We start from the raw sequence: 72089 nt of genomic DNA, 5'->3' as shown, positions 1-72089 counted from the left end.
TTTTAGCAGGTTGTGTCCCCGCTGACTTCGAGGAGGTCTGTGCGTCCTGGATTGGACAGCCGCTTCCTCCGGGTTGGACCGTCGAGTGGGCCCCGTCTTCCCCGTGAAGTTTGTTCAGGTTGGCATCACATCGGTGGGCAGGATGTGGAGCTCACCTTGTATCGTCGTCGTGGCTATCGTATTGTATTTCAAACTCAGTTTTAAACTTCCGCTGTGCTTTTGAACTCTGTTGTTTGTATTTAAACCTTTTATGTAAAACCGGTGTTGTAAATTATTTTGAAGACTTCTGTGTGCTGGTATCACCTGTGCTCGTCTTCGTACGGGTCTAAGTGCAATTGTGATCCTGGAGTACAGTAGTTTAATCAGGATTTTACCCGACAGCCTGTCAGGTTACAGCGTTTTAAGTGCACAGTAACTTGATTAAGTATTAAGATGATGGTTAGTGCATTTAAGCCGGTTTAATTTGGACGGTGCTGTTACAGTCGGCCTAAGCCATCTCCTAGACAACTTCGAAGACTTACGGCGGCTGTCGTCTCCCTCCGGTCTTGGCCCTAGGTTTTCGTCGAGTTCTGGGTGGATGGATGCTCCGAGTTGAATAAGGTGCGAGCTATTTATAAGCCGAGGAAGCCACTGGTTGAAGGGGAGGCCGAACCGCCTCAGAAACGGGCTAGGCCGGCCGGCCCCATGGGCCTAGGCCGGCCGGCCTACCCCCTTTCGGGCACGCCTCAGTCTCATTTTTCGCGTGCAGACTCCTCGCATCTTCTAGAGTTTATGTCCTTCACGATTGCACCCCTTTTGACGTCGTTATCTTGGAGATATCTTCGAGGAAAGGATAGGATAGGGAATCCTTCCTTAAATCTTCATTTGCTTTGCTTAATCCCGAAGTATCTTGATCTCATCTTCGTGGGCTTGGTCCTTTGGGCTCTCTTGGAACAAGATCTACCATGTTCAGCTCTGGTCCACAATGTTGCACAACAAAATCGGCTACGGCTTGACCCTTAACTGGTTTCAGCATCTAGCAACCTTCTACTCACAAAATAAATAGCTCTTTCTTTTCCTTCAAATTCTTGAATAAGGGCCGATCCGATAGCACGCTCATCAGCAGAGAAATACAATTTAAACGGCTCGTGCTTTTGGGGAGGAACCAATACCGGAGGCTTTACTAGATAATGTTTGATTTCATCCAATGCCTTCTGATGTTCCTCTTTCCATACAAATTCCTGATCGGCCTTCAACTTCAGTAAAGAACTAAACGGCTGAATTTTTCCCGACAGATTAGATATAAATCTTCGAATAAAATTAATCTTGCCGATCAATGACTTAAGTTCAACTTTCGTCGTAGGGGCTTCAACTTTGTCGATGGCTGATATAGTCTTCTGACTAATTTCAATTCCTCGCTCATGTACCATAAAACCCAAGAATTGGCTAGCTGATACACCAAAAGCACACTTATTTGGATTCGTCTTTAAACCATGCCTTCTGGTGCATTACAAAGCTCTACGCAGATCGGCCAAATGTTCTTGGTGCCCCATTGACTTCACAACCACGTCATCAATGTATATCTCCATAATTTTGCCGATGAGTTCATGAAAGATATAATTCATGGCTCTCTGGTACGTAGGACCAACATTTTTTAATCCGAAAGTCATGACTACCCACTCGAATAAACCGAGATGTCCTGGACATCTGAACGCAGTCTTGTGGATGTCTTCCTCTGCCATAAAGATCTGATTGTATCCAGCATTGCCATCCATAAAACTGATCACTTTGTGCCCAGCAGCAGTATCTACCAACATATCAGCTATTGGCATAGGGTAACCATCCATCGGCGTAGCTTTGTTGATATCCCTGAAATCAATGTACACTCGTAGTTTGCCATTCTTCTTGTAAACATGAACCATATTAGAAATCCATTCGGCATAACGACACTGTCGAATAAAATTAGCTTCAATTAACCGTGTAATCTCGGCCTTTATATCTGGCAAAATCTTAGGATTACATCGCCTCGCTCCTTGTTGATATGGCCGATATCCCAGTTTTATAGGCAAACGATGTTCCACAATAGATCTATCCAAGCCAGGCATCTCATAGTATTCCCAAGCAAAGCAATCTTTGTATTCTTTTAATAAACTCTTCAATTCTTGTTTGTATTTGGGATCCAAATTGGCACTAATAAATGTTGGTCTTGGTCTATCACCATCTCCAATATCAATTTCCTCTAGTAAATCGGCCGACGTAAACCCATGCCCCAACTTCCCTTCTTCCTCTAGGAACTCATCCATCAGGAACTTTCTGAAGAACTGACTGCTTGGATCGGTGTGGAACTGTTACCGGCCGATTCACCATAGGCTGCCTTGACACGCCAGACTTGCGATCTGATCTCTTTCTTGAGCATAATCTGTTCTTGCTCTTCCTCAATGATCTCTAGCTGGCGTAACCTCTGAACATGTCGTTTCTGAGACCTGGTCAAACCCCCTGGGCACCATTGAGATTGATCTGTGCGATCGGGCTCACGTTCTGGATCTCTCCGCATCGGCTGATCATCTTGTACTCTGTCATCGGCCACTTGTTCTAGCCGATCGTGTACAGGAACTTTTCTCCCAGCAGGATCACGTAGCATTGTCCTGCCCCCCAGTCGATCATGCACCAATACCCTTTTTCCTAGCCGATCATGCACAGGAGTACGCTCACGCCGATAGGGCTCTGTTGACGCTCCTTAGCGCCCTGATTTGTATACCACAAGCGCACGGTTCGTGTAGCTTTTCCCTTAGAGTATTCCCCCCAAGGTTTATCAATCCGTGGATCGACAAAGAACTACCTAAGGTTTTCCATCTAATCTAATGGATCTATCCTAACATGAAGCATTGATTGCATAAAAAGGGTAAACCTTTAATAGATATGAGTGATATGTAAAGGTTGATCTCATCCATGAACATAGGCTTAATCATAGCAAAACCAAAGATATGACTAGGCCTATCGTCATTTAGTTGTAGTTCAAGCTAACGAGCGAATAAATCATGCATCTCAATCAAAAGCATCTTTAAACCCAAAATCTCGAATCCAATCTCTCGATACTCCACCTACTTAGTGGCAACGGCCTGTCACGACGCCAACCCTTTCAACAAGATACCCTGAAGCAAGTCGAACCCCCTTTGGTAGTTCCGCCATGAACCTCTAGCCACCATGACTACAAGATCATGCTAAGCGATCTATCTCGATAATAGATCTAAGATGAAGCAAACCCAAAGAGAAGAACGAAATCAAAAGAGAGAACATGATCGCTAATAGATTTGGAAGACATGATTATCATTACTCACATAATAGATTCGTTTGGATCATCACCGCCATGTGCACACCATCGATGAATCCAACTAGCTCTTGAACTCCGCCATGGAACAACCACGCAGGGAGGCCACGGTGGCTAGGGTCGGCCTAAGCCATATCCTAGACAACTTCGAAGACTTGCGGCGGCCGTCGTCTCCCTCCGGTCTTGACCCTAGGTTTTCGTCGAGTTCTGGGTGGATGGATGCTTCAAGTTGAATAAGGTGCAAGCTATTTATAAGCCGAGGAAGCCACCGGTCGAAGGAGAGGTCGAACCGACCTAAAAAAGGGCTGGGCCGGCCGGCCTAATGGGCCTAGGCCGGCCGGGCTGGCTCATTTCTTCGCCGTCTCGTGTCCACCTTTCGCGTGTAGACTCCTCGCATCTTCTAGAGTTTATGTCCTTCACGATTGCACCCCTTTTGACGTCGTTATCTTGGAGATATTTTCGAGGAAAGGATAGGATAGGGAATCCTTCCTTAAATCTTCATTTGCTTTGCTTAATCCCGAAGTATCTTAATCTCATCTTCGTGGACTTGGTCCTTAGGGCTCTCTTGGAGGATGGATGTGCATGAATGGGCTTCGAATCAACATGGGCTTTGGTCCTCCTTTTGGGCTTTGGCCTTCGTCTTTCTTCGTGTTAGTGCTCGATCATGGGCCTCGTCATTTCATGCTTCAAAATAGGCCAAAAACCTGCAAAAACGAAGTTCCTCCAAAATATATGTGCAAGTGTGAAAATGACCAATAATTAGGCCGGGGTTAGGACGGTTAGTGATTTTGATATTAAATTCATGCCATTATCAAGGATAAACAAGGGATAAAGTGGGTACTTAAGGAGCGCCAACATTCCCCCCATGCTTAAACCTTGCTCGTCCTCGAGTAAGTCCAGGAGCTTTGCTTATAAAGAAATCAGCGTTGCCCCTCAATGTCCTCTCTGCACTTAGTCATACATAACAAGACATATTGCTCTCTCAAGTATTTAGCATTTAAGTTCATGTTGTGACCGGCTACTTTTTCATTATGGAAGATAGACTAGCAATTAAAGAACAAGCCACAATAATAAATAAATGCAATGCTCTCAAACTTAAGCGAACTTCAAACCTTTACCTTGTTTCATCGTGAAGAGTTTTCAAAAGAATGCATATCAAACATAAGTGAGGTTCTCTTGCAAAAGATCATGGAAATGCTCATCTCATCAAATCGCTCAAGCCTACGTTAGATTGTCTTAAACCTATTCTACTCATATATAAAAGTGGAAGGCTTATGTGGAGCTTGGTAGGTAAAAACAATCTTAGCAAAACATTATATCTGAAATATTGTCAAACTAAGAGAGGATCTATTGGATTTACTGAGACTAGTCAAAAAGGCCATTGGAAAATAATGTTGGAGAGGGAGGAAGATGAAACACACACATTTAGATAGGTGGACATGTGCAAGTGGCAAATGGATGATCCCGAGACACAACATGGTTGGAAAATTTGAGTATGGAATAATTCTTCAAAGTAACTTCGAAAATTAATGAAGCCGAAAAGAGCTAAGGAACATTTTATTCTTCTCTTTTTTTCTTTCATTTTTCTTTTCTTTTCTCCCTTTTTTCATTTTTCTATTTTTCTCTTTTTTTTCTTTCTTTTTGCTCCTTAGAACTTTTGATAGTATAGAATGCTTACCCAGCCATCCCCCCATGTTTGAACGAATGCTCGTCCTTGAGTATGAATAGTGGGAGAACCAACTAGCTAGGGAAAGTATCTCAAATTCACCTTCTTCTTCGTAGAACCTCTTGAATCTCCGGTGAGCTTTGTCTCCCAAAACTTTTCTTTATATGGCGCCCTTGATTCTTTTGATTCCATCGAAATGATAATCCATACTCAAATTGGGTTGAGGTCAAGGAGGTAATCACAAAAAGATATTTTTGGTTTAGGGTGGATATCCAGCAAGGTTTGCAAAATTCCCGAAGTAGAAACTCACAATGCATGGATAAATAGGCTAGCAAAAAGAAGGTTACAAAAAAAAAACGGAATGACCAGCTTCTTAGTCTCATACCAAAGAAATCAATCTTAATCCAACTCATCAAAATATAAGTTTGCAATCTAAAGGTTTCATCATGAAAGAATATGTATGTATAGGCTTTGGTAGGTAGAACTTTGCAAGAGATTCACAAATGTAGATAGCATAGGAATTAAGTTTTCAAATTAAACAATCACAAGGTGTAAGGTCATCGGTAGACTTAAATCAAAGAGCAACATAGAATATGTGGGTTTAGAATTTAGTCATTTAACTTCCACAAATAAAAGAGCCGGTATTTTATCATTTTAATTCCATTTAATTGAGAGCAAATGGTCAAGTCATATACAACATAGCGTAGGTAAAACAAAGCAGCAACTTTCATCATTTTTCCATAAGCATAAGGCATTGCCAAAATGTATCAATGTGGTGAGCGCAAAGTGATGGTGATCCTACACTTATTGAAAACAAAAACAAAACTAGGTTGTCCTCCTAGAAGCCATGTGATAGGTTGAGAGGTATATACAAAGGTTGCATCTATGGTTGAAGGCATATATGTACAAGCATTTAGAAAAAGAGAGAGTTGAGGAAGAATTACCGTCCTTCTCGATACTCGTAATGAAGTGTAGCGCAGCCTCCCCCATACTTAAGCATTGTGCTAAGCATGGAAGAAGAATCATGAGAATCTTGTGGCAACTGTGATTATCTTACTTCATGATATCTTTCTTCCTTGTCCACGAAATCCTCCCCCATGCTTAGCATGATGCTAGGCGTGGAAGGAGAAGATGGACCATCTTGAAATTCTTGAAGTCCTTCCCTCATGTGTATGAATATCATCTTCAATGTGACTTCAACTTTGTTGCCTCAATTTCCTTCAACTTCTTCTTGTACTAAGTCATGGTCCCAATCCTTGCTTCTCATCGTCGTCGCCTCCTTCAATTCCTCATTGTCCCATTGCTGCCTCATCTTCACGAATTTTTCCTTCAATTTCCAGAACATAACATATACTGAAACATTGCTCCATTGCGAAGTGCATGAATTTTTCTTTCCAACGAGTCCTTATTCACCCAAAATTGATTCCGAACAAGAGAGTTATGTCCATTTTATCCCAGCGCTGCAATCTGTTCCGAATTTCAGAACGCGCAGCGTCCAAAGTTTTTGCCATATCTCCTTGTACGGGTCTTTAAATTCATTGATCTTGGATGCATTGGAACGGAAATTTCATGGAGCTTCTGAATATAAACTTTTTATTCCTTGTACAGCTTTGTCCATGTGCAAAATTTGATGAAAACAGCGGGGCTTGCTTTCGAACTTTGGAGATGTTGACGAATTTTATTTCTTCTTTGATCACGAATTCATGGGAACACTTTGTCATGCCTGCAAAACAATTCAAGTGCACAATCTACCCCCAAGGTGACAGTCGGGAGTAGAGACAATTGCCAACAAACCTACCATTCCTAAGATCTCAATTTGTAGCATAGCTAGCTTAGCGAAAAAAATAAAAACCTAGTGAGTGTACGTGTGTGCTAGTGTAAATGCAAATGAGAGGAAGGTATATAAACAAAGACAATGTTTACACCTAGTTCTAAACACCATGTTTACAACTAGGTTGCCGAACTTCTCCATAGCCACAAAGACTTATTTAACCAAGGTCAAAACACCATGTCTATCCCAAGATCAATAGGCCTTCATAGCACAAAAAAAATAAAGCGCATTGCAAAGCTTATAAACCAACCAAATGCAACCTCATAGCTTGGTTTATAAAACTGAATGATGATGGTCTAAACACCATGTTTACACAAGATTGCAAAAAGGAAAATGCTCACGTCAAGCATTAGCATGGATATGAAAGCTTTCATCAATAAAGTTCTTCCGAAGGATCAAGCTAACAAAATGAAAGTGAGGACAATGAGGTGGATGCAAAATGTAAATGCAAAGTTAGCAAAAACAAGTGTTAGCAAGGTTGAAAGGACTTTTCGATGTTGTTCCGCAACTAGCTTATTCAAAAACAATTGCTAAGAGTGACAAAAAGCCTTCGCGACACTTCATAAGAAGTGAGGCTTTTGTCAATGAAAAGGTTATTTATCGAAAAGGACCAAGCAACTGAGCTAACAAGGTTTTAGAAGTAGGTTTATGGGTTTCCTATATTTTTTTTGACTTAAAACAAAAATTTTGAAGAGAGAGTGTTGGGTATAGAAATTCTATCTAAGGTGGTTTTTTTAAAAAAAAACTAGAGAGAAACAAAAAGTTATATTTTTTTGAATGAAAAATATAACCTATGGTTTTAGGATTGCTCTATGAGTGGTTTTCCTAAAGGTTTTAGGATCTCAAAAGCGAGACTAGTCAATGTTTTTAGAAAAGGTTTTTTTTAAATACAACATGCAATGCAATGCAAGGGTGAGACGAACAACATGGTATGCAATGCAACACGGGGTGGGTGAACAAAATGATATGACATGATGAGGTGGTCTAAAACAAAACAAAAAGTTAGCCTAAGTTAACTAGACACAAGTTTAGAATCAAAGGGTGGTACAATGCTTCATAAATCTCTCTAAAAGGGACACAAAGAAAAAGACTCTAAACACCAATAGGCACACAAAAAGGTCTACAAGTTTCCCAAGATCATATAACAAAGTGCTCCCTCAATAACATTTAGAATGAACAACATGAAGTTGTGGTTTTTATTAGAGCAATGGTACAATGTTACTTGATATTCCGATTAAAGAGTGCAATGTAGACGGTCATATTAATATATATAAAATAAAAGATCGGGTTGCCTCCCGCAAAGCGCTTCATTTAGAGTCATAGAGCTCGACTTTCTTACATACCTTCTCATTGATGCGAAGCCATGGTCCTTCATGCAAGAGGTGAAGGTGTTCCATGCAGCTCTTATTCCACTTCCCATGTTGGACATGATCAATCACGTTTAATGGAAATCTTGCCCAATCGTCTCTCACATCATGGTCACCTCCTTCTTTGTTGTCCTTCGTCGCTACCTTTCTTTTCACGGATTTTCCTCTCTGTCTAGATTGGGAATTGCGCCAAACAATTGATCCAATGCAAGGTGCACGAAATCTTCTTTCCAACAAGTCTTCATTTGCCCAAAACACATTCCAATTAAGGGAGTTATGCCCCTTTTTCCCCGTCACTGCAATCTGCCCCATGCTGATTTCACGTGCATCTCTGATGTTTGAGACATAGCTCCTCCCGTGGGTCTTTAATTGTATCGATTATGGATGCGTTGAACCGAGGACTTGATGGAGATCCTGAATATTCAACTTTCTTGCATTGTAAATCTCTGGACTTGTGCACAAAATTGATGAGGCTTAGCGACGTCCGTTCTTGAAACTTGAAGATGTTGATGATGGTGTTCAAAATTTTGGGCACAGTTTCCCTCCTCATCATTTGGGTTTCATGTCCTGCATGGTTAGTGAAATTCGGGGCTTCTCCCGACATGTGCTCTTTTAGGGTCATGAGCTTGACCAAGAGCAAAGCAAGATCGAGATTTGCAATTATTTGTAAACACATGCTACATAATCACATCCTCAATTAAATTTCATCAACAAGGCATGGTGTAATTAAATGCAGCATGTGTTTCTTGCATAGCGCGGAGCTCATTATTAGGCAGTGGTTCTTTAAGCATGAAATCAACCTTCTCAAGAAACTCTAGCCTATCATCATGAAAAGAACAAGGCATGTAATTTAAACTTTCATTCCGACTATTGGTTCGAGCATGACATTTTTAACGATTATCAACAAAACCAATAGAAGCTTGAGAATTCACTGTATACCTTAGCCTCGGAGCTTTTTCATACTCATTGGAGTCGTGGTGCTTTGTGCAAGATGTCATCTTGATGCACTCCTCGTGGTCCGTTATGATTTGCTTCTCACGTCTCCATATGTTGAATGTTGCGCTCTTGTAATCCGTCGTGGTTTGTTTGCAACATCCTCGTTTGTCGAAGGTCGACCGCTTGTGCCTTAATTTGCCAATGTCATTGGGATTCTTCCTCTGCTCCAAGCTTCTGAATTTTATCATGTACGCTTGATGAAAACATCGCCCAAGCTCCCCTTCATTGTTGTCATCGTCATCTTTTCTATCTTGTTCTCATCGCGTTGCTCCTGCCTTTTCTTCATGGAATCTCTCCTGTATACTCTACAGAACATATACCAAAATATAGCTCTATTGAAAATTTTATGAAATTACCTTTCCAACGAGTGGTCATTCGCTTTAAACGGAGTCCAAACGAGGGAGTTATGCCTGTTTCACTTTTGGCACTGTGTGCTGTCCAGAAATTTTCAGAGTTCACAACCTTCAATGTTTTGGCCATACCCTCTTGTAGGAATCTCCGATTGACTTGGTTCTTGATTCGTTGGGACGGGAACTGCGTGGAGGAATCGATCCGAAGATGTCGATGATCTTGATCTTGTGGACTTCGGAGCATCTTGTTGTGCATCCTTGGCTTCAAGGTCATCACCATTGATTCACCAGCGAGTAGCATGGCTCCAATGGTCTCTCTCCATGGTTCTTGCTTTGCCTAAGGTGTCGGGATCGAAGGAGGCTCCCTTGCTTTGTGTCGATGATCAGAGCGGTCTCTTTCTTTGATTGCACTCGACTAGAAGCTTCTTGAGCATCCCATGGAGAATATGGGTGGCATCATGGTTCCTCTAATCTTGTTGCCTCTAGCGTTGGTCAACTTCAAATCATCAACTTTTGTGCACAAGGTTCTCCAAACATCTTGCGACATCGTCATCACTTTCACCATTGTTTGTTGCTGCCTCTTCTTCGTTGAATTCCTTGATCATCCTGCACAGAACATGTACCAAAATTCTACTCCATGGAAAGCCTTATGAAATTAGCTTTTCAACGAGTGGTCATTGATCCCAAACGGACTCCGGATGAAGAAGTTATGGTCGTTTTACTCCGGCACTACGCTCTGTCCCGAGACATTTCAGAACGCGCAGTGTTGAAAGATTTTACCATAACTTTTCACACCGATCTCCAAAATTCATGATTCTTGATGCGTTGGAAAGTAGACATGATGGAGCTTTAAAATAATCTATTATTTGCTCATGGTACTTCTCTGATCTTGGATGAAAAACTCATTACAACAGCAACACTTTGGAGATGATGATGATCCGATCGCATGATTTTCTTCGCGGGCATGCTTCATACCTATTGCTTGAACAAACAATTTTTCCCAAAAACATTAGTCTTTAAAATCAATTGAGACAATGGCGTACCTTATTTATCATCTTTTGCTTTGGGAGTGGGGACTCGATAGCGGATGCTGGGCCACTAACAAAAGTTAGCACCTACCACTAAAGAGCGGGTCCTCACGTAGCCATCAACTTGCTTGAGTGAGATTGGACTTGTCAAAGTACGGACGTTGAGAACTTCTCAATCTCTTTGTGTCTAGGGTTTCACCTGCATTCATGGACACAAACAAGAAACACAGGATATATGCAACAATAAAATTAGGGTTTGTCCAAAAACTAGATAGATCGCCCTAGGGTTCGAGTTGCCGATCCCCGGCAACGGCGCCAGAAAAGCTTGTTGACGCTCCTTAGCGCCCCGATTTGTATACCGCAAGCGCACGGTTCGTGTAGCTTTTCCCTTAGAGTATTCCCCCAAGGTTTATCAATCCGTGGATCGACAAAGAACTACCTAAGGTTTTCCATCTAATCTAATGGATCTATCCTAATATGAAGCATTGATTGCATATAAAGGGTAAACCTTTAATAGATATGAGTGATATGTAAAGGTTGATCTCATCCATGAACATAGGCTTAATCATAGCAAAACCAAAGATATGACTAGGCCTATCGTCAACTAGTTGTAGTTCAAGCTAACGAGCGAATAAATCATGCATCTCAATCAAAAGCATCTTTAAACCCAAAATCTCCAATCCGATCCCTCGATACTCCACCTACTTAGTGGCAACGGCCTGTCACGACGCCACCCCTTTCGACAAAAGTACCCTGAAGCAAGTCGAACCCCCTTTGGTAGTTCCGCCATGAACCTCTAGCCACCATGACTACAAGATCATGCTAAGCGATCTATCTCGATAATAGATCTAGGATGAAGCAAACCCAAAGAGAAGAACAAAATCAAAAGAGAGAACATGGTCGCTAATAGATTCGGAAGACATGATTATCATTACTCACATAATAGATTTGTTTGGATCATCACCGCCATGTGCACACCATCGATGAATTCAACTAGCTCATGAACTCCGCCATGGCTCAACCACGCAGGGAGAACACAGTGGCTAGGGTCGGCCTAAGCCATCTCCTAGACAACTTCGAAGACTTGCGGCGGCCGTCGTCTCCCTCCGGTCTTGGCCCTATGTTTTCGTCGAGTTCTGGGTGGATGGATGCTCCGAGTTGAATAAGGTGCGAGCTATTTATAAGCCGAGGAAGCCACCGGTCGAAGGGGAGGCTGAACCGCCTCAGAAACGGGCTAGGCCGGCCGGCCCCATGGGCCTAGGCCGGCCGGCCTACCCCCTTTCGGGCTCGCCTCGGTCTCATTTTTCGCGTGCAGACTCCTCGCATCTTCTAGAGTTTATGTCCTTCACGATTGCACCCCTTTTGACGTCGTTATCTTGGAGATATCTTCGAGGAAAGGATAGGATAGGGAATCCTTCCTTAAATCTTCATTTGCTTTGCTTAATCCCGAAGTATCTTAATCTCATCTTCGTGGACTTGGTCCTTAGGGCTCTCTTGGAGGATGGATGTGCATGAATGGGCTTCGAATCAACATGGGCTTTGGTCCTCCTTTTGGGCTTTGGCCTTCGTCTTTCTTCGTGTTAGTGCTCGATCATGGGCCTCGTCATTTCATGCTTCAAAATAGGCCAAAAACCTGCAAAAACGAAGTTCCTCCAAAATATATGTGCAAGTGTGAAAATGACCAATAATTAGGCCGGGGTTAGGATGGTTAGTGATTTTGATATTAAATTCATGCCATTATCAAGGATAAACAAGGGATAAAGTGGGTACTTAAGGAGCGCCAACAGGGTGTTTGATTGACTTGAGATAAGTCAGGTATTTTCCGAGGGTTCCGGAAAAGTGAGGATTTTTGGGATCAGAGTTTGTGTCGGACTCGGCTAACTCGCGAATTCAAGTTGGAGTCGACACATTCCCAGGAATAACCGAACCGAGCTCGAGTGGAGCTCGCTTTTCATCGAGTTCTGCGGTTTCGCAGATTTCGGCGGGTTGGTTCGTAGTTTACGGTTTAGGTGAGTTGGGCGTGACAAGGTGGCTAGAGAAGCCACCCGATCCATCAGCCGTGCTAGCCCAGGAACCGAAAACTAGGGTTGTGCACTCAGGCACGTTGTTAACATCGCCTGATCCGGCCATCGAATTCGCCGATGAACTCGCCAAATCCCCTACCTGGCGCGCCAGCTGTTGGTGTTTACCGCCAAGCCTGCTCAGGGATACCCTTAGCAGTAATGTTTGTAGGTAGGGATCTACTGCTCTGGAACTCGATGGCACAAGGAACACAAAGATTTAGACAGGTTCGGGCCACGAGTTGCGTAATACCCTACGTCTTGTGTGGTTGTTTGTATTGCCTTAGGTGTTGATGATGTTTTGAGGGGGTCCCTGCCTGCCCTTATATATCCGAGGGGATAGGGTTACATGCAAAGTCCTAGCTGAGTACAGTTGGAGTCCTACTAAAAACAATCGGGTAGTTTCCTATGTACTGCAGCTAGTCCTACGCCTATTCGGGTAGTTACAAGAGAGGTAAGGTACATCCATGAGCTATCCCTTACTCTAGAACATTCTATGCCTATAAGCAGTCCCGCTGCCCCGGGTCTGACAGGGTCTCGCCTTCGGGTCAAGGTCTAAGGAGTGCTCAGCCTCCTCCCTTGGAACTCCTGGTATGTCAGATGGCTTCCATGCGAAGATGTCCTAGTTGTCCTGGAGGAAGGAGGTGATCGCGCCTTCCTATGCCGGTTCTTGTGTGGCTGGCCCTGATCACAGCGGTCTTGTGTGGTTCATCGTCACAGAGGACGATGGTCTTGGTCGCCACAGCTGGCGCGAGTTGCGACTCGGAAGTCGACTCCTTTGCGGGGATCTGCTGCTGGCCCGCCGGGAGGTTCTTTGCTGCCTAGGCAACAAGAACCGAGTTCCTAGATCATTCCAGGGTGTCAGAGAGCTTGATGTTCTCGGCCTCGCACGCGTAGGAGGTATGCAGATCTCCGTAGACCGAGAGGACCCCTTTTGGAGCTGGCATCTTCAAAAGAAGATACGTGTGGTTGGGGATTGCCATGAACTTGGCAAGGGAGGGTCTTCCCAAGATCGGATGGCAACTTGAATTCGCGAGCTCATGGCTCATGTCGTAGCCCATGCTCTCCAACGTGCTGGCAAAGATGATGTCGAGGGCGCTGCCACTGTCGACGAGTACTTTGGCCAGGCGGACCTGGCTGACCACCGGGCTGACCACGAGGGGGTAAGCACCCGGCCTGGATAGGTGAACCCAGTGGTCGCGGCGGTCGAAGGTGATCAGTGTCTCTGACCACCGCAGGGGTTCAACCGGGTGCTTGAACATCAGGTTGACTTCACGATCGTCCAGCTTGACCTTGCGCCGGCATGATGGCTTGCTGGGGCCGCCAAATATGAAGTTGACAACTCTATCTTCTTCCTAGAAGTTCCCTGGGGAATCCTCCCTCTGCTTGTCGTCGTCTCGCCTGGGCGAGTTGTGCCTCCGTTGGCGTGCCCGGGTGGTTCTGGAACCACTCGGCCTATCGCGGTCGTCACGGCGGGGTCATTTGGAGTCATCGCCCTTGAAGACGTCGTTGGAGAGTGCTTAGCACTCCTAGGTGGTGTGGTTCGCTTCCTTGTGCCAAGGACACTTGCCATCCAGGAGCCGATCCAGGTCAGCTTGGTTGAGGGTGGAGCGGAACTGGGACCTCTCGACGACGGCGACAGTGTTCTCGGGGCCACGCTTGCGGTCCTAGTTCTTGGACGACTCGGCGCAGTCGTGTTTCTTCCCATGACGAGGTGGACGGTCATCGCGTCAGCGTTCTGGACGGTTGTCCCACATAGAGGGACGCTCGAAGGAGTCGTTCTTGGTCTTGTGCCGGCGATGGGCTCGCTCGGTGTCTTCCATGTCGGCGTGCTTGTTGACGACCACCAATGGTTTTGGGGTTGCTCTCGAACATCTTCCTCCATAGTTCGATGCTATGGAGGCCTTGGTGGAAGTGGTGGATAACATCCCTATCATCAACCTTCGTAATAGTATTATGGTTAGTGAAGTACCTCATGATGTAGTCGCGGAGGGACTTGTCGGGTTGCTGGATGACACTGGCCAGATCCCATCTGGTTTTGGAACTCGGACAGGATGCCCTGGTAGTACTGGACAAAGGCGATGTAGAGGTCTTGCCAGCTGTTGATGGAGCCGGCAGGTAGCGCCTTGAGCCAGTTGAGGGCGTGACGACCCATCATGACCGGGAAGTAGGCGGCCATGATGTCGTTGTCGCCGCTTGCTACTCGGACGGCGATGGAGTAGGTGCGCAGCCACGTCTTGGGGTCTGACTCGCCGTCGTACTTCTCGATCCCGGTTGGCTTGAAGGTGGCGGGCCACTGGATGGCCCGAAGCCAGTTGGAGAAGGCGGCGAAGCTGTCGAGGTCATTGTCGGGTTCATAGTCGCGATGTGGTCGCTACGGAGGGTTGTTGCCCCGGCGGTCGCGGTTCTGGTTGTCGGCGTTGGGGATGCCGTGTTCCTCGTCGTACCGGCGATATTGCTCGTGTTTGGTGGCTTTGCGTTCGCGATGATGGTTGTTGATGCGCGGGCGCAGAACTTATTAGTTGAGCTCGAGGCAGAGGTCGTTCTGGTTGACCTCCTCTTCGTCGTCGCGGGGTCGCGTCGAGTGATGACTCGACTGGGCGCAGTAGGCCAAGTTGTCCTTGCGCATCTGCTGGGCTTGCGTGGCGGCCACATGCAGATGAGCATGAGCCTTGATGATCTCGGGGGTCTCCTGGAGGCCCTCGAGCACCTGGAACACCGCGGCAAGATTGGCCGACGGTGTGGCGAAGACGTCTTGGCCGTTGTAGTCGAGGACGAAGTCGGCGTCAAGGTTTCACGGTCGGATCGGCGAGCACCGGTTCCTGGGGTTGCGGCGGTCGGCGTCCTGCATCTCATGCTCAGACTGGCGAATCGCCGCCTCATGTCGGTGCGTACCTCATTGCGGTGGAGTCGGTTCGCCCTCTCTTCATCGTCCTCATTGGGCCGAGTGTTGGAGTCGGCAGAGACGACGAAGATCCGGCGATGCTCCGTCGCCGATGAGCGGTTGGGTGGAAGGGTGAACGAAGTGTCTTGGAAGCCGAGCTCCACTCCCGAAGCCGAGTCAGATCGGATCTGACCCAGGGCGGCCAAGTCAGAGAGTCGCACTCGAATCTGATCCGAGTATGTTGTGGCAGCGTCGCGGTGTCGGAGCGCGTACTCGCCGAGTTGGATGCACTCGGTGATGGATCTTGGGGTGGCCAGATCGAATCTGGTCCTGGTGGAGGCGCTGCCGAGTCCGCGGAGGACTCGGTCGGGATCATCTCGGTGGTGAAGCGCGAGTTCGCTGAGTTGGATGTACTCGGCGATAGATCTGCCAACGCGATCTATCTGGAGGAGTAGATTGTCAGCAGATTCGGCAGGGCGATGGGTCACCCTGGCAGGCATGGCTGTCATGTTGAGGTTCTCGGATTCCTAAATCCGAGAGGTGATGGAAGCATGGGGGGTCAGATCGGATCTAACCCCGGCGAAGACGTTGCCCCCTATGGTCGAGGGGGTGGAAGTGGGGTTCCAGGGAACCGTGGCCTCCGGAAAGCTTCCGAAGGTGAAGGAGAAGCTGACTGTCACCTCCATCTGGGCGGTGATGCTGGCGGAGAAGACGATGCTGGTGTTGGCTGCCATTGAACTGGACATATGAACCCTGAGTCCCCTACCTGGCGCACCAACTGTTGGATTGCTATTCCGGCCAGTCCACCAGTGGTGTGCTTGGTGGTAGAGATTCAGGATGGGGATCTCAGGACCAAGAGCTCGATGGTAACACGAAGACGCGGGGACTTAGACAGGTTCGGGCCGCAATGTGCATAATACTCTATGTCCTGTGTTCGGGGTTGTATTAGGGTTTGTGGAATGCTGCAAAGAATAAGTCTCTCTATGGGTCTTCCTACGCCTCCTTTATATAGACTAGGAGTCATAGGGGTACAAGGAAGGTATGCTCGGGTCGTTTTACAAGGAAGGAGGTCGGTTAAGATTCCAAAATATCCGGGCTTCTAGCTGGAGCCTCTCATCCTGATCTACTGAAGATCCTTTCCGCGCACAGCCGAGTCCCTACACACCGAGTAATCGTAGCCGAGTCACTGAGCATGGTAGTCACCCGGGTTCGGGGACCCCTCTCGGCAGGGAGGTACATAGATCAACCTCCATTAGTTACAGTTTTGCATAACTCTAGAAAGTTATGGAGATGGGCGTTGGCGTCCTCATTTGGCTTGCCATAGAATGGGCTAACCCACCATGTTTATGAGGCTAGACTTCAGCTCAAAGTTCATGCCCCCAACATCAACATTAGGACCAGTTGCCACGTTGGCAGCTGAGGGGACGAAGAAGTCGCGGAGAGTCATCTCAGTCATGAGTTCGGTTGTTGTCGTTGGTGCTTGAAGAGCTGGTTCGCTTGTCGACAGCGAGAGCGGAGGAGGGACGACGTGAGGTCGGACCCTTCTCACGAGCTTCTCGGGATTTTTGACGAAGTTTGTCGGCAAGGAGAAACCAGACATACACTACCCTGTTTTCATCCAATCAGGAGAAAACAAAAAAGGTACACATTAGCCTGTATAAGCAGAAGCTACCTCTTATTCATATTGCTAGGTTTATGTGCTTAGTAAAATCTTTACACCTAGTTCCATCCCTGGCAACAGCGCAAGAAATGATTGTTGGCATTTCTTAATGTCGCTACTAGGAGGGGTTAATTCCTAGCAACACTGCCAAGGAATGTCGGGTTGGTCGTTCCACAGCCCCGTCGCCATGAATGGGTTAGGTCCATAGCAATGATGCCATGGAATGACGTGCAGTTTGTCTTAACGATTACAGAAGGATCCGCAAGCGCACGGATATACTGTTGTAGCATTTCACCAGGAAGTATTCAGGTTATAGTTATTTATATTTTCCCAAGGGATGGCGAGGTTGTGTAAAGATGTTTACTAGTTACATAACCATGGCATTATGAGATAAGGTGTAAACTGCTGATGATATAGGGGTAAGTGATAAATAAAGGATAAGCAGAGGTAATATGACACACACAGAACAGCCAACTCTCATGAATAAAGAATAAACAAATACACCTAAGGTTAGTGGGAGCATAGGCAACAGATCCTAGTATATTATTCATGTTAGCAGATAAGTTATGTTAGCCACATACTTAGAACTACAGGTGCCGGGAAATTAGGGACATCGAGGAGACTGACCCATAGTGGAGAACATCCAGTCCCATTTCATCTTTGCATGAACTCCTACACGATACCCGAACGTCGGGGAGTACGCTAACCGAGAAACAGCTTCCCGGTGCACCGACAGAGCTGTCACCACCTGCGGTCTACTCCAGTCAAACCGTGGAGCACCGTCATATCCGAGGCATCCCGCATACCCGGGCACCATGCCCGTATATGAGGTCACTACCTTAGCACCCCCGGGTCCCCCACCCTTCGGATGAACAGGTAAGATGCTAAGGGAAGCCCGAAAGCACAACGAACCGATATCCTTACCCAGATCATCTGGTCTAAGCAAGCAACTACTATAACTTGATAAAGCACCGATCAAGGCTAAGCAAGCTAAGAACATAGCAAGATAACCCAGAACGAACTCTGTATGAATAGCATAACGATAGTCGGAATACAAAGCCATACCAAAGGCCGAGGATTGCTCGCTGACCCCGAGGACGACTGGATTCGCTAAGGGAAATGAAGAACTAGCCTAGCTCCACTACCCTAAGGAGTACAGGTCACAATCAAAGTGAGAGAGAGGCTTCTCCAATTGGTGTGTGTGGTGTGAGTGGTGGGAGGCCCCTTTTACAGCCCTTGAGGTGGGTTCCCACCAGAGTTATACATGGAAACACTTGTAACCGCCTTTAGGAGGATCAGAACAAGCTTCCCGCCAAAATGCACCTGGACGGGAAGTGGGCCAGGTTCGGCCGACCCATGGGGTCGGCCGGCCCCACTTCGCTGCCTCTGGCCACCGACCTTCTCTGGTACACAACCTGGTGGGCCCTGATGTTGGTACGTCGGTGCCGGGGTTTGGTTAGTCGGTTTGCTCTCACGTGTGGGCCTCTTTTGGATATGTTACGCAAGATGCGATCTTCTGTGGTTTCATCTGTGTATTCTTCGTGTTTTCTTCTTATTCCGAACTTATGCTCCTGAAATCATAAATCTTCGATAACAACTATGGAGCTAGGTTAGTGATACAAATATGCGAGTAAGAGATATAGTTTTCCTTCTTTAGTGAGAATAGTTGACGGTCATATTTTGAACTTAACGATCGTCAACAGTCCGATAAGAAGGACCTTTCTCCATACCTGATTAGGTTGAGGTTGAGTCATCCGTACCTGGATAAGTAGATTTGGACGATGACATCTTCTTCTTATGCCACACCTTCTTGGTTTTTTTGGTGTTGTAGGTGGTGCGGGTGATGGATCCTCGGGCATTAGGTTGTGTATTTCCCAATCATCCCATGCTGGTTTCTTTGGGGGCTCATGAATTTCCCAATCTTCCCAGCCAGGTTCAGCATATAGCCCTTCTTCTTCGTTATCCTCATGAGTCAAGAATAGTTCCTTCTTGTTTTGGAACCTGAATTTCATGTTCTTTTCCCATGATGAGGATGCTGATCTTCCCAGTTCTTACATCTATTCTGGCCTTGGCATCTCTCAAGAATGGTCACCCAAGAATGAGAGATATCCCTAGATTGCCTTCCATGTCGAGGACCACAAAATCCTCAAATATGAAGGTATCCTTAACTCGTATCGATAGATTTTTCAACGATTCCCTTGGGATATCATATGGTAGAGTCGGCCAGCTACACACACATCATGGTAGGGAAAAGAGCAGGATAACTTAATTTCTCAAATGTTACCTTGGGCATAATGTTGACACTTTCTCCAAGGTCGCACAGAGCCTGCTCGAAATGACAGTCGAAGATCGAGCAACTTATCATTGAGGTACTAGGATCTTCTTCGAGTGATGGTGCTAGTTCACCCCATGATCCTCTTCTTGGTCATGTAACCTTTTCTATATAACTTGAGTAGGGTGATTTCCTTGATGGCCTCCCCATCTCGTGGTAACTGCATTGACACTTTCTAGGGTAGATTCGGGTTGCCCTAGGATCATCCCTGTACCAACAGCGGGAGTACCAGCAGCCAGCTAAGCTAATTGAGTTTCGAACATTTTGTTGAAGCTCCGCTGATTCTTGATGACAGTGGGTAATCCATCCAGCTTGGCATGAATGGTCTCCCGGGAGTTGTCATTAGCGGCTAGCATATTCTGTATTGTTTTGTTGACCTTTACTTGGCCGTAGACAAAATTCCTCAAGGTAGGTTGGTTAGGATGAAATGAATTTGAATTTCCATTGCCTCCTTGGTAGAATGGGCATGGTTGATTCCACCACTGACCTCCTTGTGGATGAAACCAATTATTGTTGTTCAGAAACATCGCTTCCTCCTGGGTCCTAGGCAATCATTGCCTGAGTGTCCAGTATTCCCAGAGACCTTGCACATCATGTGAGCATCCAAGACTTGAAGTGTTTGTGTTTGAGCCTTACCTTGGGAATAGCCCACAAATTTCTTGAGGAGGAGATCAACCTTTGCAGCGAGGATGTCAGTTTCCTTGGCTATATGCATGGCCTGCTGGTGTGATTGGAGTCGTTCATTGCTCCAACCTTGATTGGACACCATCTTCTCAATTAAAGATGTAGCTCTTTCACTGGTCAGTGAGAAGAAAGCTCCACCACTAGCAGCATCTACATGATCACGGGCTGTCTGAGTCAGCCCGTTGTAGAAACTTTGAAGTATGAGCCAATTGTCTATCTCGTGGTGCGGACATGCTAGGATGTACTCCTGAAGTCACTCCCAAGCTTCAGGAATGGTATCATTGGATACTTGCTGAAAGCTCGAAATCCTTCCACGAAGAGCATTTGTTTTGCCCGTCGGGAAGAAATTCGTGAGGAATGTCTTGGTGCAATTATCCCAAGTATTTACTGCACTCTTGTTAGTATAGAACCACAGCTTTGCTCTCGCCAGAAGAGAGAACGGAAATAGACCGAGCCGAATCGCGTCTTGCGACACTCCCTTGATCACAAAAGTACTGCAAAGCTACATGAATTGCTTGAGGTGAGCGCCAGCATCCTCATTGGCCTTACCATAGAAAGGGATGGCTTGCACCATCATAATTAAACGCGTCTTGATCTCGAAATTCTCCACTCCAGTGCTGACTTCTGGCCCGATAGGGACATTGGCAGCAAAAGGAGTAGAGTATTCACAGAGAGTCTTCTAGGCCATGGAGTTGGAAGTGGGTGGCACAATAATGACTGGTTCAGTTGCCGAGAGTGTACGTTGGGGAGGTACGACAAGAGATCAAACTCTTCTCAAAAGTGATTGGATTTTGCGTGAAATTTTGCGGCAAATAAAAACTGGTCATACACTACCCTGTTTTCATCACAAAAAAGGAGAAAACAAGCCAAGTTAGCTTGTTGATTTCGTTCATTACCTTGCCAACTTATTTAACTTATGCATTCCCTGGCAGCGGCGCCAAAAAATGCTTATTGATATTTTGTAACGTCATCTCTAGATTCAAGGTTATTAAGCCTGTCCCCAGCTATGGCGTCGAAAATGCCTGTTGACATTTTTTGGCGCAATCACAAGGAACAGAATTATTCATGAACCATGGATCACTCCGCTAGAGCACGGAATACCGTTGTAGCATTTTACCCGGGAGTATTTTGGGGTGTCAGTTATATCTCCGCAGGGAAGGCGGCAGCTAAATTGTGTAGGTAGGTTAGTGAACTAATTTCAACGGAATATTCAATTGTATAAATAAGGGTAAGATAAATAATGGATAGAGGTTGTGTAACACACAAGTTCATCCTCAGCTCAAATAAAAGATAAAAGGTAGGGAGATAGGAAGAAGTTAGTAGCTCAAGTTCTAATGTACTTAAGTTAATCATACAGATTACTGAGCACTTTACACTTTACTTATGATTATCCTTAATTTGGTCAACCTAGTACTACAGGGAGACCCCTCATGACTGGCAGATAAATCTGACCGAGCCATCATGGTACTAATCCAGGGACTTTCTACCCCCCCCTAACCGAATATGGAGGATTACGATGGCACAAAACAGGGGTGTCACCACCTGCAGGCAACCTCTACAAACCGTGGGAATGTGCGACATCCAGCAACATTTAACTAACCAAGACATCATGTCTACATTAGTAAGCAATACTCTAGTGTCCCGCGCGGAGCCCCCACCCTTCGGATGGTCAAACATCATACTAGAACAAACTTTCGAATACTGGAATGGGTACCAGTGTACTAAAGCTAATTGTCTAAACATGCAAAGCATATAGCAACAAAGAAAACTAATCATGAAATCTATGTCTGACACCGTAGGAGATATATAGAACATGCAAATATAAATAAGGGAAAATTAGATCCGTAGCATCAAAAGAATCAAAGTATAGAAAAATACCATCGAAAGACTGAGGTTGAGAAAATTACCATCGAAAGCTTCCTCCGTTGTTGCTTTCTACCACTCCCTTTAACTGGACATCAAAAAAAAAAGAAACGAGCCGAGCGCGGTCCACGGCCGCCGCCTGCCAGATATCTTCTCGCCGTTGTGCCCATCTCCACCATTGCCGCCACCCTAGCAGAGCTTCAGCTTGCTACGCCAACCCACCTCCGGTCCTTCTCCCCACCGCTCGGCCCCAAAAATCGATTAACAGTGAGATCCTCGTACTCGTCCTCCTCTTCCCCGCCTAAAGCATCACCGGAGTTGCTGAAACATGGGCGCGCCGCCGCCGCATGCTGCTGGCCACCGTCCGACCATTGTTCCCTCGCCAAGCCACCTCGCTGTGTGTGCCTCAGAGCCATGATGCTCGAGGGCCTGACCCTCGTTGTCCTGACTTGACACCGGGTTTGGATTTGAGAATTTGGAGGAGCCGCTGCTTCTGTGGAGGCGCGTCACTGGCCGAGCGTGTTCGTGATTTCTTCGGCCAGCTTGCGTGCGCAAGCGTTTGAGCCAGGGGATGGGTCGTCGAAGGCGGAGAAGGCGGCGGCGAAGGTGAGCGTGCGGGTGAGCACGGCGACGCCGAGGCCGAGCAGCGTGACGGCGCCGAGCAGCAGCGGCTGGGTCATGATGCCGACGATGATGGAGAGGAAGATGGCGAGGAGCTGCATACCACGCGTTGAGGGGCACGCTGGAGGGGCCGGGATGAACCAGATGAGGACGCCCGTTGCGATGGTGACGAGGAGCGGTGGGATGGCGACGCCCTTCAGCGTGGGCTTCCGCTATGGGGCGGGGGAGGCGTTGGCGGCGGTTGGGGTGCGGTGAAGACGGACTTGGAGGGGAGGGTGTGGGAGAGGGAGATGGGCTTGGATGCGCTCGGGGAGCGCAGTGGAGGGAGAAGGAGAGGGAAGGGAGGTGGGAGCGGGCGCCGAGGTGGTGGCAGGTGAGCGGCGAGCCGGCGAGGCCGCGGTGGAGGACACCATGGGGTGGCGGCGGGTGAAGTGGTGGTGGGGCATTTTTTTGTTGCTGATTAACGCTCAGTTAACGGGAGTGGTAGAAAGCAACAACGGATGAAGGTTTCGATGGTAATTTTCTCAACCTCAGTCTTTCGATGGTATTTTTCTAAACTTTGATTCTTTCGATGCTATGGATCTAATTTTCCTATAAATGACTATAACATAAGTCTATTACAAAAGATCGAGTATTGCAAAGGAGAACTAGAGGATGAACTCATACCTATACTCCGAAGCAATCTCGGGGACCTGATGACTACTACTTTCAGCCTAAACTCCACTAGCCTAAGAGCTAAACAAGAGGGGAATGATGAGCTTGAGCCCTTGTGGTGTGTCCTTATTCTCACCCCCACTTGTATTTATAGAGGGAGCAAGAGGGACTTCTCGGCCGAATTGAAGTAGGGGAATCACCTATAACCAATATAAGGAAGTCACCAGGAAGCTTCATGCCCAAGTGGTAATAAGTCGGTGGCGCCTTGGGCTGTTCGGCCGACCACCAGGTCGGTTGACTTATGGTGGGCCCCAACCACCCCCAACTTTGACTAGGCGGCTGCCCTGTGGGCCCTAAGGCCCAATATAGGTGATTGGCATTCCATCTTGGTCGTTTTCTGCTGCATGTGGGGCCTTTTGTCCTTTGAATGACATGTGTCATGTTCTGATTGGTCGAACAATTTCCCATTGGATCATAGGGTACTTGCAAGCTGCCTTCTAGCTTATATTCCAACATTGTATATTTCCTATGGGCATAGTGGGTTTTAGCACTATTTTAGATAAATATGAATGAAAGAAATGCAAAGTCTCAAGATTTTCTAGATCAATTTGACGCTTGAAAATGGTCTCCAGCAAGCGTCAACAACTATGAAGGGTAGCGTGGCAAAACTCCTTACTACTATCGGTGCTACACAAAGGGCCACAAGATGGACGATTGCACAGTGGAGTTGTATTGTGAAATTTGTGACTGCACTAAGCACACCTTGATACGGTGTCCCATGTACCGTTCGGTGCAGTCTGACACAAGTAAAGCTACTGCCTTTGCTATGCCATGTGGCTATGCTGTCGAAGGTCTTGGCTTCTATTACATCAACCCACCTAAAAATTTCAAGAACATGGTAGAGTCCAAGACGGCAGTGACCAAAGTCACTGAAGGCCCAATCAAATCAGCCAATGTGACTTCTTAGATGGAGAGGTTGTTCCTAGGAGATTGGCGCTAGGATGCGGAGGAGACCAGCACAAAGACTTTTAGAACTGTGTTTCCATCCAGGGCGGAGCTACAGCTCATGGTGGAGTGGGGCGTGTTACACACAAAATTCCCAGGTACAACATTGAGATTTGAATAAAGCAGGGGTGGTGATGAGATCAAGTATGCGATGGCCAAGGTGTGGGTGCAATTCACATGGCTGCCAAAGGAGCTATGTGAGTTTGTGATGATCTGGGTGGTCAGCTCAATCCTTGGTGTGTCAAATGTAGTAGATATGAAATTCACCAAAGAGTATGATATATGTCGCCTCCAAGTGTTTGTTCTGGACCCCAACATCATACCCCAGTTCGTCGATGTGGTGATTGGGGATTATTTCTATGGACTCCAATTCAGTGTTGAGGAGAACATAGATGAAAATAATCCTGTACCAATAGAAATGGACTTTGGGTTCAATGACAATGGGTGGAGTATGATGCAGGTGATCAGAATAAAAAGGACAATGCACTGACTGATGGTGACAAGGGCAAGGATGTGAAGAAGGACAATGCGAAACAGAGAAACACCAAACGAACTGCACCGAAACTTAAATGGTTGCAGCTGTTGGGTCGTGACCCGTGATGGCGGGCAGCGTGACACCTGGGCTGACCTCGATGCTGAAGCTGGACTTGCACATGAAGGAAATTTTGGCAGGCAGGAAGGGTGCGGCCCTTGCAAGCCCGGTGGAGTTGGCGGCCATCCCAAAAGTGTCGGCCTCTGAGCTTCGTCGCAGCAAGTGATTGGCGGACACCAGTGACGAGGTGGTGCTGCACCAGGCCTCAAAGTTGAAGTCTGGTAAGGAAACTGAGATCCAGTCTACTAAAGGTGACAGTTGCAATTCCTCTTCGTTTTGACCTTTTCTGGAGGAGTATATGTCGATGTTTAGCCACCAACCCTACTCAGGGATATCCTTAGCAGTAGGATTGTAGGCAAGGGATCGACTAGCTCTGGAACTCGATGGTACAAGGAACACAAGGATTTAGACAAGTTCGGGCCCCGAGGTGCATAATACCATGTGTCCTATGTGGTTGCTTGTATTGCCTTAGAGGTTGACGTCATGTTCCCTCTTTTGAGGGGGTCCCTACCCACCCTTATATACTCTGGGGGGACAGGGTTATATGAAAAGTTCTAGCTGAGTACTGTTGGAGTCCTACTCCGATAGGATCGGGTAGTTTCCTTGTACTAAACTAGTTCTATGCCTATTCAGGTATTCCTTATTCTAGAACATTATGCGCCTGTATGCAGTCCCGTTGCCCCCGGTCTGATAAATCAACAGGAGCTAGAGATGTCGGGTAGGCAATGCACAAGGGCTAGAGATGAGAAGCTGGACATAATTTTAATGGCAACGGAGTGGGAAGAACAATTTCCACTCTCAAATGTCAGTGCACTCACGCATATCTCGGATACAAGCATATCTTCGAATTCTAGCAAATGTCAGTTCAAGTTTAAAATGTCAGTGCACTCACGCATATCTCGGACCACACACTTTGGGAGAGTGTGGATCTTGGTTCCACTCCGATGGAAAGATGGCAAGCTAAGATTAGGTGACTTCGCCAACACTTACGGGGATGGGCCAAGAATACAAGTGGTGCACTAAAAAAGGAAAAGAAAAATATTCTATACAAACTGGACAGTTTGGATAAAAAATTGGAAACCTCAATTTTATCCCCACAAGAGGTTGATCTTAAATAGTACCTGAAGAACATACTAGCAGAAATGCTTAGAGAGGAAGATATTATGTGGTACTAGTAGGAAAAGGTTGAGTTACTAGAGGTAGAGGTGACTCAAACACCAAGTACTTCCAGCTGATTACTAATGGAAAACATAGAAAAATGAGGAATTATAAGTTACAAGATGGGGACCATATAATAAGGGGTGATGAGAAACTAAAGAAATAGTCCACCAGATAATAATAATTTTAACCTAGATGCGACTCATATAGATGATATTCTCCAAGTATCAGATAATGAAAATGGGATCCTAACTCCGGAGTTCACAGAAGCAGAGGTGAGAGAGGCTATTTTTCAAATGGAACATAATAAAGCCCCAGGACCTAATGGTATTAAGGGTGACCTAATGGCATTGTTCTCTGAGTTCCATAAAGGAGAATTACCTCTCTACAGCCTCAACTTTGGAACAATTATCTTACTTCCAAAGTGTAAAAAAGCTATCAAAATTCAGCAATACAAACCCATCTGTTTGCTTAATGTTGACTTTAAAATCTTTATAAAAGTGGCTCAATGGTGGCACAGAAGGTTATTAGTCCTACACATACTGATTTTCTTCCTAGTAGGAATATTATGGAGGGGGTTATTGTTTTACATGAAACCATCCATGAACTACACAGGAAAAAAACAAAGTGGAGTCATTTTTAAAATTGATTTTGAAAAAGCATATGACAAAGTAAAATGGAGTTTTGTCCAACAAACACCGAGAATGAAAGGTATCTCACAAAAATTGTGTGAATGGATCGAAGCTTCATCCAAGGGGGGTCATGTGGGTATCAAAATCAATGATTAGATAGGACAAAACATTCAAACTTTGAAAGGCCTGAGATAAGGTGATCCGCTGTCACCCATTTTGTTTAATATAGTTGTCGACTTGTTAGCTATCCTAATAAATAGAGCTAAGGATGAGGGTCATGTTACGGGGATTGTTCCTCATCTTGTAGATGGCGTCTTGTCTATCTTACAATATGTTGACGACACCATCCTTTTCATGGACCACGATATTGAGAAAGCAACTAACATGAAGATGTTATTATGTGTTTTTGAGCAATTATTAGGTCTTAAAAATAACTTCGACAAGAGTGAAATATTTTGTTTTGGACAAGCTAAAGAGTTGGAACAACAATACTCATAATTATTTGGTTGTTAATCTGGGAAGTATCCTTTAAGATATCTTGGCCTTCCAATGCATTTTAGAAAGCTTAGCAATGCAGACTGGAGGATAGCGTTGGAGAAGATATCATCAATATAGAGCAACAAGATGATAAAATCATCACCTGAGAACCTATGGAAATATACGCAATGGTCCGAGCTACTCCTCTTGTAGCCTCGCTCCCTCATAGCTGAGTCAAATTTCAAATACCATTGTATTGGTGCTTGTTTTAGGCCATAGAGACTCTTTTTCAGTTTGCACACATAGTCTTCTTTGCCTTTCACAAGAAAATCCTCAGGCTACTGCATGTAAATCTCTTCCTCCAGATCACCATGAAGGAAAGCTGTCTTCACATCCATTTGCTCAACCTCCAAGTTGAGCCTAGCTACCAAGCCGAGGATCACTCTAATTGATGTCATTTTCACCATAGGAGAAAAGATATCATCAAAATCAACACCTTTCTTTTGGCTAAATCCTTTCGCAACAAGCCTGGCCTTGTACCTTGGATGTGGCGTGTGCTCTTCTTGCTTGATTATGTAGACCCACTTGTTTTTCAAAGCTTTCTTGCCCTTGGGCAACTTCACCAACTCATATGTATGATTCTTATGCAAGGAATCCATTTCTTCTTGCATAGCTTTCATTCACTCCTTTCTATGCTTATCTTCCATTGCATCTGCAAAACACTCAAGTTCTGAACCATCAGATAGTAACACCACATACTAATCTGAGGGATACCTATTGGAAGGAACTCGATCTCTGCTAGATCTTCTGAGTGGAATTGCTGATGGATCTTCTGGTACTGATGGCTACTGATCCGGATCATCAATTTCAGCATCAAACTCATGCTACTGGGGAGCATTTTCATCACTTGTACCATGCAGATCATCTAGTGCATCATCTGCAGCATCACCTTCAGCTTGTTGTGGAGCTGGAGCCATAGGAATTGGGTCTAAATCAACCAATGGATCTTGCTGAGGAACTTGCACCTTTGTCTTCACAATATCCTCAATTGTTTGATCTGCAACAAACACAACATTACGGCTTCTCATAACCTTCTTTGCAATTGAATCAAATAGTTTGTATCCAAACTCATCCAATCCATAGACAAGGAAGATACACTGTCGTGTCTTGGCATCAAGTTTCAACCGTTCATCTTGAGGAATATGAACAAAGGCCTTGCACCCGAACACTTTCAAGTGATCATAAGAGACATCGTTGTTATACCAAACCCTATTAGGAACATCTCCCTGCAAAGGATAGGATGGTGAGAGATTAATAAGATAAACTGCAGTCATCAAAGCCTCACCCCAATAGCTCTTAGGTAGCTTTGCATGTGACAGCATACACCTCACTCTCTCCACAAATAGTCATGCTCATCCTCTCAGCAATACCATTTAACTGTGGTGTCTTTGGGTGAATTGGTGCCTAATCCATTGCTCTTTGCAATATGCATCAAATAGCCCAATATACTCTCCTCCATTATTAGTGCGAATGCACTTAATCTTCTTCTCAGTTTCTCTCTCAACTGAGGCTTGGAATTGCTTGAACACACCTAGCACTTGATCTTTGGACTTCAAGGGAAAAGCCCAAACTTTCTTGTAGAAATTAAATCATCAATAAATTGACAAAGTATTTAGTACCACCAATTGATCTTACTGACATTTTGCATACATCTGAATGCACCAAATCTAGTAACAGTGGCCTCTTGTGAGGAGGTAGACTCTTGAAAGCAACCCTGTGCTGCTTCCCAACTATACAATCTGCATATTTGTTCAAATGTACACCTTTCATCCCTTTCAATAGATTTTTCTTCGCTAGCACAGTTACCCCCTTCTCACTCAGATGCCCAAGTCTCTTGTACCATAAAACACAAGGGTCTTCTTTCTCTAATGCATTGACAGAAACACTAGAGAGCTTAGTAGAAACATGGTACAAAAGTGAAATTCTATTACCTTTTGTGACTACCATGCTGCCCTTGGTGAGCTTATACTGTCCATCCCCAAATCTGCTAGAATACCCATCAGCATCGAGCAATCCAACTGAAAATATATTGAGTCGAAGTGTCTCAACATGCCTCACAGACTTGAGGACCAATTTGGTGCCATTATAGTCTCTAAATGCACATCTCTCTTTCTAATGATGGCTGCTCTATCATTGTTGCCCATCTTCACAACACCAAAATCACCTGCTGTGTAGTTTGTGAAGTACTCTCTATGAGATATAGCATGTATGGTAGCACCGCTGTCCGGTATCCAAATCATCTCATCACCATTCACATGGTTGATGGTTGCATCATCAGAAGATACAGTGATCTTCTACTGAGCAGTGGAACAAAAACAACCCTCATTACCTTCATTTTCACCATCAATGACAATCATCATCTCATCAACTGCAAAAGTAATGCGGCCAGCATCACTATCACTATCATTATCATGCTTCTGGGCTTCCTTCTTTTGTTTACCCTTTTCTTTTTTCCATTTGTGGCATCGCCACTTCTTGTGTCCCTTCTCATGGTAGTGGTAACACACCACTTCACTATTTTTTCCTTTTGACTTGCTTCTACTTTCAGCTGCACCTTTCCTCGGGCCTCGGCTCATACTCCTCCCCCGAGACTCGGCGCCTAGCACCCCAGAATCAGAAGAGCTACTTCCCTTTTCAGCAATCCTTCTGGATTCTTCATTTAGCACCTAGGTCTTGACAAGCTTCTAAGTAACAACACCATTAGGGGCTGAATTACAAAGAGTGACTTTCAAAGTCTCCCAAGTGTCCGGCAATGAGCCAAGTAGCAGCAAAGCTCTAACCTCATCTTCAAATGAGATTCCCATCGAGGATAGCTGACTAATAATGCATTGAAATGCATTCACATGATCAGCCATAGGAGCACCCTCTCGGTACCTCATATTCATCAATTGCTTGATCAAGAACATCTTGTTAGTACCTTTCTTTCGGGCATACAACTCCTCTAGTTTCTGCCGTAAGGTACGTGCATGTGTCTCATCACTGATATGGTTCAAAACATTATCATCAACCCATTGTCGAATGAAACCACAAGCTTGACGATGAAGAACCCACCAATCATCATCGGATTTGTCATCCGGCTTTGTCTCAGCAAACACTGGCTTCCTATACTCTTTGATAGAGAGCAAATCCTCCATATTACCCTTCCAAGCTTGGTAATTTGTACCATTCAATGATATCATCTTGCTGGTATTTGCTTCCATCTTCAACACAAGGCAAATCAGCAAGTGAGTCAAGTTGAATACAAGCTGAAACAATCTGAATTTAAGCTATTGATACCACTTGTTGGGATAAAGGCACTAACAAATGCACTACTTAATCCCTCATCTTGTGATGACTATTGAGGAAAACATCTACCAATAGATATGCAGCGGAATAGTTAGAATCACATGCACAAGAGACATCCATTTACGTGGGAAAACCTCCTCAAGGTGAGGAGTCAAAACCCACGGGACGAATCGGTCCACTCCAAGCTTCCACTATAATCAACAAATGGTTACAAAGAGTCTTATCTAGGACCTCTAGAGGATTACACCAGCAGCAACATATTCACCATGACACACTTGACATCAACAATAACAACAACCACAACTATCTAGCAAGAGGTATGAATACTTTCAAACAGAGAAGCCACAGATACTGTCCACTTCGATAATCAGTTCATATCTCACAAACCACAGCTCTACTGTGCACAAATTTTAGTAGGCAAGTATATCTACGAGTCTTCTAATGACTGACAAAATTTTAGCTCAATCGGACACCGTTTGACCACCCAATCAAATCATCTACTGAAACTGCAGTCACCCGAACTGACAAAACCCCTATCAAATCTGATGCTTTGCTCAACGAATCCTCAAATCAACTGACCAGATCGAAGTACTCTAATTGTAGAACGAGCTCACCAAGTTTGGCGCAATCCAAGCACGTTTGAGCCTCCAATCACTGGTTTGAAGCAGATCGGTTCACAGCCACCAAATCTGGACAGATCTCCTTCTCCTTCTTCTTCCTCTCTTCTCTCTAGTTATGTTGCGTGTGTTCTGCTCCTCTCCAACTCAAAAGTCATGGCCAGAACCTGGTAAAGATGAGGGTAGGATTTCCTTGCTTGCTACTTTCTCTCAAAGAGCAATCTCAACCATTGATTGAAGCACCTAATCAATGGAGCATAAGCACTGGGCTTGTGGGCTGTTTTCATGAGTTCGCTGGGCTCCAAATCATCTTCTATGTGGAGGGATAGCTCAACACCCTCTTGAGTAGCTACGATCGTTCCTAGCTAATATCATTGTGCATCTGAGAACAGCATGGTGGTCCTTTGATGCGAAGTAGCTGTCTCTTATGAAACTGTTTGTCCATATGGTTTTAGTTATAGCCTTTAATTTGATCCAAAAGCCACGGTCAATTATCTCTAAATTTTACCTAAAACAAAAATACTTTCTTTGGAATGCAGCATATTGTTATGCCACTCAAACTGTCTCATCACTTCTGCCATTACTGAATGAACTCAGTCTTACCGGGCACGACAAAATTGGTTTAGTCATCTCCAGATTGCTGGGTTAGGATCTTTACACACTGAATGTCTGTATTCCCTCGTAGCAGATCTTCGTCTAACATTGATATAATTCTCAACAAGTGGTCAGCAGAATTTACTGACTGTTTATACCTTTTGAGCATTTCTAGACCTGCTCAATCATTGTCCCTATCTTTTTCCGGCTCTATCAGGTGGAACATAACTTACTTATATATAATATATTTCCTTAATGCAGGGTACATATGCTAAACTTGGGACTTAAAAAAGGATGGCTTGCTGCCTCCGTACTTCAAGCTATTTTTGGTTGTAGAGAATTTGCACAGATCATCAACATTTGCCAAGAATCTGAAGAAGTCAAGGAAGGCACAACTATAAAGATTAAGAAGTGAATATGCAAGTGTGAAGTGACAATTCATTTGGTTAGTATACTCAATACTGATACGGATGGCTTCCGCTTCACCTCCCCCGCCCCCTCCCCTCCCCGACGCCCCTAGAGTAGCCACCAGCCTCCCGCCGCCGCTCACCCCGAGCACGGCGGCCACCCCTCCGTCCCACCCCTCCCCTCCGGCATCGGAAACCTCCCCCTCGGCGACCCAGGCGGAGCGCAGCAAGGCCCAGCGTTGGAGCCGTGACACTCCGCCATCCACCCGTCCTTCAAGGAGGTCCTGCTAGCCGCCATTCATCCAAAGGCGCCGTCCGCAGTTCCCTCGTCCCCCTCCACCCAGTCGGACCGGCGCATCACTGCCCCTCCTCGGATTGTGCTGCACCCGGGAGTTCCTTGTCCCACTGGCTCTGCTCCGGTTGCGTCTGGCGGCTGGGAAACGGTGGTGAGCAGGAGCTGACCGTGACTCCGGCCCCCGCGATCGCTGCGGAGGTGGCCGTTGACGTCGCGTCACACGAGCCGGCCTCGGCGCCCTGCCTGGGCGATCTGAGCCACTCTGCTCCGGCTACTCCGGCCCTCGTGGCATCTGCGGGAGTGGATTTTGCGGTAGCGGATGTTGGTGCCGCTGCACAGGTGCTTGCTGGAGGGCCCTGCTCCAACGACGACCCTGATCCAAGACGTCCGGCCCCGTCCACTGATGCTGCGGCCGGTGTCGCGCCGATCAAGGAGGATGAAGTTTCTCTCACGCTGGCCCGTATGCTACTGGTAGCGGGGGATGCGCCTCCGGTGCCTACGACCAACGTTGACGGCAATCCCCTAACCCATACGACCAGTTTGGCTGCTTCTCCCCCGGCTGAGGCGACCACAACGGAGGTACCGCCAAGGGCTGCAACCACCACCACAACCACCTTGGCGAGTGTTCCGGCGGCTCCACCATCACTTGAGCCTCGCTTCGGGCAGGTTTACTTTCGGCGCCAAAGGCAATCACAGATTGCGGAGGAAGCTTTGATGCCTGTGGATGCTACCACACCAGCACGTCCCAACACTCCCAACTCAGGTCAGAGAAAGCAGTTCTTGGCAAAAATCACAAAGAAGACGGTGAAGATCCTTCCTACGCCAAGCACAAGCAGGCCACACTCCCGCATCAGTACTCCTTGTGCTCCTCCGCGGCGCAGCCGTCGCATTGCCGGCATGGAGCCGGCCACTCCTGGCGGTGGTGGGGCAACCTCGAGAACAAAAAAGAAGGTGATGCGTGCTCTGGATATCATTGGGGAAATGGCCGGCATCGACTAGCAGAGCTTGGAGGAATACAGCAGGCTGTTCTCCGGCTCGGCAAGGCTCCCAGACTCTCAGGCGTTGGCACTTTCAGCCCTCTTTGGATGGGCTGCCCCTGATGAAGAAGAGCTGGCCCGGGTGACTGGCTGTTGATTGCTTCAGCCAAGGTCGCATTTTTCTCTTTTTACAATGAATCCCTCCAAATTACTCTATTGGAATGTGCGTGGATTGAATTCTAAGGCACGCCAAGATACTGTAAGAACCTTGGTTAATTCTGGGCGTTTTGAGGTTGTTTGTTTACAAGAAACGAAAATGGCTGGGATTTCTCGTGGGTGTATTCTCTCTTTGCTGGGTTCAGAGTTTTCCCATTGGATCGAGCTGCCTGCAGTTGGGGCTAGTGGAGGTATTTTGGTGGCGTGGCGACATGAACTGGGTCCAGCTACTGCCTTCAGAAGTGATACTTTCAGTCTATCTGTGCAGTTCTCCCCGGCCAGCTCGCAAGCTTGGTGGCTTACTTGTGTGTATGGTCCTCAAGGTGATGACAATAAAATCCTATTCATTCAGGAAATTAGGACGGTGAGAGCTGCCTGTCCCGGACCGTGGTTATTGCTTGGGGATTTCAACTTAATTACAAATTCCGAAGACAAGAACAGTGGGACTGTTAATAGAGCAATGATGGGAAGGTTTCGTCGCTTGATCAGTGACTTAGAACTAAAAGATTTGCCACTGCTTGGTCGGAAATTTACGTGGTCTAACCGGCAAAGCTCACCAACACTAGTCAAACTTGACAGAGTGCTTTGCTCATTGGAGTGGGAGCAAATGTTTCCTAACTGCATGCTACAAAGTGGTGCAACAGAGGGTTCGGACCACTGTCCTCTTATTCTAGGCTTAAATGATGTCTATCCTGGGAAAGCGAGATTTCATTTTGAAGGGTTCTGGACCAGCCTGGAAGGTTTTCAAGATGTTGTTGCAGCAGCTTGGACATCTGAACCAGTTTCGAGCTGCCCCTTTGACACCCTGGCAAGGAAATTCAGAGCCACTGTTAGAAATCTTCTGAGCTGGAGTCAAAAGAAAGTTGGCCATGTGAACTCACAATTAGCACTAGCCAGAGAGGTCCTACATCAACTAGAAATAGCACATGATTGTCGTGTATTATCCAGGCTTGAGTTATGGTTAAAAAATAAACTCACGCCACATTGTTTGGCCCTTTCTTCCCTGCAGCGTACCATTGCCAGAAGTAGGTCTCGCATTGGTTGGCTTAAGGATGGTGATGCCAACACAGCCCTGTTCCATTCTCATGCTCGCCACCGTAAAAGGAAAAACTTCATATCCAAACTCACCACTGCTGATGGAACAATTCTTACCAATCATGAGGAAAAGGAGAAGAATATCTTTGAGTTTTATACCAACCTACTGGGCAAGAGTGTGGACAGAGATGAGACAGTTAATCTTTCAGAGCTAAACATGCCGAGCATTGCCCTCAATGATCTTGAGGCTCCTTTTTCAGAAGAAGAGGTCTGGAAAACAGTTAGATCGCTGCCTTCTGACAAAGCCCCTGGTCCCGATGGGTTCACCGGCAAATTCTATAAAGTTTGCTGGCAGATTATAAAACTGGACATTATGTCTGCAATTTCAGCTGTTTGGAGGAGAAAATTTGCCAATTTCGAGTTGCTAAACTCAGCCTATGTCACCTTGCTGCCTAAAAAAGAGGATGCCACTAGTGTCAAGGATTTCAGACCCATTAGTTTGGTTCATTCCTTTGCCAAACTAGTAACAAAAATCCTTGCCAATAGATTGGCTAGTTATCTAAATCAGCTGGTTTCTCCTAATCAGAGTGCTTTCATCAAAGGTCGATTCATTCTAGACAACTTCATGTTGGTCCAGCATACTACAAAGTTCCTACACCAACAGAAACAGGCTCGTATTCTGCTCAAATTGGACATTAACAAGGCTTTTGACTCAGTTTCATGGCCTTTCCTATTGGAAGTTTTGAAACAGCTGGGTTTTGGTCCAATTTGGTGTGATATCTTAAGTGGGCTGCTTCGAACATCCTCTACTCAGATACTACTCAATGGTTCACCAGGAGAAAGGATACATCACCAGCGCGGCCTAAGACAGGGAGATCCTTTGTCTCCCATGCTTTTTATCTTAGTCATGGATGTGCTTTGTCACTTAATAAAGAAAGCTGCGGATGAGAATATGTTACAACCACTTGCTAGAAGGGCGCTGCAACATAGGATCTCTTTATATGCAGATGATGTTGTGCTTTTCTTGAGACCTTCAGCAAGAGATATTGAAACTACTCTTGATATCTTTCAACTCTTTGGTAATGCCTCTGGGCTCACATCAAATCTCCAGAAAAGTAGTGTTCTTCCCATACAATGTGCTGAAGATGACAAAGCTTTCTTGCAAGAAGCCCTGCCATGTCAGATCTCTGAATTCCCTTGTAAGTACCTGGGAGTTCCTCTCTCTCCTCATAAGATTACTAAGGCACAAGCACAGCCCATTATTGACAAATTAGCAGATAGACTCCCAAGTTGGAAGGCTGATCTGCTCACCAAAGCTGGTAGAATGATTTTGGTACAGTTTGTGCTTACCTCAATGCTCATTTACATTCTATTGGCTCTTGAGTTACCACCTTGTGTTTTAAAAGGCAATTGACAAAATAAGGAGAGGTTTTTTTGTGGAAAGGAAGAAAAGATGCTAGAGGAGGACATTGCCTGCTTGCTTGGCCAAAGGTCACAAGACCATTTTGCTTGGGAGGGCTTGGTATTTCTGATCTTCAAAAATTGGGGGTGGGCCCTGAAGTTGAGGTGGCTTTGGCTACAGAAAACAGAGCCTGAAAAGGCATGGGTACTCTTCCCCATCCAAGCACAGCCCCAAGTCCACTCTTTCTTTGAAATGGCTGTTCAAACGGTAATTGGTAATGGAAAAAATGCCTGTTTTTGGACAGATAGCTGGCTGCTTGGTCAAAGCTTAAAACAGATCCTGCCACATTTGTTTAGTGCAATACCAGCAAGAGCAAGGAAAAGAATGGCTTATGATGCTCTCACAGGTGGAAGATGGATTTCAGACATTAGAGGAGCTTTAAGTGTGCAGGTTCTAGTGGAATATCTCTACCTTTGGGACCTTTCTATTGTTGAATTGCAGCCAGAAGTGGAGGACTTACATATTTGGAGGTTTTCAAATTCTGGGATATACACCACTAAATCAGCCTATGAGGCCTTTTTCATTGGAGCTACTCATTTTGGTTCGTGGGAGAGAATATGGAAAAGTTTGGCTCCAGGGAAATGCAAGTTCTTTATGTGGACGGTGGCACACAATAGGGTCTGGACAGCAGATAGACTTGCTAAAAGGGGCCTTAACCACCCACCGAAATGCCCACTTTGTGATCAGGTTGGAGAAACAATTGATCACTTATTGGTCTCCTGTGTCTTCACCTGACAGTTCTGGGTCCACACCTTGCAGCAGTTTGGGATGCAAACCTTGGCGCCACAGTTGGATGATCACTGCTTTATTCATTGGTGGGGGGAAACTAGCAGCAGGTTCTCGGGTCAGGTTCAAAAGGGAATCAATTCCATCATTATTCTAAGATCTTGGTTAGTGTGGAAGCACAGGAATTACTGTGTACTCCTCATTTATCCCGGGTCATGGCAGCCTTTAGAGAAGAGGTCCAACTATGGTCTGTAGCTGGGGCTCGAGGAGTTTCTTATCTCCTTGCCCTAGCTCCCACCTCCTAATTGCCCTGTGCAGGTGGTCTGGTCCTTTAAGTGTTTAGTGTGTCTAAGAGAGTGTGTTCTTCCTAGGGTGTGTTACAGATCCTTTATCCCTGTAACATTTTTGTTTCGGGGGCTCTTCCCCCCCCCCCTTTTCTTTCTTCTTAATATATTGATGCGCAGCTCTCCTGCGCATTCGAGAAAAAAAAAAGAATATGCAAGTGTCAAAAATTAATGAAATGATTGCAGGCAGAACAGGCAAGCTGGAGTAGGATTCAGATATTGATGTTCTTAGTTGTTATGTGATGTTGTTCTTTGGTTCATGTGGATATAAATATTCGATATTCGGTTGAGATTAATAGAAAAAAGAAATGCATGCTAATTTTGAATTTCAGAATGCATGTGATGTGCACTAATTAAGGATGCTCCCCCCCTTTTATGAACATATCACTGTTCACTGGTCGTTGGAGATATGTTTTCTCAATCTGCGTCTCCGATGAGATCAAAGGAGATATTTTTATAAAAAAAACACGTCATCAATGACACTCAAAGTAGACGCGGTTCGTAATAAAACACGTCACTAATAAGAAGTCACTGGTGACGTGGAAAACACGACACCAATTATAGTCACATTGGTAACAAATTTTGTGAGGTCACTGATGTGTGTTGAGCCGTCTCTCCAATCTTATGATTTGGCATAGTGCTTTCTTGGCATTTCTGGTCTGTAGTTTACACACAAGTTGCTCGGTGCATGAAGCAGGGCTTGAATGCCTCTGATTTAGTTATTGAATCCTGACATTGCCATAAAGCTCCAGAGCACCATCAATTTGCTCAGTATAGTGTACTCCTGATTTGGTAGGTATGCCACTTTGGCGAAAGTCCACTGGCGATCTCACTTGTTACCAGAATGGAGCACCACAGCAATAGGTCGTGGAACTGAGGTCAGACGAACCGGTCCCTGCGTCGTGCAAATGCGTCAAAGGCTTTTGCAGTACAGAGAAATTAAAGGTGTTCTGTCAACAATCATTCCAGAAATGTAATCTTGCATGGTCAGTGCTTACTTTCATTCTGTGATTTTGTATAACTTATTGGAACACACAGATTGCCTCTGCTCGTGTCCCTGGCTGGACACCGAGCATATGCAATACCAGCAGTTACCTCGTCAACCTGTAACCTGTTGGCCTGCTTGTCGTTGCCAGTGAACCACACAACCGCACCAAACCCACCACAGTCATGAAAAAATGAGGGTAGCTAACCTGCACTGAGTCTTTACTATTAGTCTTTTTACGTCCTTCAGTTCTCAACCATTCATCACCAACCCAAAATCCACAGCTTCGAAGACTTGACAAAGGCCGCATGCGGTGCAGGATGACTGTGTGGCATAGGTGCCCATGGAATGCAACCATGCAAGATATATTTAGAGCTAGAAAAACTAGCTTTAGTACCGGCCGTATGGCGCGGTTAGTACCGGCTGCCGCAACCACTACCGGCTGGCAGACCATTTAGTACCAATCGCAGCGACCGGTACTAAACACGCCACCCACGCCATCCAAAAAAGTTGTGAGGATTCAAACCCACAACCTCTAGCTTTCGTGTGTAGCTTCCTTGCCATCGCACCGATGCTAACAACAAGCATGGTCCGGATTGTTACTCAGGCAACTCTGCACAATAAATTTGGCTTTGCGAGTTCGCTCGGCAAGCGACTACCTCCAACTTGCTATCGACTACTTAGACTACTTGCCGACTGCTCCGACAAACTCAACAAGATGGCAACAACTCAAGCATTACCTGACCCAGATTCAGATTGCGTTTGGAACAAGCTGGCTCCAACCTGCTTCGGCGGGTCAATCGAGCAGGATGTTATCCCCGATTCCGAAAAATTTTCAAACAAGGATGTTCAACTCAATCAAGATTCCACTCCAACCCTGATGGCGATTGCACAAGACATGACCAGCATCAACCAAGAACCTCCCTTAGCTCCACCAATTGTGACGGTTACCGCCCAGACGGAAGACGAGCCTATGGAGGACTATCTACTCGCTAGCTCATTCCTCTGAAAGACTCTGACGAGTGGAGTAGGTCTAGCACCAACAAAGTAATCCTAAGGGATTCACTTCTGTCCTAGTTACAAGACAAACTACTCAGCCCCCTGTCTTTCTCAGGAAACGTAGGGGAAGATCGAGTAGAGGTCTTCATCAACAAAGTAATCCTCAGGGATTTACTTTTGTCCTAGTTACTAGACAAACTACTCGGCTCCCTGTCATTCTCAGGAAACGCAGGGGAAGATCGAGTAGAGGTCTTCACCAACAAAGTAATCCTCAGGGATTTACTTCTATCCTAGTTACTGGAAAACTTCTTGACTCCCTGCCTTTCTCAGGAAACGCAGGGGAAGATCGAGTAGAGGTCTGCACCTACAAAGTAATCTTAAAGGATTCACTTCTGTCCTAGTTACAGGACAAACTTCTCAGCTCCCTGTCTTTCTTAGAAAATGCAGGGGAAGATTGAATAGAGGTCTGCACGAACAAAGTAATCCTAAGGGATTCACTTCTGTCCTAGTTACAGGACAAACTACTCGGCTCCCTGTCTTTCTCAAGAAACGCAGGGAAAGATCGAGTAGAGGTCTTCACCAACAAAGTAACCCTCAGGGATTTACTATTGTCCTAGTTACAAGACAAACTACTCGGCTCCCTGTCTTTCTCAGGAAACGCAGGGAAAGATCAAGTAGAGGTCTTCACCAATAAAGTAATACTCAGGGATTTACTTCTGTCCTAGTTACAGGACAAACTACTCGACCCCTGCCTTTCTCAGGAAACGCGGGGGAAGATTGAGTAGAGGTCTGCACCTACAAAGTAATCTTAAAGGATTCACTTCTGTCCTAGTTACAGGACAAACTTCTCAGCTCCCAATCTTTCTCAGGAAACACAGGGGAAGATCGAGTAGAGGTCTACACCAACAAAGAACCCTGCGGGATTCAACTATGTCCTAGTTACAGGACACCCTACTCGCCAGCTCATTCCTCAGAAGGACTCTGACGAGCCGAGTAGTTCCTTAGGCTCTATGCCTATCTGGATAATCCTACAAGATTCATCTATGTCCTTAATTAGGACAATCTACTTGTGTGCTCGATCTTTTTTGTAGGGCTAAAAAGAGCCGAGTAGTTCTTAGACTTTGCACCTACCTTGGGAAATCCTACAGGATTCTCCCATATTCTAGTAATGGCTCCAACTACTTGCCTCATGAACAAGTAGCATACGGAAGCGACTTCAGAAGGGGACTAGCTCCTATATTCCAGCAATGTTCCGTGTACTGGGTCGCAACCAGTCCATGTGTTTGCATTTTTGAAGGGGACTAGGTCCCATATTCCAGCAACGCTCTATGAACTGGGTCGCTACCAGTCCATGTGCTTGCATTTCTGAAGGGGTAATCCCCATGATTCCAGCAATGCTCCATGTACTGGCTCGCTACCAGTACTACCTGCTTGCGTTCTTGAAGGCTCATCGTACCAATAACTTCAATCAAAATTTAGTGACAACTTGGCAGATCCCTAGGCTCGGAGGCTGGCACTGCCGACCACTAGACGTATCTCCACTAATCTTCTCAATTTCTATGCTACTCGGCACTTCTGCTATGGCTTTGCCAGTTCCTAAAGCTTGGGGAGCTGCGCACCAATGGATACTCAACATGGCTCCTACATCTCTCCTAGCTCGTAAGTTCGGAGGATGGACATTTCAAAACTACTCGATGCTAATTCATGTGAAGACTGGAGGCCAGAAAATTTCTACACCGTGTTCCATGACTTTTGGATTCAAGGCTCAGGGGATGTGGGATACGTGTCATCAAAGACTTATTTTTCTATTTTTTAAAGAGGAAAGAGGAAAAAGACTGAAGTGACCCTCAGCCTGATTCTACGATTCAACCTAAGGCTCAAGGACTACTCCATATGGAGCGCGAGTACTTCGCACCATAAATGACCAAGATTTTGGGGCTTGAGCACCTCACAAGTACTTGGAAGATCACTCGAAGTATTCAAGAAGAAGGTCCAGAAGCACTCGATAGATGTTCAGATCGCTTGAAGTACTCGAAGACGTCTCCTCAAGTATTCGATGCCTGCAGGACTCGGGTACGAATAGCTCGGGGGCTTATCAGACCCGGGGCAACGGGACTGCTCATAAGCATAGAATATTCTGGAATAAGGGATAACGCATGGATGTACCTTACCCCTTCTGTAACTACCCGAATAGGTGTAGAACTAGCTGTACTACCTGTCCGGTTGTAGTTGGACTCCAACCGTATTCGGCTAGGACTTTTCATGTAACCCTGTCCCCCCAGAGTATATAAGGGCGGGCAGGGACCCCCTCGAAACATAACAACACCTAAGGTAATACAAGAAATCACACAGGACGTAGGGTATTACAAACCTCGCGGCCCGAACCTATCTAAATCCTTCTGTTCCTTGCACCATCAAGTTCTTGAACTAGTCGATCTCTTGCCTACAATTCTACTGCTAAGGGTATCCCTGAGCAGGCTTGGCGGCTAAACAGCGACACAGAACAGTTAATGAAGCTCTCACTAATAGATGGGGCATTCAGACAGCAAGAGAAAGATGGGGCGTGGGGTTCTCTGATAAGAGATAGTGATGGTCACGGTGTGTTGGCAGGAGCTGGGCACCTCGCGGCTGCAAGACGCCTTGTCAGCCGAAGGTGAAGCTTGTTTGGTAGCGCTCATGCAGCAATGGAGCTGGGGATCTCCAGAATCATTCTAGAGAAAGACTCGATGAATCTGGGTCGGGCCATTACAACCTGTGTGTTTGATCAGGCACCAGGTGGAGTCATCTTTAGAGAGATAAAGGAGATATTGTCGCTGCATTTTAGTCCTGAATCGTTTTTACTCCTCGTTCATGTAATAAGTGTGCACACGAGTTAGCTCATTTTGGCCTAGCTAGGGACCCGGATCAGTCGATTGTTTGGCTTGATCCCCACCCTATGGTTTCTGTTGGATCGCGATGCTGCTAATTCAGGGTCTGGTGCGCATAAGTGATTGAGAAAAGGTTCAACAAAAAAAACTCTGTGCTCAGTAGTGTCCCTATATATATGATGTCTTTTTTTAGATCCTAAAAGGGTACGTGAACAAAAAGCAAAGTACCGCTATCAAATAGGGTATCACGTGCCAACCAAAAGATCAATAGACTTTGAGATTCATTATTTCGAAATAAAAGTAGTAAATGGCTCATCAAACTACTGACAAAGGACCGGAACGTGGCAACAAATTTTATGTAACTGATACCTACTCCCTCCATCCCATAAAAAGTGCAATTCAAGGTTTGAAAAACATTCCACAAAGAGTGCAATCTTAGAAATTAGAATTCAACTATATCTACCTAATTAAGTGGTCAGATTTGATTTGCATACCAAAAAGTAACTGCATTTAGCCAATAAATGAGGGCATAAGAGTCTTTTCACGTCACCACAAATCTGTCTGAAAAAATTAGAATTGCATTTTCCATGGAACGGAGGGAGTACATACCAAACCGCTCTCAAAAATGCAGTGGGAAAAAGTTAAAGGGCATTCACACTTTTGGGCTTGCCTTATGAAGATAAAGTGAGAGTTTCTCCACTTTGTAACCTTCATTGATGAATCACAAATTCAGATCTAGGAAGATAAATGGTTGGTAAACAAAACCCTGCGGGAACAATACCCTATCCTACATAACATAGCCCGCCATAAGCAGTAAACTGTAGCAGTTCTCAATACTAACATCCCCACACTAAACAAACAGATTTGGATTCTAAAATCCCAGCTGAAAATTAAGATTTTCTCACAAGGTAACTATGTAGAGGGATTATTTAGACCAAAGACAACTTAGCAAAGCGATGCAGCAAGAGGTGCTGCTTTTGTCATAGGACGAAACAATTAAACACCTATTTTTAGAATGTCGTTTTGCGCAGGATTTTTGATCTATTATTCGTGTAACTTCAGACCTTTCTCAAACTCGTAGCGTGTTCCATATGTTTGGTACATGGCTTTGGGAAACTACAAAAGAGTTTAATCTGCTTGTCATGCTAGACGGTCTCAACTTGTTGAACACAATGACTATGCAGGAATAATTAGCATTGGCTTTCAAAAAAGAAACATAATTTTTCTCCTTTACAGGCTATACATATCCAGTCTCTATACTTGGGTTATCCTACACAAGCTAGCATCGCATTCGCAAAACTTGATGTCTGCAATGACATCTCAGCGATTGGCGCTTGTGGCAAAGGAGGTTTATTACCTGGGCAGATGGGTGGCAGCGTATAGTCTTCGAATTCATTGTCATTAGAATGCCTGCTTTTGTTGCACCTTTTTGTTGGCTCTGTATATTCTGTTTATGAAGAAATCTGGAATTTCATTCAAGGATTTGTATTATATTGATGTAAAAACCTGGAAGTAAAAAACTTTCTGTTATAAAAAAACCTTAGATTTATGGTCCTGTTTGTATCTGTGAGTTTATCGCCTTTCAGTGGCGTCCATTAGGTGTCACGGGATAGACGGTTTGGAAGCAGCAATCTTTGACGGTTTGGAAGCAGCAATCTTTGCCCGGAAAGTGTTGAGTTGTGGCGGTGTGGCTGGCTGGCTGGATATGGCATACCTGTCAACAGAACATGTGGTTTGTGACTCCAATCACATGCACACACAGCCTAACTTGGTTGGTAGAGATTTAGTTTGTCAGAAATTTCTCTAGCAAAAGGTCTAGCATCTGACTAGATATCTCGTGAAGAGATATATCTTGCTGCAATTTGTACTCTTATCAAATTAGTGAATGATGACTGAAATTCTGAATACTAGTGTGAAACTCTATTGTTTTGGAGTATACCCACGGTTTCAAATGAAACGAAAAATGAAATTTCACCATCCTCACTGAGGACAGGTAAAAAGAGGAACAATAAGGAAAAACAAGCATTCTTAACGTAACTGAATACCTTTCATTAATTAATTAAAAAATAATTATCTTAGGCAAAATTGGCCTGGAGACTGAAAAAGGTGATTTTTTCCACGAGCCACTAAAAAAAATGTCTTTACAACAACACATTGTAAATCTATGGTGGTTAGGTACAGGACACCACATCTAATATTATATTCATTTTTAGTAAGAAGCCACACAAAATAACGATTATGCCCTTGCCTCTCTATCTCCTTTCGGCGCTGGCCCAAATCGCAGCACCCATCAGACTCCCAACGCAAATCAAGAAGGCAAACCACGCCTACTGCATCCCGGCATCCGGCCCTGCTGCGACCCGATATCCGCAAGGAGCGATATGGCTTCGCCTGGGGGCGCGGTGACCTGACCGCACCGCAACGCCCGCGGTGGTGTCCGCGCCACACGGGCCAGCACCACGGGGTGAACCCGTCCCACGGCGCCCGGTGCGGCGCCAAATGGTGTAGTAGGAGCTGCCAAAAGTACTGGTTCTCGATGTAGATGAAGCTCATGGCACGGTGGATGGCGTGCATGGAGGCCGTCCTGGATGCTCCAGTCCAGTCGATGATCTGGTCCTTGCCGCTAACTAGCCCATCCCTGGTGGCGTCATCGGAGGTGTCCGGGAAACCGAACGCAGCGTTGCCGTCGATGGACCAGAAAAGATGCGCATTCCACACCTCGTTGTCCTCCGGGAATGTGGACGGGCGACGGTGGGATGATCTTGTCGGCTAGGTCCCAGAGCTGGACGAGGAGTCGAGGAGGTCCTTGCCACCCTGCTTTGTAGAGTACGTCCAAGGACATGGGGCCCTCGAGGCAGCAGTGGATGTCATGCCAGGGCTCCCTGTTCCTGCCCTTAGCGATGGCAGCCGTAGCGAATTTGGGCTGGTGGAAGTCATCGTGACCGACCACGATGATCTTCTAGTGATGTGTGAACATGGTGGAGATTTGCAGGTCATGCATGATGCTCCCGGAATCGTCGGAACCGGGGGCATAGCACGGAGTGCACATTGGTGCCTTGGACGTAGTTCATCTTCTTCTCATCGTGCGTCGCCCTGAGGCCGTCCTTTTTTAGCACCCCGACGGATAATGGTACACTTGTCTTTTTATATTTGTATTGATAACTCTTTGAGGAGAATATATTATTATAAGGGTTATAGTTTCCTTGCAGCAAATTGATACTGAATTGTAGTGTGTTGTGGCCAAGACATCTTTTTTTAGTGGCTTGTGGCAAAAGCTACCTTTTTTCAGTGTCCAGCAGACAAATAATTGTAATCTCAACTTCTGCTCCAATAGCAGAAGCTAGTAACATTCTTATTTTGGAAGAGTGGTTCTGTTGAGTGTATCTCGCGTGGACTTCCATTTGATCACACATTGCAATTGATAGACAAAACTAATATGGCGTACTGCTTTTTTTACTAGCTTTTGTTTGGTTGTATCTGTTGTATCTGACTCACATAACGTCATACTGCACTAGTAACAAAAATCTACTTATCTGCATACACAGGGACAGTTGACCACCCCAAACATATAGAAATAAAGCAGCTTTTTTCTAATGTATTATATAAGATATGGCTTTTTTTATTTTGGTATAGAAATTTCTGTGGTTAAGGACAGCGTTTTACTCAGCAAGTTGACAATTGTGTTCCTTTTGAAAGCAACATCAAACCCACAATTTGGTTGTATTTTACACTCCTTTTCCTTGACTAAAGTACTAAGTTTTCATTACAAGGACTGTAATTTAATTTCCCATAACTCTATTAAAATTCGGTTTGGGAAGATATTGGCTTGTATTAGTAGCCGTAAGGCATCAGAGCAGCAATAACTTGCTCAGTGGTGGACTCTAGATATGGTAAGTATGGCACTTTGGATGAAGTACACTGTCATTCTCAACTATCTATTACTCTACCACAATAAAGCACTACATAGGACATAGCCATCGGCAGTAAAGCTAAAATATTTGTTGCCACAATATGGGTTCGCCATTCTAGAAATGTAATAACTTTTGCATGGTAAATTAAATTTTTTATACAAGTGGTTCACTGAATTGCAGGTTTGAATTGTTAGCAGCCCGTTAGCAGATGTACAGTGACTTCTGTGGCACACAACCCGGCCCCTTACAGTCTATGGAGCTATGGCACACAACTTTTTTACAGTCTATGAAGCCATGGCATAATTCTACCACAGATTATGAAAATTAAATAGTGTTTAACAAAATATGGCCACATTTACGCTGTATATGGTAAACAGGACGACGACCAAGGTGAGCAACAAGGCAATGTTTGGCATTGATTATGGACGATAGACAATAATCCTATATGTAATCCTTCGGGAACATTGTGTCCATCAATTCTGCATGGTCGACCACTAACACATTAGAATTTTTCACGATCAATAGTTTTCTAGAGAAATTAGATCGAAGTCAACAACCATAGATGTCCAATTTATCTAAAAAAAGTACATTCATATAGTGTACGTATATAATGAATTAATTAATGTGTATGGCAGTCGGGATAATATAACAAAATTGATTAACTTTGGAGACCATTAGACAGTCTGTCCTACAACAGAAATGAGTATACGCAAGGACAGAACAGAAATCAAGACAGAATCATAGAGTAGAACATCAGCTTTATTTCCTCACTACTACTATAGATCAAGCATGCGTGTGCTCCTACCAAGCAGTAATAAGATGGGCAATCGCTGCTACTAGAAAACATGGTATCGTTCCACCTCAAAAGTATCGGTAGGAACATGCCCGGGTACTAATTCTAGCATTAGTACTGTGTGATCTTTCTACCAGTAGTTTCAAAATGGATGGAAAGGGTCCTGGACCTTTAGTACCGGATGGTGTTAGCATCCACGTTAGTAACGAGTGGTAAAATCATATGGTACCAATGTCTAGTCTTTAGTACTGGGTAGTGTTCCCATTCGACACTAAAGGGTCCTTCATAGGTTACTTTGAAGGAAAGCATCTATCTTCACATCACAATTACTGCATAGGTGAGATGGTAAGGGAGGTATGCGTGTCCTAAGTTCGAATCTCAGCTGCCGCATGCGTATTTCGTGTGAAAAATCGCCTCCTGCTATGTTCGAATTTTTTTCGAACTCGTACGCTTTGGTACTTGGTGGAAAAACCACCTGGTACTACAGCTTCCTTTTGGTACCAGGTAAATGACACAGTGACGAAGATGGAGACTTGTAGTCTCGGCTTCATAGTACCAGTAGGAAATCTGGACTAAAGTCTTTTTCCAACCGGTACTGATCAACAATTATGTAGTAGTGCGCTATACAGTAATCAGCCACTATATAAAGATCTAGTGGTTGACCTCTTGAAGAGCCAATGACAGTTTTCAATCCTATATATGTTTCTCTAAACATTTTCTACTCAATATATATTTTTATTCTCAAACTAACTTTTTCTATGGTTCCGCCAACAATCATATGACAGATTTAACATTTTGCTTCACCACAAACGGTTCATTCCAACTATTTGCCGTTTTCAATGTTTTTATCTTACAAACTTTTCTCAACTCAACATTTTCTCTACAGAATATATGTTTCCTCAAAAATTTTATTTTTCACTTCAACTTTTTTCATTAGTTCATCCAGCAACTCTTTCAAAGATTCAATTTTTTTTCACTTTGTAGTTCATTCAACAATTTTCCTTAACTTTTGATAACTCAACATTTTTCTTATATGTCTCCTCAATCTTTCACTACTCAGCATTTTTTTTCCTATTCACATTTTTCGTATGGTTCAACCAAAGATATACACCAACTAGAGAAACTGGATTATTTCCTATAAGTCACTACCGGATTTCCACCATTTGCTGTGTTCCAAAGGCACACGGCGAAGGCCACAAAGCACACGGCAAAGACGTTCGCCGTGCGCAGCCCACGGCGAACCCTCGACGGCGACCAGCCGCGATGGCAAAGGCCACTTCGCCGTGTGTCTTTTATCAGGCACACGACAAAGACATTCGATGTGTGCTAGAGGGGGCACACGGCGACTTAAAGTCGCTGACGGCGGGGGCGGAGCGGGGACAGTGACGACACGGGTGATGACGGCGCGGCTCCCCACTTCGCCGTGTGCCAGGATCTGAGGCACAAGGCAAAGATTTAAACTTCGCCGTGTGCCAGGGTCCAGGCACACGGCAAAGATTTAAACTTCGCCGTGTGCCAGGGCCCGAGGCACACGGCGAAATGGGGTAACTTTGCCGTGTGTCACACTGGCACACTGCGAAGTATTGCGCAGGACAGCCCCATATGTTCACTTTGCCGTGTGCAAGGATCCAGCCACACGGCGAAGTGACCATACAGAATTTAATTTTGTTTGTATTTCAACGTATAAATGACCCCCACAGACAAATATCACATTTAATACATATTTATCACAACAAATGTCACAAGCATCATATATAGAGCATATTAAAGTTCACAGACAGTCGATATATAGGAATTCACGTCGTCTGAGCTCAAGTTCTCAATCCAAAGCAACAAATACACAAGTTCACACACCGAAAGACTAGAAGTAGTTCGATTTCACAGTTACAAATTTATCTTCTACGATGGAGGTTGGTCGAACGGCGGAGGGCCTGACGGAGGAGGGCTGAACTGAGGAGGGGCAAACGGTGGAGGCCCGAACGGCGGTGCGAATGGCTACTGTCCGGGGAACGTCGGTGACATTCCCGGCGACAACTCAGGCGTGTTCGACGCCGCCGATTGATTCTGCAAAACAAAATATATATTGCATTGAGGACAATAAGCAAGTTTGAAAAAGTTATAATCTAAAACATTTTGAATTTTTTAGAATTGTATAAGTGACTCTAAAGCATGACGTTTAGTAAACTACAATCTCTAGGTCCAAAGTGAGTCTAAGTCTGTACGATCTCTAGGTCTCTAATATTTGAAATAAAAAACCAAGGTTGTCAAGTTGCTCACAGGAGGAGTTGCTGGAGCCGGAGCCGGAATCAGCGGGAACGCCATCGGAGGTAGTGGTTTGCCGTGTGTCTGGCGTTGGCACACGGTAAAGGTTGGGATTAGCCGTGTGCTTTTTGTTTGCCATGTGCTTTTTGTGAGACACACGGCAAATAGGTTCTTTGCTGTGTGCCCAAAAAAAAGCACAAGGCAAAGTTTCAGGCACACAGTGACTTAGCATTTTCCGGTAGTGAGTGATTGAACATTAAATAAGGATCAGTACTGCACCACTCAGTAGTAAAGCCCCCTGCAGCCAGAAAACTATCTGGTCGGCGTTTAAGGATGAATCATGTATGTCATCCTTACCGTACGGTGTCTATCAATGACGCACTGTCTACTACTCCTCTAGTACTGCCATTTCTCAAACTTTCGCTGTCCGTACTTTTCTCTAAATTAGATTAGATTGAACGTCAGTGAGGCCATACATATTCAATTTTTCTTAAAAAGTATATTCATAGTATTGTTATTATACCAAGTTTAATAATTACGTGAGAGATGAAACTATACATCAAGTTATGATATTTTGGAGATAACAAAAAAGATGTTCGAACTGAAACTGAAAGGAGTACAGATGCATATTTATGGACAGAAATGTAAGCTTCAACCATATAACAAGAGCTTCATTCCCTTTACACATAGAAAAGAAAGAAACTAGCACACGGAAAAAGGAACACAAGATCAAACCAACCGTAACCACGACTTAATTAGGTGGTGGTGGCCCCGCCGCCCTGGCACAGGGGTGCACCTTCCCGCTTGCCCATGAGCTGCCGCCGCCGCCGGCCTTGTCGTCTTCAGCCGTTGGTCTCCTGTTAACCTCCTCTCCTCCACCAGCTGCATCCTTGGCCTTCTTATCTTTCTCTTCGGCCTGCAGGCTCTTCGTCCTGCACCTCTCTTGCCGCACGTGGATCTGCGCATAGCTGAATCCCATGGAGGTCATCTTGGTCCGGAACCAGTGAGGCGAGACAAACAAGTCTGCTGTGCTTTGAGCTTGTTGCCTTGTTGGGAATTGGGATAGAGGCTGCTAGGTGTATTTATAGGGTGAGAGATGGGATTATTGGGGTGGGCACCAAGCCGTGGGTTTCTGGTCTTGTTTTGGTGATATCTATGGGCTTATCTCCAGCGGTGGCGGCCGTTAGGTGTCGCCGCGTTGACAGTTTGGAGGCAGCAATCGCTGTCTGCAAAGTTTTGCTGAGTTGTGGGGGCATGTTTGGATTTGGATTGATGCAGCATCTCTGTGGGCAAGAGCATGTGGTTTGTTTGTGGTCATGGTCTCATCATGGACTGCGCAATAACATGCCTACAGCTTAACCTGGCCCGTGAAGATTTTGGGAACATATCCCAATAACGGAGTTGAAAAAGGGAAGTAAATGGAAGTGTCCCAGGAGGGGGGGGGGGGTATGGAAGGCTTTTGCCTACTAAATGGAAACAACCTAACATGACCGCAGCTATCGCTGTGACACACTAGAAAACACTGATTAAGAAAAGGATCCATAGGCAACTCGATGATACTAACACCACTACATGAAGATTTCTTGAATGGTTTTTTAATGACCGGCAGTTACTGCTCTGGCATAAGATTTTCCAAACTAGCCAAGGACGTTTTAGTTTATTCAAGACATTTTCTGGCTGGTGGTAAGTATTAGTTGCTAATTTAGTTTATTCAAGACATTCATCCAATTCGACTATATAGAAATCCTTGTTCTTGGTATTTGAGAAAAACCATAAAACTTAGCCATCTTAGACAACGATTAAATATGGTGTGGTGAGTAGGTCCGAAAATTATGACATGGGTGTAGAAGCTGTAACGAATATGGCACCATTTATGCTATTTCGAGTGATTTTGGTGATCGAATGACAACACAACACTTGGACTAACATGATTGTTAAGATGGCCATTTTCAGGCTTTTAGGTTCAAGTGATGACAAAGAGAAAGAGAAGATAGGCGTAGCAAGGCCCGAAGGGCCGCCCCTACGGGGGTTCCGCTACCCGGATAGCGGACGGTGTTCTTGCTCTAACCCTTGCAATGAAAGATGCAATGAGAATGTTGTTGTAGAATCATGTGATGATCTCATTGCCAAGGAAAATGATGAACTCAAGTAAGAAGTGGAAAGGCTCATGAAGGACTTGTATAGATTAAAGGGCAAAGGCATGGAGAGTAATGTCCAACCTTCTAAAGATAACCGTGAGAACATGGTGAAGAAGCTTGAGAAGGGATCCACCGTGACTTGCTCTAAGTGCCACAAAGAAGGCCACAAGTCCAACAAGTGTCCTCAACCAAGGAAGAAGCTTTCGGATGAGAAAAACAAAAAGAAACTCACAATTAAGAGTTCTCTCATCTACACCAAGCCCAACCGGAGGAACAAAAGCAATAGCACCTCCTATGTGGTCAAAAAGAAGATCAATGGCAAGGTGGTTGCTCACATGGTTGGGAAGCAAGGAAGGAGTTGGAACCATTCCATTTGGGTGCCCAAGGATGTCATCACAAACTTGAAGGGGCCTCAAATGGTGTGGGTGCCAAAGGAGACTTGAAGCCCAAGAACGGCTACGGGGGATTTGGAGGCTTAGCTTACAAACTGAAGTAAAGGTTCAAGCCAAAGAAGCTAAGCTCAATACTTGGTCATTTCTTGTCCAAGTCCCCCATAAGGTAATGGTAGCTAGATTTCAATTCAAGCATCATGTAGCTCCATTGCTTTTTGCTAGGATAGTTGCATTGCATCTCCTAGTGTTATATATGGTGGGTTAATTGTGCCATAACTCTAACCCATGAGCAACCTACATGGTTTGATAAGTGTGTAGAAAGCTACACAAGGTTACCTTTCATGGTACATAGACTTCATAAGGTATGTTCTTCATATATGTACCATGAACACAAGCTATAGAGTAAACTTCCCAATTGTGTCAAAATCAATGTGCATACATTTGCTTGGTGATTCAAACACTAAATGCATACTTTTAGGGGGAGTTCACTCTATGGCTTGTGATTTTGAGACTAACATGTTTTCTAGCTTATCTTTTGTAGTCTCACGTGGAGTTAACACTCTAAGAGAATGTTTCTCACGATCAATGTGAACAAACAACTCTATAAGAGTGATTAGATAAATTGTGCTTTCATGCATATTGAGCCATGCTTATTGAACTTAAATGCTCATATCTAAGTTCATAGGCTATGTGCTCATACATTTGCTTAACCTTGGTGTACCAAGTGCTCTCCTCTTAAAGACTTTCAATGGTTGCAAGTCACTTTCAATTGGTACATGCAAGGTAAACAAAGCACCCCCGGAGGTATGCAAGGTTCCAAAGGGGGAGAAATGTGGATCAAAGCAAGATATTTTCTCAAGGAAAAGAAGTATATCCCAAAGGGGAAGAAATACCTAAGTGAATCAAGTCATGAGGGAGAACTAGCAAGATCGGGGGAGGAACAAAGGGGGAAATCATGGTTTTAGGGGGAGGCCAAGTCATCATTGGATGATGGTAAACATCCAAGCAAGCGTAAGCGGTTTTCAATTAATTTCAATTGGTATCAAGTGGTTAAATTTGTCAATTTTTGCAAATTTATGCTTGCTTTGATTGTGTTGTCATCAATCACCAAAAAGGGGGAGATTGTAATGAACATGGCACCATTTATGCCATTTCGAGTGATTTTGGTGATCGAATGACAACACAACACTTGGACTAACATGATTGTTAAGATGACCATTCTCAGGCTTTTAGGTTCAAGTGATGACAAAGAGAAAGAGAAGATAGGTGTAGCAAGGCCCGAAGGGCCGCCCTTACGGGGGTTCCGCTACCCGGATAGCGGACGGGGTTCTTGCTCTAACCCTTGCAATGAAAGATGCAATGAGAATGTTGTTGTAGAATCATGTGATGATCTCATTGCCAAGGAAAATGATGAGCTCAAGTAAGAAGTGGAAAGGCTCATGAAGGACTTGTATAGATTAAAGGGCAAAGGCATGGAGAGCAATGTCCAACCTTCTAAAGATAACCGTGAGAACATGGTGAAGAAGCTTGAGAAGGGATCCACCGTGACTTGCTCTAAGTGCCACAAAGAAGGCCACAAGTCCAACAAGTGTCCTCAACCAAGGAAGAAGCTTTCGGATGACAAGAACAAAAAGAAACTCACAATTAAGAGTTCTCTCATCTACACCTAAGCATCGGTGCATCCGACGCTTGTCGGAAGAACCGACGCTATGATGTTTGGTGCAGAAAGGAATCGAAGCCAAGTCAGCCTATAGGCACCGGTTGAACCGACGGTCCAAGAAAGGGCATCGGTGCATTGGGCGTACTATGTATTAGAGACGATGTCAAGTGCCCAGGAGAAGTTTCTTCAGCACCGGTTCAACCAACGGGGCATCGGTGCATACCATCGGTGTAATGACGTCAGCGCCCAGGAGAAGATCTTTAAGCACCAGATGAACCAGTGATGCATCGGTACAAAGCATCGGTCCAACTGGTGGTCACTGTAGCAGTAGTCAGAAGTTCAACGGCTACTTCGTGTCTTAGAGTGACCGGATGAACCGACGCTACCCCTGCCAGAGGCATCGGTTCTTCCGGTGATACGCAGATTTTCAGCTGACCGTTGGAGCAACGGCTACAAGACTTGGTGGCCTATATATACGCCTCACCCCGGCCATTTGAAGCTTGCTGGAGTTGCTGGACATCCCACACACACTCAAGAACATCTCCAAGCCATACAAAAGCATCAAAATCATATCCTTAGCCCTTAGCACACTTTGAGAGTGTTGTGTAAAGGATTAGCTCTTAGTGAGTGAGATTGCAAGGCTTCAAGCCTTTGTGCTGTGGTTCATTAGCGAACCAAAACAAGAGCTTGGTGCGCCGGCACATTGGAGCGTGAAGCTCGCCGGCAACGTCATCGACCCTCCGACTTGGTGTGGAGCGGCGACGACATCTTTGTGCGGGGGACGTGGAGACCCCCATCCTTTGTGGAGAAGCTCCTTAGTGGAACCCGGGGCCAAGGTGACCGTGATTGTGTTCACGGAAGAGACTTGGTGACCGAGTAGCAATACTCTTAGTGAGTGCTACAACAACGTGGATGTAGGTGTGCCTTTGTGGCTAACCGAACCACGGGATAAACACCCGCGTCAAGAGTTTGCGATCTCCTATCCCGCTCATTAAGCTTCCGCATTTCATACTAGCAATTTGTGTGCCTTTACTTTCATAGAATAGTTTCTTGATAGGAAAGGCTATAGGTTGCTAAACTCTTTTGGGATAGGGGTTTCACACTAGAACAACCTAGTTGCACATCTAGATAGCATGTTTTAGTTTAAGTTTTGTGCAAACTAGTTGGAGCCATAGGTCAAAGTTTTTATTAGTGCCTAATTCACCCCTCCCCCTCTTAGGCTAGAGCACCTATTCCTTTCAGAAGCACTGGTTGTGTTCCATAGGATAGACCACTTCTTCTCTTGCCTCTCCTGTACTCTTGGCACATCCACGTTCCTAGTTTGTAGGATCTGAGGTTGACTCACGTTGGGACATTGGCCTATATATGTATGAGTTCATGGTGATCAATACAATTGAGCAATTCCCGCGCATTCCCTCTTACATGGTACCAGCTTTTCTTGATATACGAATGTAAAATGCGATGCAGAGAGGCACGTCCCAAGTGTCCCAGCCGAGAGTGCCAAAGCTCTGAGTCGGGAGCCACATATCTGCTTAACGATCGCCCCTGTCGCCCTCGCCAATATCGCACCCCCTTTGAGCTTCTCTTTGGCACACTGCCTGACTATGCTCATCTTCGGGTCTTTGGGTGCTTATGCTACCCAAACACCACTTCCACTGCACCACACAAGCTCGCCCTACGATCTGTTGCTTTCATCTTTCTCGGCTACCCGGGGGATCAGAAGGGCTACAAGTGCTATGATCCCACCTCACGCCGTGTATTGATCTCTCAACACGTCTATTTCGACAAGTCAGTGTTTCCCTTTCAGCAGGTGCCTCCCTCAACGCCGCCTCCTCGCGCACCGGTGCCCGCGCCCCAACCAGTGATCGTGCACGCTCGTCCGCGACGTGGTCACCATTCGTCGAGCGTTCCGGATCTGCGCGCACCACGGGCGGCGTCATCAACACCCACGCTTCCTCCGATCGCTACGGTGCTAGCGGTGTCCACGGAGACCGTTCCACCAGCTGCTCCACGTGCCACGTTTCCGCTCGAGCCACACGCGGCGTCCCCTTCCACGCCACGCACGGTATCCTCGCCACGTGCGGCGTCTCCGTCCGTGCCACATGGGGCCTCTCCGCCGCCTTCCTCGCGATTCGACTCCAGCCTGACTGCGTCGATCTCCTCGAAGGATCTCCAATGGGACCTGGACCTTGGTTCCTCGACCACCGAGCGCTAATGTCATTACTGGAAAATGGATCTTCAAGAACAAACTACATCCTAATGGATCTCTCGAGCGTCGCAAGGCTAGATGGGTCGTTCGCAGGTTCACACAACGAGTGAGGGTTGATTTCCATCAAACCTTCTCACCCGTTATCAAGCCCGCCTCCATCTAGATGGTGCTGCACCTTGCCGCCTCTCGTCGCTGGCCCGTGCATCAACTCGATGTCAAGAACGCATTCTAGAATGGCGAGCTATCCGAGCGAGTCTACTGTCACCAGCCCGGGGGGTTTGTGGATGCTGAACACCTCGACTACGTCTGTCAGCTCGCCAAGTCCCTGTACGGTCTCAAGCAGGCACCACGCGCGTGGTTTCAACGTATCAGCGCATGGCTACACAACATCGGCTTCAACCCTACCGACTCCGACTCGTCATTGTTCGTCTTCTGACGGGGTGATGCCATTGTGTACCTCCTTGTGTATGTCGATGACATCATCCTCACTGTGTCGACTGACGATCTGCTCCATCACTTCATCAAGCTGCTGAAGTCCTCCTTTGCACTGAAGGACCTCGGGCCCCTGCGGCTTTTCCTAGGTGTTCAGGTGCAGCATGATGACTCCTGCTTCTTCCTCACTTAGGCGCAGTACACGGAAGACATCCTTGAGCGAGCCGGCATGGCGAATTGCAAACCTGTGTCCACTCCAGTTGACACCAAACCGAAGTCGTCGGCTCAGGAGGGCTCCCCGGCAACGAATGCCATGCTCTACCGCAGCATTGCAGTTGCGCTGCAGTATCTCACTCTCATGAGACAGGACATTGCATATGCGGTGAACCAGGCGTGTCTCTTCATGCACGCTCCAAGCGACGCGCACTGGAATCTCATCAAGCGCATCCTCCGGTACCTGTGTGGCACGATCAACGACAGCAGTCATATCTCGGCTGCGCCGTCCTGCGACCTCATGGCGTACTCGGATGTCGACTGGGCCGGCTGCTCCGACACACGCCGTTCCACGTCCGGCTACTGCGTGTTCCTGGGAAAGACGCTGATCTAGTCATCTAAGCAGCAGCCAATGGTGTCCAGGTCTAGCGCCGAGGCAGAGTACAGGGCGGTGGCGAATGCTGTAGCAGAGTGTTGTTGGTTGCGCAACCAGCTTCGTGAGCTTCATGTTCGAGTTGACAAGGCCACGGTCATCTACTCTGACAACATCTCAGCAGTTTACCTTTCAGAGAATCCCGTTCATCATCAGCGAACAAAGCATGTTGAGTTAGACATTCTCTTTGTGCATGAAAAGGTGCAACTCGGACTGCTACGGGTGCTTCAAGTTCCATCTCGACAGCAGTTTGCCGACATTATGACGAAGGGATTACCGTCGCCATTGTTCCAAGAATTCAAGGCCAGATTGTGCATCCAGGGAGCTCAAACTGAGGCGGGTGGTTTTAGAAGTACCGGTTCTGTTACTTAGGATAGACCACTTCTTCTCTTGCCTCTCCTGTATTCTCGGCACAACGTCCTTGTTCCTAGTTTGTAGGATCTGAGGTTGACTCACGTTGGAACGTTGGCCTATATATGTATGAGTTAATGGTGATCAATACGATTGAGCAATTGGTGCACATTCCCTCTTACAATGGTACCAGAAACTTTGGATATTGACAATCCAAAATATCGAATTTGACCTCTGATAAAACAACATTTGTGTTTGGAACATCACGATTGACAAATGGATACCAAATTTGTGAATTCGTTTCTAGAAAATGGGTATGGATGACGAAACTGAAAGTCTCGATGGATATGGATAATGTCTGTGTAAAATAAAAATGCATTTAACAGACATGGTTCTATTAGATGTGTTGATATTCAAAATAGTTTTGGAAAAAGACATACAATACAAATTAGAAATGCATAGAACTGTGAAGTTTATATAAATTTTATTCATCTAACCTTATTTTTGGTTCACATTGCCATAATATTTGTCCAAAACATTAATATTATATTTTTTATTCAGATATATAGAAAAAGTAGAGAAAACATATAGTATTAGTTTCGCTATAAATTTTATTCATCTAGCTCTATATTGATCAAATACTCCAGTATTTGATTGCAATAATATTAACTCATAAATATTTTTAAAAATATAACCATCTACTTGTTTACATATTAGTTTTGATGTATTTTTGTTCATAAATAAAATATATTATTTAGTTTTAGAAATGAACAAATGATTTTATCATTCATAATGTATAATATCTAAATTTAGTCTGGAATGATCTCATTTGTATTTGTACTCTAGAATATTTGAGTTAATATCGAATTTGCTTAAAAACATGTATAGTGAAAATATGGAAAATGTAATATCTGGTCCACATAATCAATATCCACCCATTGATACAACATGATGGTGGTTAGATTACATAGCTTGAGGTTGCGTCCTAAGGTAGGTGGCAGGAAAGACCTCCGGCAAGGACTAGGGTCACTGATGAAGCATGGGATGCATGTCTCGTGTTTGCGATAACAAGCTTGTGATATCTTAGTTTGACCTAGGAATGAAAACATTACAGATATTTTCTGTCCATCCGCATCCGACCAAAGGGGTTCAGAGACTAAATGAAATAGACTGTATCTGTAAATGAGTATTCAATTTCATATCGTATCCGTATCCAAATAGTCAAGTGGGATATATGATATGCGAATAGAAAGGATGGATATCAATGTCCGACACATTTGACACTATTTGTGTCCGAATCTGAATCTAAGTAAAATTAAATATTTGTATTCGTATTTGTATATATTTGCTCGTAGGTTTGTAAATGGTGCGGATATTTTTCGCCAAAAGGAGTCAGATAGTGATTCGGTTATTATCTTCAGATATCTGGTTATTTTTTTTAATATCAGATACTTGATTCGGATATCGAATTCGGATATAAGAAGGGTAATATCCAACGGATATCGCATATCCAGCCGGATAGTCGAATTGGATACTAGATTCGGGTAGTTATTATACCAAATATATGCATTAATAAAAATCTGATTACCTCTATAGATTTATAACTAATTCATTTCAAAATAGGAAAATTTAAAATTAGCACCAAATTTTTTTAAAAAATATAGTCTATCTATTGGTATTCTATTGGATTAATAAAAATTATTTAATTTCTAAAAAATTTAACTAATTCATTTCAAAATAGAAAAATGTAAATTAGTAGAAAATGTATTTTAAGATATCCTAGTCTAATTCGAGAACTAAACTTGAGCTCTGATAATAATTAAACTTGTTCCATTTAACAAAAACTCAATATAGTATAACAACTCGAACTCTAGCAATGATTTGATCGCTCCTACGTATTTATGCATGTAATAATTTAGAACATCAATATTGTATAATTGAGTGCTCAAAATGCTAATGTCATCTATATTTAAGTTGGTTAATCAATCATGATTTAATTTGAATATAACCTCCTAGAACAGACAAATTGATTTCAGTGTTTATCGAGTATCATTAACGTAATAAGTTATAATGTCGTTAATTGAGTGCCTCCAATCTAAGCTTTTGAGCAACTTAGAATGTCATGTAATTGAATCCCTCTTATCTATATGATAAGTTAGAAATATCATGTAACTATTTGTTAATTTGCTCTGTTAAACATAGTCTAGTTAAGATTTAGACTCGTATGGTGTTCGAATATTACAACACATGTGATATGATATAAATATTGCTTTTACTCAATATTCGAAGAAATATCCATGTTCGACATTATCCGCATCCAGATCGCTCCATATTCGACACACATCTATTCATATTTATAACCGAAGCAATCTGGATTTGTATTTGTATCTAAGTCTATCCGTGTTCGAATCCGAATCTGACAGAAAATTTAAAAATAAATACAATATCGGTGATATCCGTCTGTATCTCATCCTTTTACATCCTTTGCTCATATCTAATTCATTTCCATCCATAGATTGGCCAAAACTTTCGGAAAATTGAGAAATCAGACAAAAATAACACAAAGTAGGTGGCACGGAGGTCGTAAATGGTGTGGAATGGAACCTCTACCAGTGACAATGGAATCGTCTATTGATCGATAAATCTCTGCTGCAGTCTTGCGTAGAGCTATAAATGGTATGAGCAGAAGAGCAGGGCATTGTAATCGTGCTTTGATCATCAACCGTTGTAGTAGAAGAATGGTACTCCCTCCAGTTACATGTATATGGTGTTTCAGACGGCTAATAATTCAACATGCATTTAGTTCAACTTTTCTGCCTGAAACATCATCTGAAAGTGGCTGGACATACAAATATATTTCTCTCTAACATTTACTCCCTCCGTTTCAAATTGTAGGTTGACAAATCTAGATATATATATAGATTTTGCTATGTATTTAGAGACATAACGTATGTGTAGGTGTATATCAAAATTTATGTACGTAGATTTGTCAAAACAACCTACGGAATGGAGGTAGTAGAAAAAAAGACTCCTATGTCCACAAGCTACAGATGCGCGAGATTGTAGTAACAAGAAGGAACATGAAAAAAAAAGTCATGGATATGCAATTTGCGTCCGCCCACCTTAAATGTTCCATGAAAAGTGAAAAAAAAAGTTGAAAACAATGGCTTAAAGCCATAAGCAGTCCCTTGTGTACTTTTTGATGCAGACTTGCATGTCAGGCCTTCTCCAGTGGTCGCACCCTGGAATGAGGTGGCAGACTCAAACTGCACCCCCACTACTACAGAGCAACGCACCCTGTCGTTCCGATAGGAATCGAAGCCCAAATGAGATTCGATGCCTACCAATTAAACAAATATATATACACAACAGATAGGAAGGAGTAGCGCATGAGTTGTTCTTCGGAAGAGAGAAAAGTAATTCTTTTATGTACTGCAGGCCCCATATGAGGGTGCGGACCACTGGAGAAGGGAGATGCAAAATCACACCCATCATCTGTGGCTTTTGTGCCACGTACCGAACCTACCACTGGAGAAGGCCTCATGCTGCAACGGGACAGTGACAGTAGGATATTTTCCTTCTTTAAATGGTATGGCATGGATAGCTGCCGTCTGTGTGTTTCGGCCCAGTGTACCTTGGACAGTTACAGAAAGCAACGCGTGGTCAATCGGCAGAACAGCCTCCACTAGGGGTCAAGATCGGACAGGCAGATCACTGATTCCACAATTATTGGATGCACTATGCTCTTCAATTTAACATCAGTAGTGTGTTAGTAGGGATGGCAGGTCAACATGAACAGCTTATGCTTGTTGGGTGGCTCCCTTCTACAAGTGTGCCAAGCTGAAATGAGTGAATAAGCGAGTCTTGTCAGATGCAGATAATGGCGATAAGGGCAGCGTCATGTTTATATATATATATATATATATATATATATATATATATATATATATATATATATATATATATATATATATTTATATATATATATATATATGTGTGTGTGTGTGTGTGTCCTTCCATTTTTTTTTTGATGAAACAGGAGGGGTACTCCCTACTGATTATATATTAAAAGAAAGTCATTACAAATGGAAAGTCTGAGAGTAAAGCTTATGAAACAAAGAAAGAAATGAAAAAATTAAAAGAATTACACAAGGGCTTCTAGCCATGCTGACATAGAGATCGTATGTCTATTTTTGCTCTTAGAATAACTAAGGCAAATTGCTTCTTGAAGTGCCGTAGACAGTTGTCTTGAGTTGTTTGGACTCCCCTAAAAATAAGATCATATTTTTCAAACAAATACACCAACTCATGACAATAATAATGTCCATGAAGAAAGGAACCCCCAGTTGAACTTTAAGCTGCTCCAGCGTATCAAAAGGGCCATCATGACCAACGTGCAGACCTATTGATGCCCAACAGCCTTGAGCAAAAGAGCAGTGGATGAAAAGGTGCTCCAAGGTTTCATCTGCTGCAAGAGTACAAGAATATGCAGGGAGGAACATTGGAAGGACCGGTAGCGCGCTCTAGCCTAAGAGGGGGAGGGGGTGAATTAGGCAAACTAAAAATTTAGACCTATGGCTCCAACTATTTGCACAAAATTAAACTAAGCATGCTATCTAGATGTGCAACTATGGTTGTTTTAGTGTGAAACCCCTATCCCAAAAGAGTTTAGCAACATATAGCCTTTCCTATTAAGAGACTACTCTATGAAAGTAAAGGCAAAACAAGAATTGCTAGTAATAAATGCGGAAGCTTAAAGAGTGGGATAGGAGAAAGCAAACTCTTGACACGGGTATTTATCCCGTGGTTCGGTTAGCCACAAAGGCACACCTACATCCACGTTGTTGTAGCACTCACTAAGAGTATTGCTACTCGGCAATCAAGTCTCTTCCGTGAACACAATCACGGTCACCTTGATCCCGGATTCCACTAAGGAGTTTTTCCACTAAAGAAGGGGGTCTCCACGTCCCCCGCACAAAGATCGTCCACGCCGCTCCACACCAAGTCGGAGGGTCGTCGACGTTGCCGGCGAGCTTCAAAGCTCCAAGGGGCCGGCGCACCAAGCTCTTCTTGTAGGTTCGATAAAGAACCACAGCACAAAGGCACAAAGCCTTGCTCTCACTCACTCAAGAGCTAATCTAGCACTTTACACTCTTGAAGCTAGTGCTAAACCTAAGGATATGATCAATGAGCACTTGGGTAGGCTTGGAGAGTTTCCTGGGTGTGTATGAGGGTTGTAGTAACTCCAGCAATCTTCAAATGGCCGGGGGATGGCATATATATAGGCCACTAAGTGAATAGAGCCGTTAGGAGCCGTTACTCAGCTTTTCTGCGTAGCGTCGGATAAACTGACGGGTAGGCACCGGATCATCCAGTCACACTGTGTCCTGAGGTAGCGGTTGGGGCTTCTAACACATGATGCAGGAGGCTTCGGATGAACCAGTGATGTGGCATCGGTTCATCTGGTGGGGCGTCGGATCTTCCGGTGCTGAAGGGATATTCAGCTGCTGATGATGTCATTACTCCGACGCTTGCTCTGGTGCCTCTTCGGTTTATCCGGTGCAGTAGACTTGGCTCCAGTGCGCTCTACAAGCTCTCTGATGTATACTCCGGGCAATACACCGATGCCCTAACTTTGGTAGCGTCAGATCATCCGGTTCCACTTGGTTTTCTCCCACGTGACCTGACACCCGGGCAGAGTTGCTCCGATGTCGTAGTGTCAGTTTATCCGATGGCAACCGAATGCTCCGGTGCCCCTGCTTCGCATCATTCGGTGCAACTGGGTTTTCCTGAACTCGTCCATTTCATTCTATCTTTGAGTTCTTTCTTCGTGTTTTGTTTTGCTTGGCATTTTTGCTTCATCCCTGGGATCTATAATTATTTTCTTGACAAACACATTAGCCCCATTGATTGCGTTGTTATTCAATCACCAAAATCACAAAATAATGGCTTAATGAGGCCATTTTCCTTATAATCTCTCCCTTTTTGGTGATTGATGACAACACAATCAAAGCAAGCATAAATTTGCAAAAATTGACAAATTGATACCAATTGAAAACAATTGAAAACCACTTACACTTGCTTGGTTGCTTACCATCATCCAATGATGACTTGGCCTCCCCCTAAAACCATTATCCCCCTTTGTTTCTCCCAATTTTTCTTCTTTTCTCCCCTTTTGGAAACAAAGTTGCTCCCCCTTTGGGTGATACTCATTTACTCCTTGCTTTGATCCAAAATTCTCCCCCTTTGGAATCAAATCACTTAAAAAGGCTTGGCAAACCAAAATAGCTCAAAGGGAAAAGTTAGTAGCCTAGGGAGTTAGTCCCATGAATCATGATCCAAGTGTATGATATTAATGAAGATACCAATTGAGTGATTACTAAGGTGGATCACACAAATATGAAACTAGCATGATATGAGCCAAGCTTTCCACAAAGTGTGTGCACTAAATTGATAATGTGAAAATTAGGTGCTCAACTAGTCATTTGAATGAGAAAGCTTAGATCATATTATGCACGGAGGTAGCCCTAAAAAGCATAGAATTGACAAGAATACCAATTGAAGGGTTATAGACCATGCATACCTCCGGGGGACCTTGTTACCTTGCATGTACCAATTTGAAGGTGACTTCTCGTGATATCAATTGAAATTGAATACCAAGTGAAAGTCTTTGAATTGAAGAACACTTGGTACATCAAGATGAACTTTGAGTACATAGCCTATGATCTTAGATATGGAATTTAGTTCCATAGACCATGGCTCAATATGAGACTATAAAGGATAAGCTTGTAAACATGTTAGTCTCAAAATCACAAACCATAGGATGAACTCCCGCTAAATGTGTGCATTTAGTGTTTGAATCACTAATCAAATGTATGCACATTGTTATTGATAACAATGGGAAGTTTACCCTATAGCTTGTGCTCATGGTACACAAATGAAATACATACCTCATGAAGTCCATGTACCATGAAGGGTAACCTTGTGTAGCTTTCTACACACTTATCAAACCATGTAGGTTGCTCATGGGTTAGAATCATGGCACAAGCAACCCACCATATATAACACTAGGTGATGCAATGCAAACAACCTAGCATGGGCAATGGAGATACATGATGCTTGAATTAAAATCTAGCTACCATCACCGTATGGGGGACTTGGGCAATAAATATACAAGATGTGAGCTTGGCTTCTTTAGCTTGAATCTTCATCTTCTAGGTAACCAAGCCTCCAAATCCCCCGAAGCCATCCTTGGGCTTCATGTCTCCTTTGGAACCCACACCATTTGAGGCCCATTTATATTGGTGATGACATCCTTGGGCACCCAAATAGAGTGATTCCAACTCCTTTCTTGCTTCCCAATCTTGTGAGCAACCACCTTGCCATTGGTTTTCTTCTTGATCATATAGGTGATGCTATTGCTCTTGTTCCTCCGGTTGGGCTTGGTGTAGATGAGAGAACTCTTGATAGTGAGTTTCTTTTTGTTCTTCGCATCCGAAAACTTCTTCTTTTGTTGAGAACGCTTGTTGGACTTGTGGCCTTTATGATGGCATTTTGAGCAAGTCACGGTGGACCCCTTCTCAAGCTTTTTCACCATGTTTCCATAGTTATCTTGAGAAGGTTGGACATTGCTCTTTATGCTCTTGCCCTTTAAACTAGCCAAGTCCTTCATGAGCCTTTGTACTTCTTGCTTGAGCTCATCATTTTCCTTGGTAATGAGATTATCACATGATTCTACAACAACATTCTCATAGCTTTTCTCATTGCAAGGGTTAGATTCATCAATTAAATCAAAGCAAGAAGTTGAAGCATCTACTTTAGAATTTGAGTTGGTATTAGGGATAGATTGCTTCATTTCCAAAAAGTCATTTGTATTATTAATGCTCTCAAATTTTGATTTGAGCTCTTCATGTTCCTTGCTAAGCAATTTGAATTTGCACAACAAATCTTCATAATTTGTAGCAAGAGAAACATTAAGATCATTAAGAGCATTAAGATTTTTAATTTCTCTTGATTGTTTTCTAATGACTCTTTGGTGCTCATGAACTAAGTCAAGAAGATCCTTAATTGAAGGAGAGTCGGAGTCATCATCACTTACATTGCTATCCATACCTTTGGCCATGTGGCACGTGTTTGATGATGATGGAACTCCCTCGTTGGTGCGGAAGGTGGTGCTCTTGATGGACTCATCACTTGAGCTTGAGCTTGATTCTACACCATCTTCCACCCATTCTCCAAGAAAAACACGAGGTTCATCCTTGGGCTTTTTCTCCTTCTTTTGCTTCTTTTTTTTCTTGAGATTTCTCTCAACCTTTTGGAGAAAATTAGATGGTAGGCCGGCCCCACCTGTCGGCCATTATCTGGCCCCCTTCGCATGCTCACGGTTTGCTATCTCTACTCCCTGATCCTTCCTGGTCTCGTTCAAATTCATTCAAAATCATGCTAGTTAAATTCAATTTGAATGAAAATGACTAGGAAGAGTTGAAATCTTTTCATGAACATGGTCTTGCTAAGTTTTGTTTCTTATGCAAGTACTGAATTGCCTCCGGAACTCATATTTAGGATCACTTGATTGTTCGTTTACTGCTCTCTATGATATAATGACATGATGTTGTGCTAGCTCTTGACTCAAGGTCTTGGAAGCTTTTCGAAAACACAAAACTAGGCAAAACTCGTATGCTCAACTTTATCGATACCCATTCCAGAGCCATACTTACAAATTCCAAACCTATAGCTATCCGCTGCATTGTGAGCTTGCTCAAATTTAGTGCCTCCAAAAGAAGTTTAGATTGATTGATCTTCTTGGGATCATTCATGTACACGTCCATCAACCCAAAGTCCATGAGACGTGGTTGCAAAACAGCACTGCACCCCCCTGAAAAGAAAGAAAAGCATGAATGACATTCATGTCTCAAAAAAAAGGTGAAGAAGGGGGAGGTGTAGGGTGCTAGACACAAAACCACCATGGAAATATATCTTCATTTCTCATTCGCACTTGACCCATGAGATGAGCATCTGGACTGCTAAGAGACACTAGGTTTGATCTTGCAATATTAATGTTGAGGGTATGCGACATCCTTCACTTAGCTCCACATACTCGTTTACAGAACAACTTTTGGAAGAGCCATAAGGTTGTGAACAAAAATTGAGTGAATGAGTGACTTGAGCAAAGAGAGTATGCCTTGAATTTATTTAAAAACAAAAATCTTCCAAGTACTGCGAACCAGGAGCTAGTCATGATCTTCATTGATTTATCCTGGAGATCAATAGGTGAACATGAAGGTGTTAGCCACCCGGAATCCGAAGTATGAAAGGAAAGCTCTGAAATAATTCTTATGCGTAGCTGAGTTCGTGAACCCCGGACTTTGCTTGATCCTCAGGATCTTTTTCAACTCCTTTTGCTCGGGACGAGCAAAGTCTAGGTGTGGGGGTGTGTTGGCGGTCGATTTCGATGATTTTTACCGCCAACATTCCTTCGGATTTCATGCTTTTAGAACTATGTTGTTATAATTTTCACTAACATTAACAAGTTCCATGAGTTTTGGTGAGTATCTGAATCCAGGAGCAATATGTACGAAAATGAGCCAAAATAGGGTGAATCCCAGGCCGGCCGGCCTAGGCCAAGCCGGCCGGCCTACCCCTGCAGCATTTCGTCATGCAACTTTGTGGAACATGGCTTGAGCACAAGTTCAAGTTCCCACCAATGTGGTTCAGGCAGAATTCACAAATGAAGACCGAAAGGCTTGAATCAAGTTGAGTTAAGCCCAAATCCAATGACAACCCGAAGATTTAGAACCCAACTCAACTTGAGGAGCAATGTGGGCCCTGTGATCAACGTGCCAGAGTGACGGAGGCCTGAGCCGAGCCAGAGCCAGGCCGGCCGGCCAGCCTAGGAGAAGCCGGCCGGCCTCTAACTGCCTCCGTCGGAGCCACGCAACTGCCACTGACTTCAGGAGGAGATCCAGAGCGTCCACTCAAAGGCGGTGGCCAGATGGCCATGTCCCCAGGCCGGCCAGCCTAGGAGAGGCTAGCCGGCCCCACCTGGTGGCCTCTGCTGATCTCGCTTGGCATGAAAGACAAGCACAACTACCTTACCTGCGTACAACTGATGCTCAGCTCAGTACTGACCATAGAGTAGTATAAATAGAGCCCAAACCCCCTCTTGTAACACACACCCATCCATTTGAGAAGAGAGTCTCTTGTTACACTCTTGTGTTAGAAGTGGAAGAGAGTGAGGTGAGTGCTCTGGTGAAAGCCGAGCTGAAAGGAGCGGACTCGAGTTCTCTCGGTCTTACTCCACATTTTGTATCCACCTTGGAGGAATATACTTGAGTAAGTTTCTTGTCTCAACTTTAGTTTCTCGCTAGCTTTACTTTCTATCTTAGTTACTTGTTTAATTACTTTCTTTGATCTGCGGGATCCTGAGTCTGCGTAAGTAGCAAGTTCTGCTTATTTGAGGTTGCTTTCTATCTAAGTAGACGGTAGGAGCAAGTAGCTCGAGAGCTGTGGGCGTGGTGCCCAGGCTTGGTAGTTATCTCAGGTTGTGTGCCACCCCACAAAATCATTGTGGTAGGCGATAGGTGGTGACAGCCCTACCATCCCTTGTAGTCCACCACGTTCGGGTGTTTTCATAGCAGTAGTTGCAGGTTGCCATTGGACTCCCCTCTCATCCCTTTCTGAAGTCCTTCCTCTTCCAGCTGCCAAAGCAGATCAAGTCAGTAGTTAAGTCGTCAACTAGTCAGAACAGTAGGTTCTCTGGAGTTAGGCCCTCTTTCCTTGGTCTTCTTCTCGCTGGTTGTGTCCGGTTGAAGATCTTTAAGTTTAGTCGAAGCTTAACTGTTCCTTGGATTTGATATCCCAGGTATACTCTCTGGTGAAAGCTACAATCGGTCTCTGTGCACTTGCGGAGTAATTCGTTAGGCTAAGGAGTGCCAACAAGCCCCATTTTGAGCTCTTTCGTTATCTTTTCCACCTCAAGCCCTAGTCAAATTCCATCAAATTAGATGTAGTTGGTGGTGCGGGCCTTCAGCTTAGACAGGGGAAGGATAAGGCTTATATCTCCTATAAACTGTCTAGTAAGTAATCGACTGGAAACCAAGGTGGTTGTACATAGCAAACCTTGGCGAGACGCTTCCAATAATTACCTCAGCCCCCCCGATTTAGAGGCCTGAATGGAATAAAAAGCTAGTAGATGACAGCCAGATCCCCGAACCACTCGAGTGGATTGCCGCTCTGAGGCAAAGACTTTTAACAAGGGAGGCTGTTGTTTTTGACTGGATGAAAAGAAGGATCCAGCCATTACAGGCTCGAGAGACATTCGGTTTTCAGTATCAAGGAACAAGTGATCCATCGCGATACTTGGAAAAAGAAATCTCGAATGGAGAGGTCTTTAATCGAGTGCTACGACTACTTAAGGATGTGAAGCATGTGCCCATCATCCCTGATATATTTTCTGCGGCGTATCCTCCGAAATAGGTATGAATAAAGTAGTTGATTTGTATTCTCGAGTACTCTTCTTTTAGCAAGTTTCTTAATAGAATTTGCTTATGTTCAGGAGGACATGGATGTGTACAGAAGCAGTCCTCCTCTGCCAGGCATTTTTCATCCTTTTCACCTTCTTCCAACGCTCATGCACCACCAAAACCAAATCCAGAAGAATCTTCTTATATGGAAAGTTATATAGACAGTTTTGATAGTGAGTTTGGTAGTGCAGAGGATGGAGAGGCTGCAGGCGAGGATGAATGTGGGGAGCGGAGCCCCAGCCCAAGCGACGGTACTCAGGTGGATCAGCCAAGGGGTACTCGGACAACAGCGCGGAAGCGTCGAGGCGTTTTGCAGTCTGATGTCGACAGGTAAGTTGTAGCTTAGTCGCAATCGAGTACTTTTCGGAAGTTTTCATCGACTTGCTTTCCTTAAGCTTCTTGGTTTTTTTTAAGTCCGACGGGCAAGATGCTGTGGACTACAGCATCTGGGGATGATGCTGGGGTGGCGTCAAAGGTCCCTTCCACCCTAGCGGACTCGTCAAAGGGGATAGCGACTACCCTACCGCAGAGCACTGTGGCAGCGAGTAGTACTAAACAGGGCAATGCCAGCAGTGGTGGGAGCAAGGCGATGGTTGTCCAGCCTACTCCCAAGCTAGGCATGCCTAAGAAATTTTCTTTCAAGAGAGCACCTTCATAAGTATTTAAATACTTAATTTTCAGGTTTTTACTCTTTATGTTGAGTGCTGTTAACTCTGATATACTTGCAGTAATGTGCTCCTGGAGGCTAGGGGGTCTGGCGGGAGTACTTCCTCAGCCCCCAAGCCCTCACTGGAGGAGCCTGCGAGTACTGCTGATGCAGATACTCGTGAAGCAGAGGACATGGTGAACTCCATGCTATGGGATTGGCCGATCCCGGATGCAGAGGAAGGAGGCGAGAAGCGACAGGAGGAGATCCCCACAGGTAAGCCTGTTGTGCCTTTCTCTCTAAATTTTTTGGGTTTTCTTTCCTTTGTTGGTTTTGTAACCCAAGATTTTTTCTCCAGATCCTCAAAATCAAGAGGATCCTGTGGAGAAAGTTGAGGAGACGCCGCGTGCAGATGCGTCCCTTGTGGTGGGGAGCAACACTTCCCTTGCTCCATCAGGAGGTGCCCCACCACAAGTAGATAAAATAAAGCTTGCGCAAGAGCATTTTGGCCTTGCACATAAACTTTTGGTGGTAAGCAATCGATGGCTCGAGTACTTAAATTTGAAGATCGAGTAGTTAGATATTGATCTGTTGCCTTTACATTTGTTAGGAGCTGGCGGAGCAAGGGAGCAGCAGGCCTCGGGACGACTCAGAGCTACTCGCTCTGAGGGAGCAAGTGTCAAAGCTCTCATCTGAGAAAGCTGCTCTTCTGGAGAAAAATAAAAAGATCTCCAAAGACAAGAAAGGTTAGTGACGGAGGTAGATCTATGTACCTCCCTGCCGAGTGGGGTCCCCGAACCCGGGAGACTAACCTGCTTGGTGACTCGGCTACAGCTACTCGGCGTGCAGGGACTCGGCTGTGCGCAGAAAGGATCTTCAGTAGATCAGGATGAGAGGCTCCAGCTAGAAGCCCGTTAATCTAGGGATCTTAACCGACCTCCTTCCTTGTAAAACAACCGAGTATACCTTCCTTGTACCCCTACGCCTCCTGGCTTATATAAAGGAGATGTGGGAAGACCCATAGAGAGACTTCTTCTTCGCAACATTTCACAAACCCTAATACAACCCCGAACACAGGACGTAGGGTATTACGCACATCGCGGCCCGAACCTGTCTAAGTCCCTGCGTCTTCGTATTACCATCGAGCTCTTGGCCCTAAGATCCCCATCCTGAAACTCTACCGCCGGGTACACCCCTAGTGGACTGGCCGGAATAACAATCTGACAGTTGGCGTGCCAGGTAGGGGACTCAGGGCTCATATGTCGAGTTCAATGGCAGCCAACACCGGCGTCGTCTTCTCCGCCAGCATCACCACCCAGATGGAGGCGACAGTCGGCTTCTCCTTCACCTTTGTAGCTTCCCGAAGGCCACGGTTCCCAGGAACCCCACTCTCGTCCCCTCGACCATTGGGGGCAACGTCTTCACCAAGGTTAGATCCGATCTGACCCCCCCAGGCCCCCGTCACCTCTCGAATTTTCAAATCCGAGAACTTCAACGTGATGGCCACGCCTACCAGGGTGACCCATCGCCTTGCCGAATCTGCCAACGATCTACTCTTCCAGATAGATCACGTTGGTAGATCCATCGCCAAGTGCATTCAACTCGGCGAACTCGGGCTTCACCACCAAGAAAATCCTGACCGAGTCCTCCGCGGACTCGGCAGTGCTTCCACCAGAACCAGATCCGATCTGGCCACCCCAAGATCCGTCACATCTCGAGTTACTGAACTCGAGGTTGATCACGTGACGGCCACTCCTTCCAGGGCGACCCGTCGCCCTGCCGGATCTATTGACCATGATAAGGACACGCCTACCATGCCCAAATTTTGTCCCAATCTTTCACGGTACAAAAATATCAATTCAAGATTCAATTTATTCTGAATTTGATCTCAAGCAAACAGCCACAGAGAGAATAACAGACTCATATGCTGATTCCCATTCAGAGCACGTCAAATATGAGAGCTAATAAATTTATTCGGCTAACCACGTATAGCAGCTTTGGGAGAGGGTCATCGAGCATCGCCTAAGAAGAGGGACAAGTGTGACCCAAAACCAATTTGGGTTCATGCCTGGAAGGTCAACCATGGAGGCGATTTTCTTAATACGACAATTGATGGAGAGATATAGGGAGCAGAAGAAGGACTTGCATATGGTCTTCATTGACCTTGAGAAGGCATATGACAAAGTACCGAGAAATGTCATGTGGTGGGCTTTGGAGAAGCACAAAGTCCCAACCAAATACATTACCCTCATTAAGGATATGTACAAAGATGCGACGACGTTTGTCCGGACATGTGATGGCAACACCACTGACTTTCCTATTAACATAGGCCTACACCAGGGGTCAGCTTTGAGCCCTTATTTATTTGCTTTAGTGATGGATGAGATCACAAGGGATATACAAGGTGAGATCCCTTGGTGTATGCTCTTTGCTGATGATGTGGTGCTAGTTGACGAGAGTAGGGCAGGGGTTAATAGGAAGTTAGAGCTGTGGAGACGCACGTTAGAGTCGAAAGGGTTCAGACTTAGTAGGACCAAGACCGAGTACATGATGTGCGATTTCAGCGCGACTAGGCATGAGGGGGGAGATGTTAGTCTAGATGGGCAAGTGGTGGTCCAGAAGGATACGTTTCGGTATTTAGGATCGGTGTTACAAAAGGATGGCGACATTGATGAAGATGTTAGGCATAGAATTTCAGCTGGCTGGTTGAAATGGCGGCAAGCTTCTGGCATCCTTTGTGACAAGAGGGTGCCACAAAAGCTAAAAGGCAAATTCTATAGGACAGCAATTCGTCCGGCGATATTATACGGTGCTAACTGTTGGCCTACAAAAAGACGACATGTGCAGCAACTGAGTGTAGCAGAGATGCGGATGTTGCGGTGGTTTTGCGGGCACACAAGGAGGGATAGAGTCCGGAACGAAGTTATTCGGGATAGGGTCGGGGTGGCACCAATTGAGGAGAAACTTACTCAGCATCGGCTGAGATGGTTTGGACATGTCCAACGAAGGCCTCCTGAGGCGCCGGTGCGTAATGGGATCCTCGAGCTAGTCGATAATGTAAAGAGGGGTAGAGGTAGACCTAAACTGACGT

General features: G+C 45.0%; 2 protein-coding genes and 1 non-coding gene across 3 annotated transcripts; 2 read left to right on the top strand and 1 right to left on the bottom strand.

Moving 5' to 3' along the window:
- Positions 1–20380: 20380 nt before the first annotated feature.
- Positions 20381–20486, top strand: LOC120693632. The gene has a single exon (XR_005683090.1). It is a non-coding gene; the product is annotated as a small nucleolar RNA R71 (small nucleolar RNA).
- A 27998-nt stretch (positions 20487–48484) lies between these two features.
- LOC120687604 lies at positions 48485–50203 on the bottom strand. Its single transcript, XM_039969627.1, has 2 exons — positions 49799–50203; positions 48485–48804 (listed from the first exon to the last, which is right to left on the bottom strand). Exons 1-2 carry the CDS (start codon positions 49988–49990, stop codon positions 48736–48738), a joined length of 261 nt encoding a protein of 86 aa, XP_039825561.1. The 5' UTR covers positions 49991–50203; the 3' UTR covers positions 48485–48735.
- A 5859-nt stretch (positions 50204–56062) lies between these two features.
- Positions 56063–56440, top strand: LOC120689007 (uncharacterized mitochondrial protein AtMg00810-like). The gene has a single exon (XM_039971360.1). The coding sequence runs from the start codon at positions 56063–56065 to the stop codon at positions 56438–56440; it is 378 nt and encodes a 125-aa protein (XP_039827294.1).
- The last annotated feature ends 15649 nt before the right edge of the window (positions 56441–72089 follow it).

Source organism: Panicum virgatum, chromosome 9N (assembly GCF_016808335.1).
Source record: "Panicum virgatum strain AP13 chromosome 9N, P.virgatum_v5, whole genome shotgun sequence".
NCBI lineage: Eukaryota > Viridiplantae > Streptophyta > Magnoliopsida > Poales > Poaceae > Panicum > Panicum virgatum.
Note: the sequence above shows the minus strand (reverse complement) of the source record. Positions and strands in the feature narration are given on the sequence as shown.

Excerpts from the sequence above, each read along its gene's own strand:
- LOC120687604 (XM_039969627.1), bottom strand. The coding sequence starts at position 49,990 with ATGACCTCCATGGGATTCAGCTATGCGCAGATCCACGTGCGGCAAGAG. Across the intron at positions 48,805-49,798 it reads GCTCATGGGCAAGCGGGAAG|AATCAATCGGCGGCGTCGAA; the intron begins GTGCACCCCTGT and ends TTTGTTTTGCAG.
- LOC120689007 (XM_039971360.1), top strand. The coding sequence starts at position 56,063 with ATGGCGAATTGCAAACCTGTGTCCACTCCAGTTGACACCAAACCGAAG.